The sequence below is a fragment of the Natrix helvetica genome (genome assembly GCF_964273705.1).
Source record: "Natrix helvetica genome assembly, chromosome: W".
NCBI lineage: Eukaryota > Metazoa > Chordata > Lepidosauria > Squamata > Natricidae > Natrix > Natrix helvetica.
The window spans coordinates 79,789,089-79,861,177 of NC_138555.1; the positions used below are offsets into that span (position 1 = coordinate 79,789,089).

General features: G+C 40.2%; 1 protein-coding gene across 1 annotated transcript; it reads right to left on the bottom strand.

Annotated features, from left to right (window-relative positions):
• Positions 1–24,339: 24,339 nt before the first annotated feature.
• Positions 24,340–52,366, bottom strand: LOC309400613 (vomeronasal type-2 receptor 26-like; the record flags this gene model as incomplete). Its single annotated transcript, XM_081969173.1, has 4 exons — positions 24,340–25,241; positions 49,859–50,570; positions 51,311–51,602; positions 52,170–52,366. The coding sequence occupies 4 exons, from the start codon at positions 52,364–52,366 to the stop codon at positions 24,340–24,342; spliced, it is 2,103 nt and encodes a 700-aa protein (XP_081825299.1).
• Positions 52,367–72,089: the final 19,723 nt, after the last annotated feature.

Here is a 72,089-nt window from a genome sequence, read left to right on the forward strand (position 1 = left end):
ACATATGAAGAATCGTTGAAGAATGGTTGCAGGAATTCTCTATGCCTAGTCTAGTGAAAAGAAGGACTAAGGGAGACATGATAGCAGTGTTCCAGTATCTCAGGGGCTGCCCCAAAGAAGAGGGAGTCAAGCTATTTTCCAAAGCACTGAAGGCAGGACAGGAAGCAATGGATGGAAACTAATCAAGGAGAGAAGCAACCTAGAACTAAGGAGAAACTTCCTAACAGTGAGAAGAATCAACCAGTGGCTGCTGCATATATTTATCATGGATGTTTTTTTTTTTAAATTGTAGTATTATTTTTAAATGTTTTAGCTGCTGTATGTTTTTTGAGTTGTGAACCAATAATAGATTCTTTCAACGTGGTAGAAGTTACAAGCAGAACACAAGCAGAAGAGAACAGTTAGTTTCATCTCAGGGTTCAGAACAGACAGAGTAGTTTTAGTTTCGATTCTCAGCACTTTCAGATCTGTTTAAGCTACCATTGGCTGACTTAGTTGCTATGCCCATTCATTGGCTGACCTTGTTACCATGTCTCTCCCAGTCATGAATATTCTAACAAAACAAACGAATGAATGAATGAATATTCTAGTCAGGTTCTTTTGTTCTTCAGATTATAGACTGGAATGGTACAGAAGCAATCAGGAATATCTTAACAGTGACCACAACAATGTAACAAACTCTGGAAATGGCACTTAGACTTGTATACCGCTTTACAGCCTTCTCTAAGCAGTTTACAGAGTCAGCCTATTGCCCCCAACAATCTGGGTCCTCATTTTACCGACCTCGGAAGTAGGAAAGGCTGAGTCAACTTTGAGCCATTCAGAATTGAACTCCTGGTGTCTGCAGTGCTATGTTTAACCAGGGTGCCACCAGGGCTCCACCACCAGCAAATAATGTTTAAAGGGACACAGTGGCTCAGTGGCTAAGACGCTGAGCTTCTCGATCAGAATCAATCACTCTCTTTGATCCGCCTATGAACAATTTTATTTGGATAGGACAAGCAGAGGAAGGGCCACATATGCTGCTGTAAACGTGTGGATGGAAATTTAGGAGACGGAATATCAATTTAATCCATCCATCCATCCATCTATCAATCAACAAATGAAAAAGTGTGTGCCTGAGATCTTTGTGACTGCAAATTGAGAACAGTGGTTAATATATAGCATATAAATTTAATCAATCAATCAATGCGAACGTGTCAGTACAAGATTCAAGGGATTCTGCTCAGATTCTATAAAATAATTTACTGCCTTAACTTAAGAAAAATGAAATGCTTAGAGTGCATTTAGAGTGCCGCCAACTAGGCAGTGCCAGCGGGCGACGCCCAGGAGTAGGGCCTTCTCGGTGATGGGCCCGACCCTCTGGAATGACCTCCCCCTGACATTAGAATAACGACCGATCTCCGCTCCTTCCAGAAAAAACTTAAGACCCACCTGTTTACCTTAGCTGGCCTGGCCTAACTGTAGCTTTTGTGTCCCTCTAGCCTATATTTTAAATTTTAAATTTTAAATGTTTAGGGATAGATTTTTAGGTTGTTTTAATTTTTAACTACAACTGTACAGCCTGTCATATAATTTGTTTTAATGGGTATTTATAATTATCTAAGTTTGTATATTGTTTTATTGTGGTCTGTACACCGCCCCGAGTCCCTTTGGGGAGAGGGGGCGGTCTATAAATTTAATAAATATAAATATATTAGAGAGCAGAGATTGACAGAGCTGTTTGCGGAGCATGGTGATAAAGTCAACTAGGTAAAATTCACATGGGTGCTAGTTGTTCTAGGCTCTAGGAGGAGGTGCTCATCTCCATTTCAAAGTTGAAGAGCCAGCGCTGTCCGAAGACATCTCTGAGGTCATGCGGTTGGCATGACTAAACACCGAAGGCGCACAGAACGCTGTTCCCTTCCCACCAAAGGTGGTCCCTATTTTTCTACTTGCAATTTTTACCTGGTTTCAAACTGCTAGGTTGGCAAAAGCTGGGACAAGTAATGGGAGCTCGCTCCGTTATGTGGCACGAGGGATTCGAACCTCTGAACTGCTGACTTCTCTGATTGAGAAGTTCAGCGTCTTAGCCACTGAGCCACTGCACTGCAAATATTTCTGGCCTATCTTTGTGACTGCAGATTGAGAATAAGGATTGCTTTGAACCTTGGAATTATTTTTATAATTAAGCAACTGTTTCTTTGCGTCCTTGGCCTGTTTAACAATGTAATAAAATAAATTTAGAAAAATGCATATGTTTCGCTCTCGCTGGGTCAACTGCTCTTTTATCCTGTAGCATATGCAAATATTTTGGTGGTTTCCTCTATATTGCCACATAGTTTCCTTGCCCCAGTTAGCATTAGCTGATGTCCCTCTGATTTCTTTGTATCAGTCTATGCCAAGGGAAAATACGGTGGAAAATGATTTGGTTTCTTCTCTGTTTATCCGTTCTCCCAGGTAATCTAGGTTTGTTCACCACAAATGATGCACAATAACTTTGCATTATCCCTAAACATTTTTTTTACATGCATTATTCGTTCCAGGTGTGCAGTTGATCAAATTGGAGGAGTCTGGAGGGGATGTGAAAAGACCTGGGGAGTCACTCCGTCTCTCCTGCCAAGCCTCTGGATTCACCTTCAGCAGCTATAACATGGTCTGGGTGAGACAGGTTCCTGGGAAAGGACTGGAATGGGTGGCCTTAATAGGTACAGGCTCATCTCCTTCCACTTACTACTCAGATAAAGTCAAGGGACGCTTCATCATCTCCAGGGATGATTCCAGTAGTCTGTTATATCTGCAAATAAACAACCTCAAAGCAGAAGACACAGCACTTTATTATTGTGCAAGAGACACATTGAGAGGAAGTGAATCTGAAGCCAAGCAAAAACCTGTTTTTCTTCCAGGAAATTCTGTGCCTTGCAACCTTTGTTTGATCATCAAAGAATAGCATTCAGGAGATGGTGACAGGCTAATAACTTATCCCATTCATTCAAGGCGGTAAGGCTTAGGACAGGCATTAGAACTATCATTTGAAGGAGAATTGGTAGGGACACTCAAAGGCCAAGGCACCTGAATACCACACTGTTCTGACCCCCCCTCTCTTCATACACCAAACACGCCGAGACAAAGATACTGCACGATGATTTATTAACACACAGATTAGACCTTGGCAGCAATCCAGCACAGACTAGACCTTGGCAGCCTGCCAAGATAAGACAAGGCCTGATAGCTTCTCTAGCTTTGGTAAATAATTGATTCCTGCAGAAAGTCATTTCATTTTATACAGTCTTGAGAGGAGCCTAATTGCAACCACATGGGTCCAATTATCTCCTGTAACTGCATAGCTGTTCTTTACGTCTAATAGCCCTCCATTGCCGGGCATCCAGAACCACCTCCCTTGTCTTCTCCCCACTGCTCCAATGCATGACATCAGGAGCACACTCCCTTTGGCTTTCACCACTGCTCCATGCCTCAGGAGCCTCCTGGTGGCCAACCTCTGATCCCTGCTCGGAGTCGGAACCCTGTCCAGGGTCCTCCACATCTTCCAGAGCTGAGTCATAAGGCCCCTCACTGTCGGAGTCTGGTTGCAGCTCCAACGGTTCCTGCTGGGTCAAAACACCACACAATGAATGGAAACTGACCAAAGTGAGATTCAACCTTGAAAAAAAGAGAACTTTTCTCAGACTGAGAAGAATCAAGCAATGGAACAGAAGTTGCTTTTGGAAGTTGTGGGAGCTTCATCACTGGAGCCTTTCAGGAAAAGATTGGACTACCATTTGTTGAATATTATGTAGGGTCTCCTGTTTCAGTGGGGGGTTGGACGAAATGACCTACAAGGTCCCTTCCAACTCTGTTAATCTAATCTAATCTAATCTAATCTAATCTAATCTAATCTAATCTAATCTAATCTAATCTGATCCCCTAACCTGAATGTATCTTCCCAGGGAAAAGTAGACCTATACGTTGACTTACAATGTCAAATAAGGCAAATCTCTTTTCCACAAATATACTCTCCAATAAAAGTAAAATTGTCAGCTCAGCCATATTTACAAGGTGAAGTCATGAAATGTACCAGGAGACAAACATAGGAACAGTTCAGTGCAGTTTTATTTTATTTTATTTTTATTGTATTATTTTATTTTATTTTATTTTAATGTTTATTTATTTATTTAAATTTAATCCTTCTTATTTGTTTTCCATTATTCAGTTCAGGCCCAACAAAATTATGTAGCATTTACAGAAAGTCTTACAACCCACTGATGAAGTCTTCTTCATAAGATGGAGAAGACCTCCATAGCCATCATGGTTTTTTCTCCCCTTGCTACTTAGGTATGTGTGTCAGAATGAAGAAGCCGAACTGCAGAAGGCCAGATGTCAACTTCTAAAGCATTGCCATGACTATTATCAGGCTGGCATGGGGGTGGGGGGTGGGGATTCCATGCATGCCTTCGGCCGGAGTCGGATCTCATGTCTACAGCCTAGTTGGAGAATATGAGTTATGACACAGGACAGAAGGGAGGGGATACAGGGGTAAAGCTTGAACACAATTAAGCGAAAGCAGTTTTGGCTCCGCAGGAGTTCACGCCAGAATGTCGATCCTAATAAATGATTGGATTTCTTTTGAACTTGGTCTCGAGCCTCGTAAATTAATTAGGTCATCTTCTGAGAACTTCACACCAATATGGTGAAGGAGATGAACCTGGCTTCGTCACAGCGATAAGGGAGATTATGAACCTGGAAAGCCACAATGAAGCTGCTAAATCAAAAGAGGGTCATATAGCCCAGGACTCTAGCAGCTTCTTCTTCTTCTTCTTCTTCTTCTTCTTCTTCTTCTTCTTCTTCTTCTTCTTCTTCTTCTTCTTCTTCTTCTTCTTCTTCTTCTTCTTCTTCTTCTTCTTCTTCTTCTTCTTCTTCTTCTTCTTCTTCTTCTTCTTCTTCTTCTCCTTCTCCTTCTCCTTCTCCTTCTCTTCCTCCTCCACCTCCTCCTCCTCCTCCTCCTCCTCCTCCTCCTCTTCCTCCTTTTTTTAATTAAACATACTGTGAGGGGAGAAAATATTCATTGGAAAGTTGCAGGTAATAGGCCCAGGAGTGTGCTTGCAGGCCTCACTGTACCAAAGTTTTAAACTAGCATAATTGCAAAATGTACCAGACTAATATTTCCAAATGTGCTGACTTGCGCTGCATTTTCTGCAAAGTTTGTACTTGATATGGATATATTTGGAGCAGGAAGAGTGAGAGGGTGGGAAATGAGGAACTGAAAGTAACAAATGTCTGCAAACTTCAAATGTGTTGCAGAGAGTGACGGTCACTAAGGCAGAACAAGGAAGTAAGTTGTGAAACGCGTGCAGAAAAGTATACAAAGATTGCCTTGGGAAGAGTTCTGGGCCACTGGCCGTAGCTAATCCTTGCTGGATTCAGGTATGACAGTGGATCTTATTGAAATAAGATGCTAATTTAAATAATGCTACGTTTGCTATTTATGTTCAAAAATTGTTCATGAAACAATCAACCTCTGATCTTAAAGTAAGATTTATTGCCTGTGGTTGCTTCTGGTTTCCCTTTGTTTTTTATATAGGGAACTTTTTATAACAATACATACATACATACATACATACATACATACATACATACATACATACACACACACACACACACACACACACACACACGTACATACATACACATGCAGACATGCACACAGACACAGACACAGACACAGACACAGACACACACACACACACAAATGGCTAATGTGTATGTATGTTCCAGCATAACTCTGGAACACCTCAAGCAATTTCAACCAAACTTGGTACACAGATAACTTAATCTCTGGAAACAAATACTGTGGGGGTAAGACACCCCTAAAGTTCCTCAGTGTGTGGGGGTTATCGGTTAAGATTCTGTTGTGCCTTAAAAATGGCTTCTACTATGCTGCCGTAATGGCTTCTACTGTGCAGCGGAGTGGGGTTGCCATGGCAACGGCTTCACAGTACTCCCCTTGTGGGTTCCCTCTGCTAAGGGGGAAAATCCAACAATAGAAATTACATTTGGTCTGGACGTTTTCCCCCCTGTAAATAAATCCCCGGGCAACACCAGGTTATCAACTAGTAAACCATAAAAATTGACCCTTCATTGCATTGAAGAATGAATTATTTAGCTGCTGAGTACATGTCTAAATCATGTCTAAATCAGGGAATGGAGGTGATGTTGACAACCATGCCGTAAACATGCTTGCTTGAAAAGAAGGCATGAAGAGTAGAGTAGAGTTAACATGTCTTCCTCCCCCCCCCCCCCCCTGCCCCATCTACTTCTTGATACTGGGATCTGGCTTTCTGAACACAAGAAATTAAAAAGTTTTTTTTTATATTTGCTTCTGAAAGACAGTGAGCACCTGAGAGAGATGGGCCGATAACTATTATTAGAAATATCCCACTGTGATACCAACAGTGTTATTATTACCACCACCACCACCCCCAACAGATCTCAACTGAAGTCACCTCTGCTCCTTCATGGCCAACAAGCAAAAATAAGATTTCAGAAAATGTTGACCCCAACATCTACTCTTCTTTCTCCCTGTCCATTTTCTCCTTTTGTCACACATTCCTTCTATTTTACAAGCCTGCCTTTTCCTGATTTTTTTTATCAAGCCAATAAACACGGTGGAGATCTGAAGGATCAACAAAAATGATTTATAGTGAAAATGAAGTGATACACTGGGTGACAATTGGAGATAATTACAGGGTAAAATATATTTCCTTTATGCAACTGAGAGCTTGATACATGACCAAAACTGGTTATAAATTCTTTTGTGGGTGTCATTTAAGGCTATTGGGTTGGGAACAGATTCTCCATTTCAATGGTTAAGAATGTTGTCTATTTATTGGGCAGTTGGGAGATCAAATCTGTAGAACAGGTTTAACATTATGATCTGATGTTCAAACAATTATCTTGACTTTCACGGTGCTTACTTTAGTTAGACTGCAGCCCATGGCAGAGTTGGAAGGGACCTTGGAAGCCTTCTAGTCCAACCTGCTCCTCAGGCAGATTGACCGCAGGAGAATCAACACTTACAAAGAATCTCCACTTATGAAGAATCCTCTCTGTCTGATATCATAAGCCAATTCAAAAGTCTTTCTACAGCATATTATCTCATTGAAATGAAGTGCCCAGCAACAAGTCCTTTCCCCGTCCCTCACCAGCGGTATCAATCAGGTGATCTTTTCATAGGAGGGATGCTATCTCAGATAATGTATATATTAAGTGAAGTTTCCTACATGGAACACCCTTTGCAGGAGCTAAGTTTGGATCTTCCAGTGTAAGTTTTTCTTTTCTTTTCGATTCAATGTTTGTAATTTAAAAGTGGGTTTCAGCCACTGTTTACTTACAGTGTTGGAGGAATTTATTTATTTATTTATTTATTTATTTATTTATTTATTTATTTATTTATTTATTTATTTAGTTAGTTAGTTAGTTAGTTAGTTAGTTAGTTAGTTAGTTAGTTAGTTAGTTAGTTAGTTTGTCACTCATATACAAGATAACAGGAATAAGAAGAAACATGAATAAGAACACAGGACCTGGGGACAAATCAATTGGGACAGAAGGACAGCGACGTTAGGCATGCTGGTGCACTTATGCACACCCTTACTGACTTCTTAGGAATGGGGTGAGGTCAACAATAGATAGTTTAAGGTTAAAGTTATGGGAGTTTGAGGATGTAACAACAGAGTCAGGTAGTGCATTCCAGGCATTAACCACTCTGTTGCTGAAGTCGTATTTTCTGCAATCGAGTTTGGTGTGGTTTACCTTGAGTTTGTATCTATTGGGTAATTTTGTATTATTGCGGTTGAAGCTGAAGTAGTCATTGACAGGTAGGACATTGTAGCAGATAATTTTGTGTACTACGTTTAGGTCAGGCTGTAGCTAGGGTAGTTTTAGGTTGTCCAAGCCCAAATTTTTCAGCCGGGTGCCTAGGGTATTCTGGTGTGAGTAGAGGATTACAACGACTAGATGGTAGTGATGGAAAAGATACTCATAATTAACTCCATAGTAGGCATGGCTAGTAAGTAGTGAAAGGACTGAACTCAACATTTCTCCATATTTTCAAGAAGTCATTTTTTTCTGATTCTTATTGAGAATTATTATTACATGGAGCTCCCATTGAATTCTGTTTTCATCCTTTCCAGAATTCTGAATTGTGTAATATTAGTTGGCATGTATAGTCATGGTTTACATGTCATACCAAAGTGGTTTATTATTCTGCTGAATAATTTGTAAGAAGCATATTACAATGACAGGAATAGAATAGAATAGAATAGAATAGAATAGAACAGAACAGAACAGAACAGAACAGAACAGAATAGAATAGAATAGAATTCTTTATTGGCCAAGTGTGATTGGACACACAAGGAATTTGTCTTTGGTGCATATGCTCTCAGTGTACATAGATTACACCATTATATGAATGTAAAATAAGGTGAGTTTTCAGAGGTAGAAACAATTGCAAGACATAAAATTGGGACGAGTTTCTTTATTTTATTTTAGCGTGGGAATATAAAGTTAAACTGAAAGAGACTTCAACAAAACAAGCATTTGTTTTGTATAGTAGAAAGGTGAACGTTACTAAAACTGCAATATATTTCTGTGTTGATAGCATGATCACCAAGTTCTACCAGCATCTGCTGGCCTTGGTGTTCGCTGCAAATGAGATCAATAAGGATACCCACCTTTTGCCAAATACTACCATTGGATTCCATATTTATGACAGCTATTATGATGCAAGGATGGTCTATCGCAATATCTTGGATCTGCTCTCCAAAGCTGACTGGTTTGTCCCCAACTTCCAATGTGGGATGGAGAAAAATCTCATAGCTGCCATTGGGGGGATTGGCCATGATGTTTCCTTGGGCATGGCAGATATCTTAAGCCTCTACAAAATTCCACAGGTAAAACATTTCAATAAAGATGTCAACTCATAAAGCATTGGCATGTTTGTATACATTACCATGGTGAGGAAAGAGGAGGAACTCATTCCACGGATACATTCGACTTGAGTCGGATCTCAGATTATTACAGCAGGCTTGTGAGGCATGCACCTCATTGGAGAATGTGATTTATGACACAGACTGAGAGGAGGGAAGGAACAGAGGTAACGTTCAGGCATAATTCAAATGAGGTTAGGCATGACTGCAATGCAGTATTGCCAAAATGGTGTTCGTAATAAATGTCTGGTTTTCTTTTGAAACTTGGCTCAAGGCTCATGAATTAATTAGGGCATCTTTCAGAAACCTGACAAAAGGTGATTATTTGAGTTCAGGGTGGAAATGAGGGGTCCTTGGTGCTCTCTGAGCTTGGTTGTTTTCTTGCAGAAGTTTCATTAACCAAACTGGGTAACATTATCAGTGTTAGCGATGATATTACCTAGTTTGGTTAATGAAACCAAGCTCACATCACACCAAGGTTAACCCTAACCCTCAAAACATTTCAGAGGCAGTTGGGTATTACCCCATGCTTCCTAGTTCTTCTTTCTTTTAGCACTCCCAAATGTATTGTGGCAGGATTACGAGGACATATCTGAATGAAAAAGGAATTAATTACCACAGTCATATCTAAAGAGCTCAGTAGCAATTTCATCTCCTTTGCTAGCATTTTAAAGACTCTGCAGTGTTTAACATTTCAGGTTGGCCAACTGCTTCATCTGTTGCCTTCTTGGCTACAATCAACTACACAATTGTTGAGTGATCCCCTCTTTTTCTGTTTGTGCTTCCATATGGGTCATTTTCACTCTCAGTTTATTACTTACATATGTGCATCCCAGTCAGGAGTGGATTCCGGATTCTTTTACTGATGGTTTACTCAGGGACGCAGTTCAGGCATGCGCGCACTTGATGTGCATTACGCGGGCATGCACAACGGTGAAAAAATTGCTTCTGCAGCACCGATAGAATTGGTTTGGGGGCGTGGGTGGGCGAATTACTCAGCCAAACCGGTCCGAACCATAGCCTATAGAGATCATTCTGCTAATTTCCTAAGGGTCGGTGAAGCATATAAGTAATCATTTCACATATCAGTTTGTCTCTCAGGATATTCATAACCAATGAGTATGGAATTTAGTCATTAAGTGATAAGGGGAAGGAGTGTGCAAAAAAATTAAACATGAAAAATTCAACATGTTCGGTATATAGGGTCAAACAAACCTCAAAACTAGAGACAAGAAAATTAGTTCTCTGCTTGTGCCTAGGGTATTCTGTTGTGAGCAGAGGATTATGACAACTAGATGGTAGTGATGGAAAAGATACTCATAATTAACTCCATAGCAGGCTAGTAAGTGGGGAAAGGACTGAACTCAACATTTCTCCATATTTTCAAGGTCATTTTTTTTTCTGATTCTTATTGAGAATTATTATTACATGGAGCTCCCATTGAATTCTGTTTTTATCCTTTCCAGAATTCTGAATTGTGTAATATTAGTTTGTATGTATAGTCATGGTTTACATGTCATACCAAAGTGGTTTATTATTCTGCTGAAAACATTTTGTAAGAAGCATATTACAATAACAGGAATAGAATAGAATGGAATGGAATGGAATAGAATAGAATAGAATAGAATAGAATAGAACAGAACAGAACAGAACAGAATTCTTTATTGGCCAAGTGTGATTGGACACACAAGAAATTTGTCTTTGGTGCAGATGCTCTCAGTGTACATAGATTACACCATTATATGAATGTAAAATAAGGTGAGTTTTCAGAGGTAGAAACAATTGCAAGACATAAAATTGGGACGAGTTTCTTTATTTTATTTTAGGATGGGAATATAAAGTTAAACTGAAAGAGAGTTCAACAAAGCAAGCATTTATTTTGTATAGTAGAAAGGTGAACGTTACTAAAACTGCAATATATTTCTGTGTTGATAGCATGATCACCAAGTTCTACCAGCTTTGTGGTAAACATTGTCGTCTGCTTGTGGTAAATAACTAGAGGTCACTTTTTAAATATACTAAATTCAGATTCCCCCCCCCCATTATGTTCATTTTCACTAAGCACCTGAACTATGAACTGAATTGGCTGCCAACGCCCTGTGTATCTACTGAAGGCATCTACTGAAAATCATCCACCAATCCATTGACTTTTCTCTTTTTTTGTCGTTGACATGCATATTTTTATTTCTTTGCTTTTTTGGGGTAGATTACCTATGGATCTTTTGTCCCAGAAAAGAAGTATGAAACTCCTTCCTTTTACCGCATTGTCCCTAATGAAGCCCATCAAAGTTTGGGGATTATCTACATGTTACGACATTTCGGATGGACTTGGGTGGGCCTCTTTGTTGTAGACGACAACAGCGGAACGCTTTTCCTGCAAAGCTTGCAGTTCTTGTTTTCCAAGAATGGGATCTGTTCAGCTTTCATTGAAAGGCCTCCAAAACAAGCTTTTATTTACCAGTATGAAGACACGTTGGGAACTTCTGAAAAATATAACCTGCACATGATGCAAGGTAAAGCCAACGTCTTCATCGTTTATGGAGAAACAAGCTCCTTTATTTGGTTGACCTTAATGATAGAAACAGTCAGTAGTCTACCTGAAGAACTTACTCCTGGTGGGAAAGTGTGGGTCACAACAGCTCAGATTGATTTTGCATTAATGAGCTTCCAGCATGGCTGGCGCTTGCAGAAATTTGGAGGTGCCATTTCTCTGACAGTTCAGTCCAATGAAGTTCAGGGATTCCATACATTTCTTCAGAGGCTTCAGCCATTTGGGACCCAAGGAGATATTTTTCTCAAGGAGTTTTGGGAACAAGCATTTGGGTGTCTTTTCACAAATTCCACTGGAACATTAAAGGTTAACAAGACATGTACTGGAGAGGAAAAGCTGGAGAATCTTCCTGGTTCCTTTTTTGAAATGGCCATGGCTGCTCATAGTTACAGTATTTATAATGCCATCTATGCTACGGCACATGCTCTACATAAAATCTATTCATCTCCGTCGAAAAGGAAAGCAAAGATGGATCACCAAGGTTTTCATCTTCAGAAACTAAAGCCCTGGCAGGTAATTTTTTTCTTCTATTCAATAGCCTCATTCAATATCCAAGAAAGAAAATCCCCAACTCCATTTAATTAGAGAAAAGTTACTTTTACTGGACATGAAATGAAAACAGCCAAAGTGAAGCAAGATCTGAAGCAAAAAAGCGTGAACTTGTACATGTCAAACGTTTACCCAAATCCCTCCCCCCCAGTTACCCTGACCCAATGTCCAATCTCCAGCTCCCAAAGGTGTCATGTGGGCTGCATCTTCAAGTGGCCTCATTCAGTTGGTATGCAGAGACTGTTGGTCTTGACCAAACCCAAACACAAGCCATCAGTATGTGCAGAAGATGGTGAGAACAAAACTCCCCTGAGATATCTCCACCAGCACTTTTCCCCTTCCAAATACCATGATCCCTCACACTCCCCGTTACCATGGCAGTTGATAGCAAGCATGCAAGGTGGAGTCTGACAATCGGATTAATTAAGTGGGACTAAGATATCGGAATAGCAGAGTTGGAAGGGGCCTTGGAGATCTTCTAGTCCAACCCGCTGCTCAAGCAGGAAACTCTATATCAACTTAGACCAATGGTTATTGAACCCTTTCTTAAAAGCCTCAAGTGTTGGAGCAATCATAACTTCTGAAAGCAAGCTGTTCCACTGGTTGATTGTTCTTACTGGTCAGACTATTTCTCCTCAGTTCTAAGTTGGTTCTGTTCTTGATTAGCTTCCATTTTTGGTCCCAATATCTCAAGGACTGCCACAAAGAAGAGGGAGTCAACCTGTTCTCCAAAGCACCAGAGGCCAGAACAAGAAGCAATGGGTGGAAACTAATCAAGGAGAGAAGCAGCCTGGAATTAATGAGGAATTTCCTGACAGAACAATTAATCAGTGGAACAACTTGCCTCCAGAAGTTGTAAATGCTCCAACGCTGGAAGTTTTTAAGAAGATGTTGGATAGCCATTTGTCTGAAGTGGTGTAGCATTTCCTGCCTAAGTAGGGGGTTGGATTAAAAGACCTCCAAGGTCTCTTCCAACTCCATTATTTTAATTCTAATATCGATCATATATCTTTTTTAAAAAAGAAAACAAAAAACCTGCCACACAGAAAACCAAAGGTGATTAAAATTTTTCCTTTGCTTATAACCAGCTTCATCGATTTCTTCAAGATCTTTCATTCAACAATTCTGCTGGAGATACTATATTCCTGGATAAGCATGGAGAAATGCCAACTGGTCTTGAAATTAGTAACTTGGTTGTCTTCCCAAACAACTCCTTCCATAGGCTTAAAATTGGATGGGTAAATCCTTACAGTTCTGATGGCAGATATTTAACTATAGATGAGGATAAGATTGTCTGGCACCAAGGATTTAACCAGGTGAAGTATAGTCGATTCCGGATATTCCTAAATTCTCATGTATCGTCGTGTTCATTTTCAGAGACAGAAACAATTCTAGATGTATCTGTCCATAGCAGAAAAAAGCAGAATTGGATGGGACATTGGAGGTCTTGTAGTAAACCCTGCTTCTTAAGCAGAGAACCCTATACCAGGGTGTCAAACTCAAGGCCCAGGGGCCAGATTTGGCCTGTGGGGCACTTAGATGTTGTGGCCCGCCAGTGGCCAGCAGATATGGTAGCAGATTTGGACAGTGAGGCAGTTGGGGAGAAACACAGGCCAGTCATGGAGTCTGGGGAAGGCTCTGACGAGTGCTCTGCACCAGAGGCAGAGATGAAGCCAGGGCTGTCTGACAGTTATCAGCAGCCTTCAGAGTTGGACTTCAGTGGGGCAGAAGAACAGTTGGAGCCTGTTCTCAATATGCGCATGTGCAGCGCTGCCAGGAGAAGGGAACAGCTAAGGAATATGGGTCAACTCGGGCATAAAGCCACAGGTGGACAGTGAAGACCCCTCCCATAGTGAATAAAGAGGAGCAAAAGGGGAGGGGAGTTTGCAGTAGACAATGAGTTCAATTCATGAGGGTGAAGATCTGTTCCTGACTCCTTGCCAAGGAACTGCCGCTACAGCATGGTGTTTCGAAGATATCAGCCTGGCAGCTCTCCAAGCCTGACAAGTTGTGAAATCTCTTGAAAGACTGTTGGCCGGGACTTTGCTGGAGAGGAATTCTCTTTAACCTAAATAAAAGTGGTTTTATCGGGACGAGGAGTCGGCTTCATGCTCTTGGGAAGCCTCGGTCCGAACACTTAGATCTGGCCCATGGGACAGCCCTAGAAACAGCGAAGGAGCCGCCCACAGTGCTTCTGCCAGTGAAAATGGGAAGGCCGCATGCTCCATTTTCACTGGCAGAGGGTTGCAGGAGGCCATGGCAGCTGAAAATGAACCCTGGAAGCCCATTTTCACGGGCAAAGAACTCGGGTCACTACAGGCACCCCCAACATGATTGTAGTCAAGCTGACCATGCCCCACCGCCCTCCCCCAAAGTCAAACACAACCACGATGTGACCCTCAATGAAATTGAGTTTGACACCTTCAAACCATGGCAGACAAATGGTTTTCCAACCTCTTATTGAAAGCCTCCAGTGATGGAATCCCCACCTTTTCTGGAGGCAAGTCATTCCACAGATTCATGGTTCTCACTGCCAGGAAATTTCTCTTGGGTACTAGGTTGCTTCTCTCCTTTTTTAGTTTCCATCTATTGTCTTGCCTCCTTCTGGTGCTTTGGAAAATAGCTTGATACCCCCCCCTCTTTTTTATGGTAGCTCCTCAAATATTGGAACACTGTTATCATATCACCCCCAGTCCTTCTTTTCACTAGACTAGAGAAAGTCAATTTCTGAAACCGTTCTTCATACGTTGTAGCCTAATCATTTTTGTTGCTCTTTTCTGTTCTCTTTTCAGAGTCTCTAATAAAATGATATTCAATGGTGAAAAGAGTATGGTTCTACTTTTAGGCAAGAAAAACCAAATGCACAGGGACAGTATAGGTGGTACCTTGCTCAATAGTAGTGACTTTGAGAGGGATCTTGGAGTCCTAGTGGACAACCATTAAAATATGAGCCAGCAGTGTGCAGCAGCTGCCAAAAAAGCCAACAAAGTTCTAGGCTGCATCAACAGAAGGATAGAATCAAAATCACGTGAAGTGTTAATACCACTTTATAAGGTCTTGGTAAGGCCACACTTGGAATACAGCATCCAGTTTTGGTCACCACGATGTAGAAAAGATGTGGAGACTCTAGAAAGAGTGCAGAGAAGAGCAACAAAGATGATTAAGGGACTGGAGACTAAAACATATGAAGAACGGTTGCAGGAACTGGGTATGTCTAGTTTAATGAAAAGAAGGACTAGGGGAGACATGATAGCACTGTTCCAATATCTCAGGAGTTGCCACAAAGAAGAGGGAGTCAAACTATTCTCCAAAGCACCTGAGGGCAGAACAAGAAGCAATGGGTGTAAACTAATCCAGGAGCGAAGCAACTTAGAACTGAGGAGAAATTTCCTGACAGTTAGAACAATCAGTGGAACAGCTTGCCTCCAGAAGTTGTGAATGCCCCAACCCTGGAAGTCTTTAAGAAGATGTTGGATAGCCATTTGTCTGAAATGGTATAGGGTTTCCTGCCTAGGCAGGGGGTTGGACTAGAGGACCTCCAAGGTCCCTTCCAACTCTGCTATTGTATTGCATTGTATTGTGTCCTATGTGATTAATTTCACCCTAAGAATCCAAATGAGACAATAACTAAGTCTCAACTATTTACATTTCTTTCATTTTGAAGGAATATATGAATCAATATTGGCTATTTGCTTTTATTATGCATTGCTTATGTTGCTTTGTAATTGTTACAGATTATACCAATCGTTGCTGTTTGCTTCTGATATGATATACTGCTAGAAATCATTTATTAAGAATTAAGCTTTGTTATTGGCTTCTGCTTAGATTATTGTATATTGTCAGAAATTAGCTGTTTTCTATCCTAGCAAATTGTAACCTTAATATTGGATGGCATTACTTCAAATGTTATCTCACTGCTGCGTCTCCCTTCTATTCTTGGCTTCAAAGCTAGGGACATTCTTGAAAACATAGAATAAATTGCTACACAGGAATATCAGGCCCCACAGATAAAAGAATCAAACTAGGGAGTTTTCCTGGCTCATAAAAAGCATTCTGCTAAAAAACAACTTGTCAAATGAGAGCTGCCACCCCCTATACAAGGCTATAAGAATACTCCATAGATAAGTTAGGCAGAGACAGGAGCTTGAACAAAAGAACGCTTTAAAGCTCAATTTGGTAAGGAATCTTTGTCTCCGATTGGATAAACTTTGTTTCTATCTGCCTAAAATGTATATAATATTCTCAGCCACTCTTGCAGGTGTATGCCTATTCCTTACATGTATTTGTCTGCGTGTTTTGGATATAGTCTTGTTATCCAGATTTTCCTATGGCCATCAATAAAAGCTGATATTTTTTGCAAGCCTCGTCTCGAGTCATTGTTAAGAGAAAGAATATTAGAATAAAGTAGAGAAATTATGTACTAGAAAATCAGGAATGGTTCATATATCTGGAGTATTTCCATCTATAGCTATTGTATATCTGCTCAGCTGGTAATAACTGTCTGAAGATTGTATCACAGAGCTACTGGATAACTAAAAAAATTGAATACTATTCTTTTTTAAAAAAAAATCAAAGTTTTATTGGTTTCTTTAGTATTTTGCAAAGGAAAAAGGTAAGGGAAAGGTTACAAATTTTGGCAACTGCAGTGTGTGGTAGGTGCCCCCCCCTCCATACTCATAGTATACATTTGCACATAATTCATTATTAAGTAATAACATATTAACATATAGTCAGCATATAAATTCAGTTAACGGTTTCGGTCAATTTATGTCAGGTGGATTTTCTTACTCATTTTTGTGATCTGAGCTTTCTCAAAGTTGCCCCATCTCCCCCCGCCGGCAGGGCTCCAGCCCCTCCTGTGTCCTGTATACCTGGTGAAGGATCATCAGATTTTTCTAGGAGAAGTTTGTTTTTTTTCCATAAAGGCCTGTGCCTCTATGGGTGTATTAATTCTAACTCTTGTCTCCTCCCAGAATATTAGCATACCTTCAGGCATCAACCATCTAAACCACACCCCCTTCTGGTATAATTTATTTGCTAATTACGAATAACTTTTTCTTTTTTCTCTTACTTTCTTGGGGATCTGTTTCAGAACGGTTATCTCCTTATCTTTGTATGTCAGGGCTTGCCCCCTTTGTGCACTCAAAATTTCATCTCTTGTGCTGAAAAAAAATTGAATACTATTCTTCACCATTTGTCCTGAAATCCCTTTTCTTTCTATGGGTAGATACGGCCTGTTTCTCTGTGCAACCCTTCCTGTCTTCCTGGTTTCTGGAAAGAAAAGAAAGAAGGAGAGTCATTTTGTTGTTACAACTGTGTTCCATGCCCAGAAGGGAAGATTTCAAACCAGAAAGGTATGCCATTTCTAAATCTACCTTTCTACTCTTCCAAGAAAATGCCAACTTCTTTTCAAATGTTCAACCAGGATGATTAGGGGACCGGAGACTAAAACATATGAAGAAGGGTTACAGGAACTGGGCATGGCTACTCTGGTGAAGAGAAGGACCAGGGGAGACATGATAGCAGTCTTCCAATATTTGAGGGGCTGCCACAGAAAAGGAAGGGCTCAAGCTATTTTCCAAAGCACCCGAAGGCCAGACAAGGAATAATGGATGGAAACTGATCAAGGAAAGATTCAACTTAGAAATAAGGAGAACTTTTCTGACAGTGAGAACAATCAACCGAAGGAACAGAAGTTGCCTTCAGAAGTTGTGGGAGCTTCATCACTGGAGGCTTTCAAGAAAAGATTGGACTGCCATTTCTCAGAAATGGCGTAGGGCTGTGATGGTGAATTTATGGCACACCTGCCAGAGGTGGCACTCAGTGCTCTCTCTGTGGGCATGTGTGCCATCACCAGCTGCTGTTCTGGTTCCTGGCACACACATGTGCACTGGCCAGCTAGACTTTGTGTGTGCTGGGGTGCTAGAAACCCAAAGATCAAGTGGCCAGCTAGCTGGTCTTCAGGTTTCCAGCCCTCCAGCATGCACACACATTCCGGTTTGGCCACTCGGTTTGCCATCACTAGTGTAGGGTCTCCTGCTTGGATGGAGGGGGTTGGACTAGATGACATAATAATAATAATAATAATAATAATAATAATAATAATAATAATAATAATAATAATTTTTATTTGATTAGCCGCAACCCTCTCCCGAAGGACTCGGGGCGGCGTACAATCAAAACAAATAAAAATACACATAAGACAAACATATATACAAAAAGAACAGAGACATATACATATGTGCATGGAGGAGAGTTGACTTATAAGTGAAAGACAATTAAAAACACAATTTAAAATCCCCTTAAATAAAATTACTAAATTAAAAAACCCATCAGGAGCGATACGAAGTTATGGTTGAGCCAGGCCAGCTATTTGGAAAAGGTACAACCTACAAGAACCCTTCCCACTCTGTTAATCTGTTCATTTGATTAATCCCCATTTCTTGATCTGTTAATTTGATTAATCCCAGTTTGTTGAAGTTTACTATTTTTTTTTCATGGGAATCAGGAGGAATAGGATCTTTGGCGACCCAAAAGTTACATAGAAGTGAAAATATAAAATATATGACCGTGAGTTTCAATTCCTGCCTTAACCATGAAAGCCATCTGGGTGACCTTGAGCCAGGCACTCTCTCTCTCAACCCAACCAGTTTAACAGTGTGATTGTTATGGGGAAATTAGGAGGAAGAAGGATCACACCTTGAACAGTTTATATAAATAATAATGGTGGAATATAAAATCATACATTGCCGCAGAGAGAAGGAGGAAGTGAGGGTTAATCAGCAGAGATTAACTAGGGAAATCCAAAAGATTCACATTTTGTTCCGTTAATCGTGTTTAATCCCTAAGGAGAAAAAAGTAAGGAATAGGATACAGAACCTTAGAAAGGCATTAAACACATCAAGGTGGGATCTATAAGAATTGCTTGAACTTCCTTCTTCCAGGTAAGGCTGAAATATCAGTCTATTTTTTGGTTTGTCAAGGTTTGAATTTTAGAGTCTAATTTTGCATTAGGCCAAGGGAGAGGAGGAATTCAACCAGTTTGGACTAATTCAGATGCTAATTTTACATTGGCTGCCCTGCCCATCTTGCCCCCACCCATCCCAGGAGTCTCCATGCAGTACATTTTGGATGCCAGGAAAATGCAGGGCCAACATGGAGGTTATGGGATGACAAAAAATGGGCCTCTTGGAATCTCCAGAAGCCCAGAAATGGGTCTTGAGGCAATTTTTGCCTTTCCGGAGGCTCAAAGAAAGCCTCTGGAACCTGGGGAGGGTGAAAAATGGGCCTCCCTGAGGTCTGGAAATGGGCCTTTTTCCAGCCTCTGGAGGCCTTCCGGAGCCCAGATGAGGCTGTTTTCGCCCTCCCGGAGACTCAAGGAAAGCCTCCAGAGTCTGGGGATGGAGAAACACCACCACTATGATGCAGGAGGCCGAGTAAGCCACACCTGACATGGCCATGCCCTCCCAGCAACTGGGCAGAGAACTGGTTGCTAAAATTTTTGAATCCCACACACCTGCGTTAGGCTTGGGCAGCTTGAAAATGAGAAGGGCTCTTTCCCAAAGAGTAAAAAATAACCAGAAGTGTGGAAATGAAAAGATAAGATTAGGAGGTATTAGAGTTTACATGGAATAAGCCATGGAGTAAGTAATACATAGGAAGGGGAGGGTGGAATGAGAAAACCAGCCAGGGGAAATTTCTATGTACAGTTCTGGGTGCCACATTCCCAGTAAGGTTATTGATAGACTGAAGAAGTCTCAGAATAAAGATGTAAAGATGATACAGAGATGTCAGAAGATGCCCTGTGAGAAGAGAAGATAGGCTAGAGACCTGGGATGCATCACAAGTCATCTTCAACTTAGGTGTACAATTGAGCCCAGCATTTGCATTGCTAAGTGAATCATTTTAAAGTGAAAAATTTATAATTACTGATAAAGAAATAAAGAGAGACTAGCATAGATTTATTTTAAGCTATTTAGCTTGAAATAGTTAGCCATATCCTTCTGGGATTTGAACCCGGGATGCCTACATATTAGGTAGATGTATTAACCTCTAAGCCATGGGCTCTCCTAGCTTTGTCAGCTGTATCAGGGGAGAGATTAAGTGGTGGGTTTTTTCTATACAACTGTGTTTCCCTAAAATAAGACAGGGTCTTATTTTCTTTTGACTCCCGAAATAAGCACTTGGCCTTATTTTTGGGGAGGTCTTATTATTTTTGAGGTGCAGGAGGCAGTGAGCATGGTCACCTCATGGCTGCTGTTGTGTTGCAATATTTTCAGGGAATAATTATTTTTTGGGGAGGGCTCATTTTAGAACATGCACTCAAAAGCCCAACTGGGCTTATTATCCAGGGAGGTCTTATTTTCAGGGAAACAGGGAAATAAGTACATGTATTAACCTCTAAGCCATGGGCTCTCCTAGCTTTGTCAGCTGTACCAGGGGAGAGATTAAGTGGTTTGTTTTCCCTATACTAGTCTATTTCTTTGTCGGTAAATATAAATTTAACAGAAAAATAATTTGTCACAAAAGCAACTGGCTCCAAAGGCTCCTGGATTGGAGGCTGAAAGGTGAAAGTAGAAGCAGTAGGCTCCATCCCATATTTGGATAGACCAACAACTCAGTTTTAAGTCAGTTTTGCCCAGTTTACAACCTTTCTTGCCAGAGTGGTTAAGTGACTCATTGCAGATATTAAGTTAGGAACATGGCTGCTAAGTGAATGGCTTTCCCATTGACTTTGCTTGTCAGAAGGTCACAAAAGGGGATCATGCGTAGCCTTCAACTAAATATGAGTCAGTTGCCAAGTGCCTGAATTTTGATCATGTGACCATGAGGATGCTCCAAAGGTCATTAAGCAATAGCAATAGCACTTAGACTTATATGCCGCTTCACAGTGCTTTACAACCTTCTCTAAGCAGTTTACAGAGTCAGCCTGTTACCCCCAACAATCTGGGTCCTCATTTCCCCCTCCTCGGAAGGATGGAAGGCTGAGTCAACCTTGAGCCTGGTGAGATTTAAACTGCCAAATTGCAGGCAGCCGGCAGTGAGCAGAAGTAGCCTGCAGTCGTGCACTCTAACCACTGCGCCACCGCGGCTCATTAAGTGTAAAAGAATTGTCACAAGTCACTTTTTTCCCGAGTAACTTTGAAAGATCATGAAATGAACAGTTGTAAGTTGAGGACTCCCTGGATAGCAAATGTTTGGGTTGATGAAGGACTGGCTAATGGAGGACGAAGCCCCAAAATATGTATGATTTTTTGTTGTTGTTTTCCTCAGATATGAATGACTGCTTCGAATGTCCAGAGGATCAATATCCAAGCAGACACCATGACCACTGCATTCTCAAAGCTATAATTTTCCTATCTTATCGAGATCCCTTAGGAGCCTGTTTAGCATTTCTTGTTCTATTTTTTTCTCTTCTCACACTCTCCTTGCTAGGAGTTTTCATCAAGCACAGAGATACTCCGATTGTCAAAGCAAACAATAGGGAGCTCACTTACATGCTTCTTGGATTTCTCCTTCTTTGTTTTCTCTGCTCTTTTCTATTTATTGGACAACCTCGGACAATAACCTGTCTACTCCAGCAAGCAGCCTTTGGCTTCATCTTCTCAGCAGTGGTTTCCTGCATCTTGGCCAAAAACATCACGGTTGTTGTGGCTTTCATGGCCACCAAACCAGGGTCCAGTCTGAGAAAGTGGGTGGGGAAAAGGTTGGGTAGATGTATCATTCTTTCTTGCTCCCTTTTTCAAGCCACTATCTGTGTGGTATGGTTGGCCACCTCTCCTCCTTTCCCAGATCTGGACCATCACACTCTAGTCACTGAAATTATAGCCAAATGCAATGAAGGCTCTTCCAACGTGTTTTATCTTGTCTTGGGTTACTTGGGCCTTTTGTCCATCATCTGTTTCATGGTGGCTTTCCAAACTAGGAAGTTGCCGGATAACTTCAACGAAGCCAAGTTTATCACCTTCAGCATGCTGATTTTTTGCGCTGTTTGGTTTTCCTTCATTCCAGCCTATTTGAGCATCAATGGGAAGTATATGGTCGCTGTGGAGATCTTCTCCATTTTAGCTTCCACTTTTGGACTACTGGGTTGTATATTTTCCCCCAAATTTTACATTATTGTGCTGAGACCTGACTTGAATTCCAAGGAGCACTTAATAAAAAACAAAGACTTGAAAACTATTCATTTGTGTCTCTTTATTTTGAAAACTCTGCCTCTACAAGGAGGCAATAGAGGGCTGGATGAAGATAAGGAATGGGGACAATGAACTGAAAAAAGTTCAATAAGAAACCAGCAAGAATAATGAGGAAGGATCATGCAGACTCATTTTATCATCTCATTTTTTAAAAATCTCTATTTCCCCATCTATCTCCCAACCTCCCCATTCATCCGAAAAACATATATGGAGTTCACAAACAGAGGTCTGATTTGAAGGTGCTCAGAGTAGAATTATGAACAGAAATTAATGAAATTGATTTAATAAACACAATAGTTATCCTTTCCTACAGCTATCCTAGCCACAGGACAGTTATTGTACACTTTCAGCAGCACAAAATATAAAGTCGATTGTCAGCTGTGATTATTTTAACAGGTATTTGACAAATTCATGGAAGATACATCCAGGGATGGGATTCAGCAGGTTTGGGCCAGTTCAGGAGAACTGGTAGCTCCGACCATCAGTTGAGAGCAAACTGGTTCACTCCGACAATTAGGTGGCCCACCTGCCCCTGCAATAAACTGACCTATATTCCCTTTTCTGAAGCCCATCTTATAGGCACGCCTCCGCTGCTTGACTCACCGGGGCTGCAGTAGAAGGTAAAACATAGTGTGTGTGTTTTGTGCATGTACGAGCAAAGCAAGTGTGCATACATAAAGCACACACTCAGCAAACTGGTTGTTACACCAGTTGAATCCCACCACTGGATACATCCAACAGCGGTTCCTATTACATGGAGATTTCACTCATTCCAATGAAAGATTGCTCAAAACATATCAACCCAAATCTAGTTGGGGCTACAAAAACTGCAGTGAGTTCAAAATGCACAGCCTGTATACTTTCAGGCTTCTGACAACATATTAGACATTTTGCGTGGATCATTGATCGATTTCCACATCCAATTTTAGGCACGACTTTAGACACCTATAATGCTCTCCGTGAAACGGCTTCCAGATAGATATGGGCAACCTTTTCCAGCCTAATTTGGCCAATTACATCAGCAGGGAGAGATTGCTGGCCATCCCTTGTTTTGAGGAGGTTTAGAGAGCTGGAGGAAGGAGAGAAAGTTGCAGAGTCAAAACTGTCGAACAGCCATCGGTTTTGTTGGCCTTTGAAAACTCTTGAAATTTTGGAGATTCTTTTGCATATTAGGTTTGATTTCATCTTGCCATCTGTCCTGTCTCACACCACACATACACACACCACATACCTCACACACAGACACCCGGTTGCAATATAGCTCAGTATAAAAGTGGCATAATTTCAGGAGCATGACAAAGGTTCAGCTGCAACAAGGGAAACAAATAGCAGTAACAAATAGAGTAATTTCCAGGCCAAAACCATTTTGTATTTTTTATTTTTTTTGCTGATAATGGAAGATTCCTAGGGTGGAGCTGAAGGGCAAAAGGGAAGCAGTATGCTCCCTCTCATATATGGGCATACCAGTTGCCTTGACAAAACATCTAATTATTCCCCTGGCTCAACTGATAAGGGTATGGCTAGCTGATGAGAGCTAAATAGGGCGAAATAGATCTATACTTGTCTTCATTCATTTCTTTATCAGCAAAAAAATGACATATATGTCATTTTGTGTGTGTGCATATATGTATGTATGTATGTATCGGTAGTGGGTTACACCCTGGTACACCCCGGTACAGGGGTACTGGTGCCTGCCGGGAGTACCATGTAACATTCCAGTCCGGTGCTCTGGAGGTCCCACCTGCCCACCCGTGCTCCTTGCTAGTATTTGAGGTTTTTGGGGCTTCCACGCACACACATTGAGCATATAGCGCCTGCATGATGCTCCACTGAGCAGCTGGAGCATTTCGAAGGTGTTGCAGAGGCGCTGCAGAGCATTGCGGGCTGTGTGCATTCATGTTGTGGACACCCGGCCCCATTGCACTGTACCGGTTGCAACGGGATCTGGAACCCACCACTGCTATGTATGTATATGCATATGTGTGCCGATAGATAGATAAATAGATAGATGATGATAGATAGATAGATAGATAGATAGATAGATAGATAGATAGATGATAGATAGATAGATATAACAAATAAATTACTCTTTCTTTTTTCCTTTTAAGTGTTCCTTGTTGTTTAGTTCAGGTCTAAAAACAATGATGTAGCATTTAGGGAAAAAGATGCATCCTAGAAGCCCAGTACTAGAACATAAGATGGAGAAGACCTCCACAGCCACCATGGCTTTTCCTCTAGTACTCTGATAAGTTGGAACAAAGGAAACCCAAACGCTACAAAAGGCCAACATGCTGAAAGTGATGAACTTGGCTTCATTAAAGCTATCAGGCAGTTTACGAGCCTGGAAAGCCACAATGAAGCTGGCAAGGGCCAAGAGTCCTGGATAGCCCAGAACACAGTAAAACATGGAGACGGATCCTTCATTACATTGCAAAATGATTTCTTCATTTACTGAATGCATGTCTAGCTCAGGAAACGGGGGATAGATTGATAACCAAACAGCACAAGTTCCCACTTGGAGAAAGGAGCAAGCAAGGACAATGGAAGCTGCCAATCTTTTCCCGACCCATGTCCTCATTTTTGATCCAGGTCGTGTGGCTATAAATGCTACAGAAACAAGAATTGTTTTGGCCAGTATGCAAGAAACTGCCACTGAGAAGATGATGCCAAAAGCAGTTTGTCTGAAGAAGCAAGTGGCTTTCATTGGTTGTCCAAGAAAGAGCAAAGAGCAAAGGAAGCAGAGCAGAAGACAAACAAGGAGAATGTAACTGAGGTCCCGGTTATTGGCTTTGACAATGGGACTCACTTTGTGCTTAACAAACGTTCTAAGCACCCATAGCGTTATCAGGGAAAATGAAACAGCAATTGAAGCTAAACTGATTCCTAAAGGCTCTTCGTAAGAAAGATAGCTTATTCTTTTAAGGATGCATCTGGTTTTTTTATGGTTAGCATATTGTTCTTCTGGGCATTGGTAACAATTGGTATCTGAAAAGAAAAGTCACATTTTAGCGCTGATTCATAAATAAGTAGACATAACAGATAATAGCAATTGATAACCAAATTATTGACAATGTTCCTGCTTAACCGTGCTTATACTTTGGCTCATACCGAATGCAATATTCTGTTTTCCTTTGTGCCCAGCTAATAATGCATTTTAAATGATCTTTTTGCAGACCTGATGAAATATATCCAAATTAAATTATAGCTAATGAAATCAGTGTGTAGCCATCTGCTGAAAACTCAATCCAAGTAATTATCCTCATGAGTTAGATCAGCAATGGCGAACATTTTTTGGCTCACGTGCCAAAAGCGAGGGGAGCACAGGGGAGGTCGTGCGTGGGTGTGCTGCACCCATAATGCAATGTGTGAAACCCAGAGTGCATGCACACATCACAGGCTCTCCCCCCTCCATATTTTGCATGCTTTTTTCACCCTCCCCAGGCCTGGGGAGAGTGAAAACAGCCTCCCCTGCCCCCCTGGAGGCCCTTCAGAGGCTTGAGGAACTTCCCTGAAGCCTCCGGAGCACCAAAAACTGGCCCTATGGGCAAACTGGAAGTTTGGGAATGGACTTCTGGTTTGCTCGTAGGGCCAGTTTAAGCCCTCCAGAGCCTTCAGGGGCCTTCCGGAGACTTCCCTGAAGGCTCTGGTGGACTAAAAATGGCCCTTTTTAGTGAATGTGTCCCAACCCAATATATAAACATTATTTTAATTGAAACTGAATGCAAAATAGTTGTAGATAGCTATAGATAGTATTCTTTTCAATTGTGTATCTGTATGCCTCTCTGTCTCTCTCTCTCTCTGTCTCTTTCTGTCTGTGTCTGTCTGTCTCTGTCTATCTCTCATCCAGAGATAGTTGATTTGAGGGAAGAGGGCTCAATTGAATCTATATGATGAGGAAATTTAAAATATTTCAACAACACTTACCAATCTTGTCTGAAACCTTCCCTATTGGACATGAAACACAATCGTAGCAGCAAAAGCTTTTTCCTTCACACTTTCGCTTTTGATAACCAGGTTGACAATTTTCATTACACATTGAAATGGGAACAACCTACCAAATAAATATTGGTAAAAAAAAAACTTGAGTGCAAACTGGGTTTATTCAAGAACTTTCAGTTGCTACTGTGAAATTTTTCAAAAAACCGAATCTTTCATTTGAAACAAAGCATAAGCAAGTCCAATGCTGAACTGAACGAAGGCACCAAAAATGTTACTCAAAATATTCAATAACATGAATATTACTTTTGTTTCAGATCTGCTGGATTTTATTGAGTCATGTCAACAGAAAAACAAATCAATTGAAGACAATGTTTGCAGTACAGGATTGAACTGTAGAGTCCTTGGTGCACTCTGAGCCTGGTTGTTTTCTTGCTGGTGTTTCATTACTCAACTGGGTAATATTTTCCGTACTTTGAAGATGTTATCTAGTTGGGTAATGAGCTCAATCAAGCTCAGAGAACATCAAGGACTCCATAGAAAGGCAAATTTCCAAGGCCATTGAAGCCATAAGAGATTGTTCCACGAAAGTCACCCATACCTGATTGAACCACCTGTGCCAAACGATCATGTCCTCATTAATAATTAATTCTTTTCCTTCAGGTGCATCTCCATCCACTCTTCCAATTTTCACCCGCTGGAAGGAGGCATTGGGAAAGGTGATCAAGTTCATAAGGTCAAAACCACTTTCTATCTCCTTGCTTTCACTAAAGGAAATTGTTTCTCCAGCAGAGTTGTTGAATGAAATGCTTTGAAGAAATGGATGGAGCTACGTCATTTGGAAAACAAAACAAAACGATTAAAAATTAAACAATGAATGAATGAAAGAAAGAAAGAAAGAGAAAGAAAGAAGGAAAAAAGGAAGGAAGGAAATACAGTAAAGATCTACTTAACATCAATTCTTCTGATAACCAGTATGAATGAAACACATTTCCCCAACTTACAAGGAACTTTGTTTAGATACTTTGTAGAGGTGGCATGAAAAAACAACAACTAGATCATCAAAGTGCTAGTTTAATAGGATTTTGTTTTACCAGACAGAAAGTCTTCCAATTCTTTTTTAAAAAGTAAATGTTTCCCCTGTCCAGTCATGTCCAACTCTAGAATGTCATTTCTGTTTCTTAGCCAAGGGAGCCAGCAAATGCAAGTAGATAAATAGGTACCAATTTGGTGGGAAAGTAACAGCATTCCGTGTAACTCAACATAAAGCCTCTAATGATACACAAACACATAGACCTCAAGCCAGAGATCTTTTTACTGGGAATTATACCAGAAATTTATAACAAAGACTTATAATATTTGATTTTAAATGTTTTAACAGCAGCTAGAATCGTATTTGCAAAAAACTGGAAAAATGAAATGATACCAAAACAGGAAGAAGTTATTCGAAAGATAATGGAGTGTGCTGAAATGAGCAAATTGACATTTGAAATTAGAGAACAAGAAGACGAGCAATTTTATAAGATATGGGATTTGTTTTACCAGTGGCTGGAAAAAAGAACCTGGACATGAAAAATGTTTTATTTATGTTTTAATTGAAGGAGAAAAGTGAGAATACAATAATGTTGTTAAATAGACTAATAACGATACAATGTTTTAATTGAAGGAGAAAAACAAAAATACAATAATCTTGTTAGACTAACAACAATACAATGAAACACTGACATATATATGAATAATTTAGAGTTTTGTGTTATAAAATGAAGGATAAAGATAATAAATGAACCAATGTACATTTGATAGAAGATTGGTAATATAATATATAACTCTAAGTGCATACCATAAAGATATCCTGTTGAAAGTAGTGAAAGATATACAAACATAAACACTAGGTAAATTGTTTTATATTGTAAAAATATTTAAAATGAGACAATGATTGCATAAAGGTATGTTGTTGTTAAGCAGACAATCAAGAATGTAAGCTTATTGAAAAGAAAGAAATATTAATCGTAATTGAACATAGGCTGCACAATGAAAGTGAGGTTTTTTGGCTATATTGGATGGAAAAACTGTGATTGTATATGTAATTGAAAATGCGGATGTAAAAGCACTTGTAACCAAACGACATGCTGTATGTAATGGATGAAACATTTTTAATGTTGTCTTTTATGTTCAAAAAACAAACAAACATAAAGCCTCTAGACAACATTTCATGGCTATGTGGTCAGCATGACTACATATTGAGGTGCGTGGAATGCAATCGCTTTCCCATTAAAGTTGTACCTATTTATCTGCTCGCATTTGCCTGCTTTCAGAGTGGTCGGTTGGCAGGAGCTGGGGCAAGTAATGAGAGCTCACCCCGTCATGTTGCACTTGGGTCTTGAATCCAGGCTGTCTGTTTTTTTGTGGTTATCCAATAACAGAGGCATCTAAGAAATGGAGGTAGCTATTAACAAAAATGCTGGTTATCCTTCTGATATGATCCTGTGCTTTATAGAGTTGGCTTATTGGTTCCTGCTGTCAATCAAGTCCATAATAAAGTCTTGCCTGTCTAAACAATAATGCCTTATCTGGGACTTGGCTCACTTAGTTGAATGTCCACAGACCCAACATGGCTTGATCAGTTCCTTTTGCACACAAGATCTGTGTACAAGAATCAAAGCTCATATTGTATATAGCCGTGATGGTGAACCTATGGCACACTTGCCAGAGGTGACACTCAGAGCCCTCTCTGTGGGCATGCACACCATCGCCAGCTGCTCTTCTGGGTTCTGTTGCGTGCATGTGTGCCAGCCAATTGGTCAGGCACACAAGTGTATGAATTGCTGTCTTCCAGGTTCCAGTGTGCAAATGCTCGCCAGCCAGCTGGTCTTAGAAGTTTTGGGCCATTCCAAGACTGGGTGAACTCTTCTCCAGTCCCTCTTTAATAGTACACTTCTTCCTCCCTCATTATTTATGAATTCAATTTGCATCCACCTCAAAATATGACTTTGAACAAACTCATGAATGTCTTTCCCATACAGTTACCAAGAACCATTGTTCATTCCTTTACATAATCATCATCATCATCATTTAACCCCATAATCCCTTGTGGGGTGGAGTCTGAGCAACTGAACAGAGCTAGCAGAGCGTTTAATGGCTGATTGCCCTTCTTGTCACCAATGCGGAGTTTTGTTCAGCCGATATATTCTCATTGTGCCCAGAGAGAGAAATATCTGCCTCTATCTAGGATCGAACTCACAGCCTGCTGATTGTGAGGCAAGAGCTCCACCTCTCGGCCACCGCACCCCTCTGCTATACGTTCCTTTACATGCATAATCAAATTGGTTCTAATCTACACATTGAAGATTCATGGTTGAATGAAGGTTACCTGCCAAGATTGAAGTCCTTGACATGAAGATCGTTTACATGCCGCCCAATTTCTTCGGTTGGATCCGAGTGAGAAAAGAGCATGCAAAGCATGTGCTACAGCATAAGCAGCATTGTAGATGCTATAGCTGTACCCAGTCATCTGGGTCTCAAAAAGTGGTTGGGGAAGATTTTCCAGTCTCTCCTCTCCAGTACATGCATCGTTGTCTGACACTTGCTCCAGCCGTTCCAGAAACGAGCAGTCAAAAGCTTGTTCCCATACATCCTTAATAAATCCATCTCCTGTAGTCCAGGAAGGCTTAATGGTTTGAAGAAATCCCTTGAACCCTGGAAGTTCTCCTGAGTGTATTGCAAAGGAAATGGCACCATGGAACAACTGGCTGTTCCAACCTCTTTGCATTCCTGTTAACACCAAGTCAGTCTGGGCAGTCATGATCCACACCTTTCCAAAGGACAGATGTTCTTTCATCCCATTGAGAAGAAATATAACAGCAGTCAGCCATAACACTTGCAAAGATTCGCCGTAAATGATAAAGGTACTAATCCGGTCATCTGTCAAGGGCACATATATATCTGATGCTGTTTCAAGTATTTCTTTTAAATTATCCCAGTGGGCTAATTGTGGGATTCTTTGCGTACAAGCTGAACAGATTCCATTCTGGGAAAACAATCGTTCCATGGTCTGTAAGAAATGTTCTCCATTGCTATTATCTACAGCAAAGATTCCAACCCAGGTCCACCTGAATTGTTGAAGAAGTTGGATGATCCCAGCGTATTGTTTAGATTCATTTGGAACCATGAAATAAAAAGATGAAATCTGGTTTCTGTGAAAGTCTTGGGGGACAAATGAACCATATGTGAGCTAAAGGTAGGAGGAGGAGGAGGAGGAGGAGAAGGAGAAGGAAAAGAAGAAGGAGGAGGAGGCGAAGAAGAGGAGGAGGAAGAAGAAGGAGAAGGAGAAGAAGAAAAAGGAGAAAGAGGAGGAGGAGGAGAAGAGGAGGAGGAGGAGGGGAGAAGGAAGAAGAGGAAGAGGAGGAGGAAGAAAAAGAACATGAGGTGAAGAGGAGGAAAAGAAGGAGAAGGAGAAGAAGAAGAAGGAGGAGGAGGAGGAGAGGAGGAGGAAGAAGAAGGAGAAGGAGAAGAAGAAAAAAGGAGAAAGAGGAGGAGGAGGAGAAGAGGAGGAAGAGGGGAGAAGGAAGAAGAGGAAGAGGAAGAGGAGGAGGAGGAAGAAAAAGAAGATGAGGTGAAGAGGAGGAAAAGAAGAAGGAGAAGGAGGAGGAGGAGGAGGAGGAGGAGGAGGAGGAGGAGGAGGAGGAGGAGGAGGAAGAGGGAAGGAGGAAGAAGAGGAAGAGGAAGAAGAAGGAGGAGATCATCAGTATTTCTTCTTGTTCATGCAACATATATTTATTCAAATAATTTGTTAGATACTAGAATTAAAAGTCTAGACAGCCAGGAAATGTATCTAAGCTGTATAAAGGCAGGACTATTTTTTCGGATTCTTGGCAGTTTATAATACTAAAATGTAGCAGTTAAAACATCCATACTATCAATTAAATTATCTATCTGAGCAATTCCAGTCATTAGATTTACTGTACATTTAGAACACTGGACTAGACCCAAGCTGAACTAGAAACCCTGGATAGAAAGACCAGAAAAATGATGACAAGGAAACCTATTCTTCATCAACATAGTGATGTTGACCAACTCCACTCTTAACAAGGAGCATAGGCAGATGTTGAATGTGTGCAAGTGTATAGAAAGTTAAAAAGAAAAAAAGGGCATTAGAAAAATAGAAGTACAGTGAAGAAGATGCATTGAAACTAGTCCAGCCTGAATGTTTACTGAATACCAGAGAAACCAAGGTGGCCTCCAAGAAATAGGAATTGAAGAATAGAAGAAGAAGAAAAACATGGCAAGGCAAAGCATTACTTGTTCCATACATTTAAAGAAAAACAGCGTTCAAAGCACACAAGAGCAAGACGTGGCAATGGCTAAGATTAGGAAAATGGAAGAAAGAAGGATAATTCTGGCTGCGCAAAATAATAACAGTTAAAAAAAAACCAAATGTGTATAAAGTAAGAATTGAGATGACCACAATGGAAAACAAATGTCAACTCTTCGAAGACTCTGAAAAAACAGGGAGCGATCTAGTTAGCAGTTGCAAGAAGGTTATGTGGACAAATTAAAACCAATGGCGTGACAAAAGAGCAATAATAGTGCATTGCAAATATCAGCAAGACATATCACTTGTCTGCAAGGGGGAAAAAAATCATTGAGACTCCAAAATAGGCACAGCAATAGAAAATGAAGAAGCTAAAGTGCTCTAGCACTTTAGTATTCAAACAGACAAGGATCTACCATAACATCCCAGACTTAACAATTGTCCTTAAGAAAGACAAAAAAAGGTGTAGATAAGGAACATTACCACGTTAAGGAGGAGTACCAGGAGACGGCAGAAGAAAAGAGAAAGAACCGGAGAAAATCACAAAATACAAATAGAAATAGAATTACTGTGGGCAAAGGAAGCAAAGGTAGAACCAGTGACGATATTCAGCCGGTTCAGATCGGTTCAAGAAAACCAGTAGCGGTGAGCTATGCCGTCCTATTTAGCCACATTTTTTTCTAAGCCGCATGCACGCATGGCAAGCCATGTACGCTCACCGTTTCACCGTACGGTGAACCGGTGGTCAAATTATGTGAAACCCACCTCCGGGTAGAACCATTAGTAATAGGGATACTACTTGAACTACATCAACATTGACAAAATCACCATCGTCAGTCAATTGCGAAAGGAATTGACTGAGAACAGTTCACATCCAGTGACAATACTTTTAATGCCATCAGACGTCAACATCCGCCTGTCTCAAGTCCTTGGGAAGGACTCAACCGGTGGACAAAGTGCCAAATCCAGTCTGAACATCTGGCTGACTATGTGGCCAAACAAGAATAACATAAATAAATAACAATCTCTCTTTATAAAACCCAGAGTATTCCCCCCACCAATTTTTTTTTTTTTACAAAAGTAGGATGTATCATTGTTCTTTTCTACTCCGAATCCTACCTGCGGAATCTTGTAGATATCTACGATGTCTGACATATAAGAAGAGGTAGCAGAGCCCAGTCCTCCAATGATGGCTATGATGTTTTTCTTCATGTCACATTTATAATTGGGGACAAATCTCCGTGATTTGAAAAGCAAATCCAGGGTGGTCCGATAGGTCATTTTTGCATCATAGTAGCTGTCATAGATTGCGAATCCAAGGGAGAGATTAGGCAAGATCCGGAGATTCTCATTGATTTCTTTGACAGCAAAGGCCAAGGCAAGGGCATGTTGGTAGAATTTTGTTATCACACTGTAAATAATCATTTTCAAAAGTAATTGTACAATGCCTCCGATATATTTGTTTTTTATTTCTTTTTATTTTCAAGAAGTTAGCAATTAGTATTTCCATGTATTATTTAGGACACAATAAAATCAAACTTTTCTGGATTATTATACTCATGTTTTGGAGATATCTTGGGGGAAAACATACTTTCGAAGGATTAATATCTTTGCTTGGAATCAAGTAGGATCTCATATCATTTGGATTGTCCTTAGAGGATTTAACCCCTTCCTTCTTTCCTTTCTTCCTTCCTTTTCCTTCCTTCCTTCCTTCCTTCCTTCCTTCCTTGATTAAAAATCCAAGCATTCAAGTGGCATTTCCTTCGAGGATGAAGTATGGGACATTTTTGGAATCTCCATATCTTAGTCATCCCATAAGTGCTTTTTCAAATCCTTTGTTTGTTTGTTTCTTTTCTTGAAGATGCTTCACTTCTCATCCAAGAAGCATCCTCAGTTCATCCCCAGTTCAGTTCTTGGATGAGAAGTGAAACATCTTCAAGAAAAAAAACCAAATAAGATCCAATTGCCTTTTGAGAAAAGTACCTTCGGGAAAACCATGACCCGAATAACTGAAAATATCCATAACCATTTCTCAGCAGTTATTTTGGTTTTTAGTTTTTTGACTTCAAAGTTCTATTAAGGTTTACTGCAACATAATAAATGATGAAAATAAAGATTAGAAAAAGAGGGAATGCAGGATGAAGAAAAAAAGGAGGAGGAGGAGAGGAGAAAAATGATGCTGACTTCCAATTTTTTTCCCAATTTAGTAAAATACTAATACAGTGATGACATCAACTTTTTGCGTTACCTTATAGTTATTACAAATCAGTTACATATCCCATGAGTTAGCTCTATATTTGTGGCCTAATGTTCTTTGCCTATTCACTCATCAAATTTGAAAATAGTTATGACTGTCACTTGCATTTTTTTTCAATTCCATTTTTAAACATTTAAAGATTGCATTTTGAAACTAATTTACTTACAAAAGAAGGGCTTTAAAAGGAGAAAACGCTACAAGAAAACTATGTCCACTTCTGTTCATCCATATCCATATCCCCATTCCCATCCTCATCCCCATCCATCCATCCATCCATCCATCCATCCATCCATCCATCCATCCACCCATCTATGAATCAATCTATCTATCTATCTATCTATCTATCTATCTATCTATCTATCTATCTATCTATCTATCTATCTATCATCTATCTATCTATCTATCTATCTATCTATCTATCTATCTATCTATCTATCAATGGTTGTGTGTGTGTGTATGTTTCAGCATAACTCTGGAACACCTTGAGCAATTTCAAACAAACACAGATGACTTACTCTCTGGGAACAAATATTGTTTGTAAAAACACACCTCAAGGTGTGTGTTCTGTTATGACACAGCCTGTTGTGCCTTTAAATGGCTTCCACTGTACTGCCATAAAAATTGTTCCTACTGTATAGCGCAGTGGAGTTAACGGTAACGGTATGGTACCGTTGGTAACGTCTTCACAGTACTCTACAAAGAGGCTAGTTATGGTAAGGGGGGGGGGAATCCAACATTAGAAATTACATTTGGTCTGGACATTTTCCCCCTAAAAATAAATAAATACCCAGACAACGCCAAGTTATCAGCTAGCATCATTTTAAAAAAAAACACCATCAAAATGCAAAAAGAGATTTTAATTCAAAATCATCTTTGTATCCTATGAAACTGCTGTTGCTTCTACAAATAATCCTTTATAATTTAATAGCTCTGTGTATCTAACAACCCCTGTGTATCTCAGGGGTTGCCACAAAGAAGAGGGAGTCAAACTATTCTCCAAGGCACCTGAGGGTAGAACAAGAAGCAATGGGTGGAAACTAATCAAGGAGAGAAGCAACTTAGAACTGAGGAGGAATTTCCTGACAGTTAGAACAATTAATCAGTGGAACAGAAGTTGCCTCCAGAAGTTGTGAATGCCCCAACACTGGAAGTCTTTAAGAAGATGTTGGATAGCCATCTGTCTGAAACGGTATAGGGTTTCCTGCCTAGTCAGGGGGTTGGACTAGAAGACCTCCAAGGTCCCTTCCAACTCTGCTATTGTATTGTACACAATTCTGCCTTTAAAAAAAAAAAAGGACAAACAGTCCCCATCCTCACATCATGTTCCTAAGTAAAAACAACCTGTTATTGGAGGACAATAAACTCCCACTCTTCCATATTTCCGTCCCTTCATTGTGGTCTCTCTAAATTCATGAGAAGCACGTCAGAAAAGTAGAAAATGTCTTACTCTGGGATTTCAAAAAAGTTCTGAAAAGGATGATCCTTGAACAAAACCTCATTAAAATGATAAATGATTTGAGAAGTCATTCCACCAATGATGAAGTCTCCTGGTTGGAGCCACTGATGTGGAACAGGGATAGGATCATCTGCAGAACATGCCAAACTCTCAATCTTGATCGCCAAGAGCATCAGAAATAGGAACATCTAGGTGGCAAAATCTAGATCAACTGTGTGCCTTCAACCGTCTATTCACACCTGTATCAATAGATCTCTCCACACATCTCAATTGATGCAGAACAACGAGAAGCCTATATATTAGTCAACATTTCAAGGTTAATATTAAAATTGGATGATCAAATGAAGTAAGCAGCAAGGTAGGGAGAAGAAATAGAAGGTTAGAAGTGATAATAAGAAGCTTCTCTGCTTCTGCCTCCTGTTTCTTATTCTCTGTGGCACAGAGGTTCATTTATATGCAATATCCATGTAATTAATTGAGCACTTTATTATTTGGAAATGTTTGGGGCTTTAGCTATACAAACCAATTATAGTTATCTGGATAATTCTGAAGAGGGAGTTACAGTGAATTAGCCCCTTCTCAACCAACCTTCTAAAAATCCTTAAAACACGTTTTTTCCATCAATCTTTGGGTTATCATGAGAATAAAAAAATTATTGTGAGATGGTTACACTGTGTTTAAGTTGTTTTTTTCAATCTCCTGCATCTTTATTTCATTGTTTTTAATAGTTGCTGCACTAGTTTTTAATTATTGGTTTCTCTATATTCCCTCCGGAGTCTGCTTATAAAATGGGCATCTGTATACATTTGCTAAATCTATCCTTCAGATATAATTAGTTTTGCAGGATGTTTAGGATAAGTGACTTTGATAGCCAAAATAAAGAAATTAAAATAAATGGACATGGCTTTATTTCTGATTTATAAATCTCATCATCATGAGATTTATGAATTTATAAATATATGGATGAATTTTTACATCTCATCCATATGAATACATTAATGTAGGGCATATAAATTAAGTCAATCATTTTGATAAAAGTACAAATTTAGAGTCATTGACATAGATGTGATTTATCCATGGTTAGGAATTATGTTTTATGGGGTTTTCTGTGTGTATATGTAGGCTGATATCACCCATGATACAATACAATGCAATAGCAGAGTTGGAAGGGACCTTGGAGGTCTTCTAGTCCAACCCCCTGCCTAGGCAGGAAACCCTATACTGTTTCAGACAGATGGCTATCCAACATCTTCTTAAAGACTTCCAGTGTTGGGGCATTCACAACTTCTGGAGGCAACTTCTGTTCCACTGATTAATTGTTCTAACTGTCAGGAAGTTTCTCCTCAGTTCTGTTGCTTCTCTCCTTGATTAGTTTCCACCCATTGCTTCTTGTTCTACCCTCAGGTGCCTTGGAGAATAGCTTGACTCCCTCTTCTTTGTGGCAACCCCTGATATATTGGAACACTGCTATCATGTCTCCCCTAGTCCTTCTTTCTCTTAAGCTAGACATACCCAGTTCCTGCAACTATCAGGACTCATATCCTGCAACATATCAGACTCATAGACTTACAGAAATTCAGAATTATTATTCCAATCATAATTAGAGTACTCGGGGTAGTCTTCAAAGCCTTTTTTTGCCACCATTATTATGTTTTTCAATTAGGAACCCATGGTATTCAAAAGTAACACAGCAAATTGAGTACTTCCCAAATTATTTGTTAGCTATGATTCCAATGTAATAGTTGAGATTGTATAGTTGGCATCAAAATAAGTAGGTTAACAAGAAACTATCCAAAGATCTCATTTGATCTAGATAACTTGCCTTTCTTTGATTCAGTAGACTTGTCCATTTTAAGTGGTCAATAAATTCAATAAAACTTGACATCCTAGTTCAGAAGTACAACCACTCCTTTACCTTGTTCAGTTCCCACAAAAAAAAAGCAAGCAAACAAATTTGTATGCTGCCTGATTTTCAATAAATATTTTGCATCTGAAAGGCCATGAGTCTCAAAAAGAAGAATAGTTTACTGTTTTGTCTTATTTTCGGTGGGAGTTTTGAGGGAAAATTTTCAGTTTCATAGAATTCCCCATGAAAATAAAAAAATAATAATAATATTTTCATTGTATTTATATATTTTCTCTGTATACAATAAGTGCTTGGTGGACAGTATACTGTCTGGGTCAGTTTGTTTATATAGCAATAATAAACACCTAATTTCCACCTCTATTATCCAACCATTGATAAAATGAGTTCCAAATTTGAAAATATTCTGGGTCTTCTTTTTCTTTTATTTTCATTGTTAGTCTGTCCATTTCTGCAGAGTCTAATTTTTTTTTATCATCTCTTCTTCTGTGGGTGTTTCCTCATTTTTCCAGAATTATGCAAATACAATTCTTGCTGCTGTCAAAACATATAATTTGAAATAAACTTTCCCTTTATCATGTTTTTCTGGTATTATACCTAGCAAAAATATGTCTGGTTTGTAGTCTATAGGCTGCCTTACCATTTTTGCCAACCATGTATGTATGTATGTATGTATGTATGTATGTATGTATGTATGTATGTATTTATTATTATTATTATTATTATTATTATTATTATTATTATTATTATTATTATTATTATTATTATTATTATTATTATTATTGCATCAACAGAATTGTATCACAGCGGCCAGTTGTTTCGCCGGATTTGGCATTAATTACTAGTCGGGCCCCACCCAGGGGCCTAGGACGTCGTAACGTATTTTCGTAATATGTGTGCGGATCCAAGCAGTGCGGCCTTTTGCATTTGACTGATGGTGATTTTGTCAATTTTTAACTGTTCTAAATGTAATCCCAGTGCTTCTGGAATAGCACCCAGTGTGCCGATTACCACTGGAATTACCACTGCTGGTTTGTGCCATAATCGTTGAATTTCGATTTTTAAGTCCTGGTATTTCGCGATTTTTTCATATTCCTTCTCGGCGACCTGGTATCACCTGGTGTTGCGATGTCTATGATTGTAACCTTATTTTTCTCAACCAGTGTGATGTCTGGTGTACTATAGAATAGAATAGAAATTTAATTTGTTGGCCGCACCCTCTCCGCAAGGGACTCGGGGCGGCGTACAATAAAATATACATACATACATATAAACATAAAAATACACACATATACATACATATACATACATGCATGGAGGAGGTAATAATTAAAAATACATTACATTAATAATAATAAAAATTAAATTAGTCATTAAAATACCCCGAAATAATAATACAATTTAAAAAAGGACTGTCAGGAGGAAAAGGATAAACTACGGTTGAGCCAGGCCAGACAGTTGAAAGAGGTGGGTCTTGAGCTTTACACGGAAGGAGCGGAGATCGGAAGTAATCCTGATATCAAGGGGGAGGTCATTCCACAGGGCTGGGCCCATCACAGAGAAGGCCCTGCTCCTGGGTGTCGCCCCCCCGACACTGTTTAGCGGACGGCACCCGGAGAAGTCCCGGGTGTATGCGCCAGTATTTTATCCGTTTGTATGCGAAAATCCCACAAGATCTTGACCATCTGACCCTCGATGTCTTTTTCAGGCTTATGTTCCCACCAGTTTGTTGCTGTTTTAATATTATAATTTTTGCACAAATTCCAGTGGATCATTTGTGCCACTGAATTGTGCCGCATTTTATAGTCAGTCTGTGCAATTTTTTTACAGCAGCTGAGTATGTGGTCAACAGTTTCATCAGCCTCTTTATTATTATTATTATTATTATTATTATTATTATTATTATTATTATTATTATTATTATTATTATTGTTATTGTTATTGTTATTGTTATTGTTATTGTTATTGTTATTGTTATTGTTATTGTTATTGTTATTGTTATTGTTATTGTTATTGTTATTGTTATGCTTTTAGACATGTCCAGCACATGTGGTAATATATGCCTGGAGTTTTATTACATTTCCAACATTTAGCAGACATATTTTTTAAACTTTTTGGCTAGTTTTGCTGGTGGTAAGTGCCACCTATAAAATAGTTCATGCAGATTTTTCTTATATGTAGTTGCCATTGTCAATTTATAGTTCCTTTCCTAGAGCCTTTGGAAATTATCAAATTTTATAGTATATCGAAAAATGATGTGGTGGCTCAGTGGCTCAGATACTGAACTTGTTGATCAGAAAGGTTGTCAGTTCAGCGGTTTGAATCCCTAGCACTGCATAATGGAGTGAGCTCCCGTTATTTGTCACATTTTCTGCCAACCTAGCAGTTCGAAAGCATGTAAAAATACAAGTAGAAAAATAGGAACCCCCTTTGGTGGGAAGGTAACAGCATTCTGTATACCTTCAGCATTTAGTTGTGCCATCCACATGACCACAGAGACGTCTTTGGACTGTGCTGGCTCTTTGGCTTTGAAATGGAGATCAGCACCACCCCTAGAGTTGGGAACAACTCGCACATCAGGGATGGGTTCTGGCAGTCACTACTGCTGGTTTGCTTTTGTGCACGCTGCACAGACGCACGCATGCACAGAGCAATAAAAATTGCTTTGTGCATGTACAGAAGCAAAAAACAAGATGGAAATGCCTATGATGCTTCCGGGATAACTGGTTCAGAGCATGGCAGGCCTTTGTTGCTGCTGATTCCAGTGACACAGGCTACCAAACTGCTACTGATTCAATCGAATTGGTCCGAACCAGTAGGAGCCCACTACTACTGTGTTTCCCCGAAAATACAACCTGTCCTGAAACTAAACCCTTGCGACATTTATCGCGTGCGCAAAAATATAAGCCCACCCTCGAAAATAAACCCTCTGGACAATCCCCCCCCTCCGACCAGGCAGAGCAGTATCTGAAGGCACCAAGCCACGGGAATGAGGTGGGGGCAAAGGCGCTTGCATTGCTTGGAGCTTTCGGGGTACCGCTAGGTCAGTCAGCGGCGCTGTGCCCAGCTGAAGAGGGGGGGTTGCTGGGCAGCTGCTCTCTTGCGAGCGGGCTCCCGAAGAGCTGGGCACAGCCTCAGGGTCGAATGGCTGTGTTGCGCTGTCGCAGCAGCAACGCAGCAGCCATGAGGTGACCAAGCTTATGAGCAGCCGCCCGGCAACCCCCCTTTCCAGCCGGGTACAGCGCCGCTGACCGACTTAGCAGTACCAGGAAGGCACCAAGCAACACGAGCGCCTGTTCGCTGCCCTCCGCCTCCTGTGGCTCGGTGCCTTCGGAATGCCCCTAGGTGAGTGAATGGGGCTCTGCATGGCTGGAGGGGAGTTACACAGTGGCTTTTCCTCTCCCCGCTCGCGCGAAGGGCATCTGCGCTGCTGGCGCCATCCTCCGCTTGGTGTTTTTTTTTCAAAGCACAGAGGATGGATGCCGCTCTGGAAGTACGCTGTATGGTTATCTCTCTTATCACAGAGGACGCGGGTAGCCCCTTTACAGGGCAGAGCAGAGGAGTTTGGGGAATATCTGCAGGACAAAATCACTCATATCCGGAGCGGATGGGCCCCCCTCAGTGGACCAGAGGAGCCGTCAACAGTGAGTCTTGAGAGACCATTCTGGGAGGAGTTTGATTCTGTTGCCCCCGAGGATTTGGACAGGTTGCGTGGATGGCTGCGACCGACCACATGTTTAATGGACCCATGTCCCTCCTGGTTGGTACTGGCATCCTGGGAAGTGACACGAGGCTGGCTACTGGGCTTGGTGAACGCCTCTTTGGGCGAGGGGTCCTTACCTACCGCATTGAAAGAGGCGGTGGTGAGGCCCTTACTTAAGAGGCCTTCCCTTGACCTGATGGAGCTAGCTAATTATCGTCCAGTCTCCAACCTTCCCTTTTTAGCGAAGGTTGTAGAGAATGTGGTGGCACAGCAGTTTCCACGACACCTTCAGGAATCCGAATATCTAGACCCACGCCAGTCCAGCTTCCGGCCCGGACACAGCACGGAGACGGCCTTGGTCACGTTGGTTGATGATCTCTGGAGGGCCAGAGATAGGGGTTGTTCCTCTATCCTGGTCCTATTAGATCTGTCAGCGGCTTTTGATACCATCGACCATGGTATCCTATTGCGCTGGCTGGTGGGGATGGGAGTTGGAGGCACCGTTCTGCGGTGGTTCGACTCCTACCTCTCCGACCGGACGCAATGTGTGTTGGCAGGGGGGCAGAGGTCGACCCTGAGGCCACTCACTTGTGGGGTGCCGCAGGGGTCGGTCCTCTCGCCCCTTCTGTTCAACGCATATATGAAGCCGCTGGGGGAGATCATCCGTGGTTTTGGGGTGGAGTATCATCTGTACGCTGATGATACTCAGCTGTACATTTCCACCCAAACCACCCCAACGAGGCTGTCGAGGTGATGACCCGGTGTTTGGAAGCCGTCGGGGTCTGGATGGGGGACAACAGACTCAAACTCAACCCCTCCAAGACTGAGTGGCTATGGCTATCAGCACCCCGGTTCAGCCAGTTGATTCCATCACTGGCCATAGGGGGCGAGCAATTGCCCCCTGTGGAACGGGCGCGCAATTTGGGCGTCCTCCTAGATGCCCGGCTGTCAATGGATGACCATGTGGCAGCCGTGGCAAGGGGGGCGTTCCACCAGGTTCGCCTGGTGCGCCAATTGCGCCCCCTACTGGACCGGGATGCCCTACGCACGGTCACTCATGCACTGGTGACGTCTCGGCTGGACTACTGCAACGCCCTCTACATGGGGCTTCCCTTGGGACGCGTCCGAAGACTGCAGCTAGTCCAGAACGCAGCCGCGCGGGCTATTATGGGGAGTACTAGGTACTCCCACGTAACACCGCTCCTGCGCGAGCTGCACTGGCTGCCTGTGGTCTTTCGGGTGCATTTCAAGGTGTTAATTACCATCTTTAAAGCGCTCCATGGCACAGGACCCAGTTACTTGCGGGATCGCATCCTACCACATACTTCCCTGCGACCAATTCGCTCTCACAGGGAGGGACTCCTCCTGGTGCCGTCCACTAAGCAATGCCAACGGGCGGCACCTAGGAGTAGAGCCTTCTCTGTGATGGGCCCAACCCTCTGGAATGACCTCCCCCCTGATATCAGAACCACCACCGACTTCCGCTCCTTCCAACAAAAACTGAAGACTCACCTGTTCCGTTTAGCCGGCTTGGCCCATTCATAGTCTTATTTTACCTCCTGGCAGATATTTTTAATTGGGTATTTTTTAGGGGTTATTTTTAAACATTGTTTTAACTACTTTACTTTATGTACAGTTTTTTACAGCCTCCTCTTTTAGGTACTTAGTATTTAACTATGTTTGTATTTATTTTTTTGTATTTATGTGTTTTAATCTGACTGTACACCGCCCCGAGTCCCTTTTGGGAGAGGGGGCGGTATAAAAGTCTAAAATAAAGTAAAGTAAGTAAAGTAATTCCCCAAGAACCTTAAGAAACCATAAGAAACCATCTTCCTCATATCTCTTAAAGAAATAAATTTGCAGAATTTGAAAGAAATGAATACCTTCATAAGAATAATTAAAGATATAATTTTACATATGAACAAGCAGACATAATCTGTTTGTAATAAAAAAAAATGTTTAAACATGTCTTCTTATCAGTTGCTCCCTGTGGCTTAAATCAGGCCTCAAAACAATAATGTAACATTTGGGGAAAAAGATGCAGCCTAGAAGCCCAGCACTGGAGGACAAAATGGAGAAGATCTCCACAGCCACCATGGCTTTTCCTCTGGTGCTCAGGTAGGTTGACACAAAGGAGACCCACACACTGCAGAAAGCCAACATGCTGAAGGTGATGAACTTGGCTTCATTGAAGCTGTCAGGAAGATTACGAGCCTGGAAAGCCACAATGAAACTAGCAAATGAAAGGAGGGCCATATAGCTCAGGACACAATAAAACATAAAAACTGATCCTTCATTGCATTGTATAATTATTTCTTCAGTTGTTGAGTGCATATCTAACTCTGGAAATGGGGGAGAGGTTGACAACCACACAATACAGATGCCTGCTTGGAATATTGAGCAGAAAAGGACAATAGAAACAGCCAGTCTTTTCCCCACCCATGTCCTCATCCGAGATCCTGGCTTGGTGGCCTTGAAGGCAAGAGAAACAAGGATGGTTTTGGCCAACACACAAGAGATGGACAATGAGAAAATGAGACCAAATGCAGACTGTCTGAGGAGACAGGTGACTTTCCCAGGTTGTCCAATGAAGAGCAAAGAGCAGAGGAAGCAGAACAGAAGGGAGATGAGGAGAGTGTATGTGAGATCCCGGTTGTTGGCTTTCACAATAGGACTGTCTTTGTGCTTAATAAAAGTTCCCAGCACCCATGATGTAATGAGGGATAACACAGCACCAAGACAAGCTAAATTATACCCCAAAGGTTCTTCATAAGACAGAAAGTTTATCCTTTTCAGGAGACATCCATTTCTTTCTTGGTTTGCATATTGATCTTCTGGACATTGGACACAAGCTACCATATCTGAAATTGAAATAAACAACAACACCTGTGTTGTAATGGATAAATGTAGAGTAGCAACAGTGGCTAAACTGATTCCAAAGTTTTTAATAAGGCAAGAAGATAATTATTTTTGATGATGCATTTATCTTTATCATAATTTGTGAATTGATTTTCAAAGCACTGAAAGTAGGAATGCATCTATGTAGATTCTTAGTCATCCAGACCACAGTTGTTCCAAAAATGCTTTTGCAAGAGGCAAATGACAGTCAGTGAAGATGCTTCTTGGATGAAAAGCAACATCTTCAAGAGAACAAAAAACAAAGTCCAGTTGTCTCTTGAAAAAGCACCTTTGGGATAAGTGAGAATGCCTAAGAAGACTCTCCTGGGTACTTATAAATTCTAATAATAAATTTTTGTCTAGATTTATTATAATATAAATATAAATGATTCTAGACAAAAGCACGTTTAAACAAATATAGTTAAATGAGAATGATGGTATATTGATGGTATAAAGATTTTTGATTTAAATTGTACAATTCAATATGAATGAAGTATAAAGAATGATTGTAGTAATGCACAAAACTTATTTGTAACCAATTGACATGCTTTCTGGACGATGTAATGAAGAATGTTTTTGTGTGTGTTTTTTGTTTAATTAAAACAATAAAAAAAGAAAAAAAGGGAAAAAAAGAATGTCTAAGAAGAAAAGAAATTCTTTAGGTCAATGCAGGTTCATGAGTCATAGAATTAATTCCATGCTCAGAATAATATAATTTTTAATGAACAAATGAATTTGATTTCTTCATTGCCCCATTCCATTTCCAAATAAAGTTTCTTGCACGCATAACCTGAGCAAAAAATAGATGATCTCAAAGAGTTCAACAGACCACATGTTGCAGTAGTATCTGATCCACCATTAAGGACTAAACAAAAGAACATGTGCTCAGAAGAACTATCTCTGGTAATTTTCCACTACGTGCAGGCCTCTGGAAGGAGGCTGAACCACTTTAGGAGGAAAACAAAGGAGACAAAAGGATCTCATCAACACAATGCCAGGATGAGCAGCCAAATGTAATCATGACCTAATATGGTAGTGATAAACCTATTTATGTACCCTTTACTCCGCCCTTCATTGTTTACCAATAAAAGAGGTCCCCAGAGGCAACTCTGGGTGCGATCTCATCCCGAGGAACCTTGTGTGGTGTCTTCACTCTCCATCTCATGAAATCGCCCCCCGGAGAAGGCCTCTGGCCCAACTGGGAAGATTGAGCCCCGGTTTTCCACAACCACAGACTCAAAGAAACAGAATTCTTTATTGGCCAAGTGTGATTCGACACACACAAGGAATTTGTCTCTGGTGCATAAGCTCTCAGTGCACACACAAGCAGCAAATGGTAAACCATGATCACAATCATAAAATAAAGTCAGTCATAAATCATAAGATACAACACAAGATGATAGTCATAAGACGTTAAAGGAATACCAGTAGGTAATAGAAAAGATGAGAAGGATAATAGTGATTTAGCACTACTACATAGTTAGCTGTTCTGACCTCCCCCCACTCTCGTATACCAAGTCACTCTGATACAAAGTCTCTTCAAGATGTTTATTGACATACAGGTTCCACCTTGGCAGCAATCCAGCCTGCCAAGGTCAAGATAGCACTCTGGGCACCAATCCAGCTACAGCGACACCCCTTGGCAGCAATCCAGCTACCCAGCTCCAGATAACCACCTTAGCAGCACTCCTGCCTGCCAAGGTCCAGGGAACAGATTGGCAGCAATCCAGGTAAACCCTTTGGCAGCAATCCAGCCTGCCAAAGTACGACACAGATCTGAGCTTCTCCAACTCCAATGATCAGTTGATTCCTGCAAAGGGTGTGTCCACAAGCAGTCCCTTTATAGTCTGGAGAGGAGTCAACTCTCAATTATCAGCAGCTGAGAGCAATTACCTCCTGTAATTGCTCAATTGCTCCTTACGCCGGGTAGCATGCCAGTAACGAGCATCTAATAGCTCACTGCTGATGTCTGACTCACTGTCCTGTGACTCCTCCCCACTGTTCCAAGGCATGACATCAGGAGCCCCCTTCCTTTGGCTTTCACCAGTGCTCCATGCCTCAGGCACCTCCTGGTGGCCAACCAGCCTCTCTGTGCCCTGCTCAGAGTCGGAACCCTGTCCAGGGTCCTCCACATCCTCCTGAACCGACTCAGAGGGACCCTCACTGTCGGAGTCTGGTGGCAACTCCAACGGCTCCTTCTGGGCCACGACAGTTAGCTATTCTAAGGGATAAGACAGTATTGTAGGAATTAATTGTTTAGCAGAGTGATAGCATGGGGGGAAATATCTTAATGTCTGGTTGCTTTGGCACTCCTGTATGCCTCTACGGCAATGATGGCTAACCTTTTCTGGAGTGCCCAAAACAAGCAAGTGGTTGAACCTTCAAAATGCACCCCCCGTCCCCTGCACATGCATGTGTGCCCCCCACATGCACCCCACCCCTAGGGCATCTGCAGTAGAGACCCAAAGACCAGCTGGCTGGCGGGAGGTGCATGCGCAGCTGAGCTGAGCTGGGGCGACGCCTTGTGTGCCATCAGAGGTTCGCCATCACGGCTCAGTGGTGTACTTGATTACTATGGAAGTCTGTCTGAAATTTCAACTTCATCTGTATAACAACAAAATCAGAGCGTTCTGTTAGCTTACCCATCTCTTTGGCAATTTTCCCTTTTGGACATGGCACACAATCATAGCAGCAGAATTTTTTCCCTTCGTTCTTCCTCTTCTGATAGCCAGGTTGGCAATAGTCATTGCACAGAGAAACAGGGAGGACCTAATTATCAACATTAAATGTTGGACGATGAAGATGTATTATTTTGAAGAAAAATTAGTTAACACACCGGAAATAGAAAATGTTCTATTATATTAAAAGAAATATCCTAACAAAAGGATTTACAAAAGGGTCAAAAAATCCATTTATTTGAAAATACAGTTGGTCCATTTCAATTGGAACTTTGATTTGAATTTGTGAACATATCTGATCTGGATTTCTACGTTTTTAAATTATCGGGATTTTAATATGGGGTATTTCATTAATTCAGTTCATGCAATGGGGAAAAAAACGACTCAATCAAATTCCCTTTCAATCCCAACTCTGATGAAGCTTCACTCAAAGAAGGAAATATAGTCACTTAAATGCATGTGTCTTTCTTTCACATTTTTGTTTCAGTTTTTCAGGGAGATATAATAACTATTGTGCAAAAATATATTTGAAATCTACCCATCTTACAACGGTCATACAAAGTCTCTTTGCATCCATACCTGGTTAAATGATCTGTGCCAAACTATCATATCTTCATTTATGTCTAATTCATTTCCTTTGAGAGAATCAGGTTTCACTGTTCCAAGCTTTACTCTCTGGTAAGTGGAATTGGGAAAGACAGCTATATTTATAATATCAAATCCACCCTCCATCTTCTTTTGATCATAGAAAGTCAAGGTCTCTCCAAGAGAATTATTGAATTTCATGCCTTTCAGAAACTGGTGGAGCTAGATTATTGGGACGAATAAAATAAGGGAAAACAAAGAGTAGTAAGAGATGAGTAATTTTGTCATAGTTGTGCTATACTTTTGAGGGAGAAACTCTGAAAACATAGGGAATCTATTTGTCCAACATCGTGAGAAATTGTTTAGTTCCTCCAACATAGGGGGTTGTTGTGGCCCACCAGCAGAGATGGTGGCAGTCTCTGACTGTGAGGAGGTTAGGGAGGAATATGGCCCAGTCCTGGAGTCTGGGGAAGGCTCTGATGAGGGCTCTGTGTCAGAGGCAGAGATGGGGCCAGGGCCGTCTGACAGTCAAGACGTCAAGACCCACCTGTTCCAATTAGCTGGCCTGGCCCAATTGCAATCATAAGTATAACCTAATCCTGACCTTCCTGGCTGGCATTTTAAATTTTTAAATTCTGGGGTATTTTAATTGGTTTTAATTGGTTTTAATTATCATTTAGTTCATGACTATTGTACAGACTGTGTGTTCTATTTGTTTTGTCTGGGGTTTTGTATTTTTGTTGTCTATTGTATATTTTATTTTTGTCTGTACACCGCCCCGAGTCCCTTCGGGGAGAGGGGGCGGTTTATAAATTTAATAAACTGAAACTAAACTGAACTGAGTTATCAGCTGCCTTTGGAGTCAGATATCAGTGGGGCAGAAGAACAGCTGGAACCTGTTCCCAATGTGTGCATGCGCAGAGCTGCCAGGAGAAGGGAACAGTTAAGGAAGAAGAGACTATTAATTCAGTTCATTAGGATGAAGAACTGTTCCTGACTATTTGCCAAGTAATTGCGGCTACAGTGTGGTGATGGAAAGATATCCGTCTGTAACTCTCCAAGCCTGATAAAAGTAGTTGTGAAATCTCATGAAAGACTGTTGGCCGGGACTTTGCTGGAGAGGAATTCCCTTTAACCTAAATAAAAGAGGTTTGATCGGGATGAGGAGTCTGCTTAATGATCTTGGGAAGCCTAAGTCAGAACTGGGGTACCATAATAAGAAGGATTCAGTACTTCCATTTAAGGAATAGTCAAATAAAAGGTAAGGTGGATTTGAGGCTAGCACAACCCCCTGAGCCAAGTCCCAGGAAGAGGCATATAAAAAAAACATGATGAAACTATTTTCAAACCTGCTCCTCACTTCCCATCTATTTTCATTTCATGTTATTCTCATAGATGTACGGTTGCTAAGGATGTGGTAAGAATTGAACAACAGCTAAGGAACAGGGGTGGAATTCAGCTGGTTCAGACCGGTTCGGGCAAACTGAAGCATGCAATCACCAAACCGGTTGTTTAACCAGTTGTTAAACTGGTTGCATCCCACCAATGCTAAGGAGCATTCATTCACTATCTTCATCAATAGGTGAAATCCCTGAATAGATATATTCAGAAAAACCAGAAGCTGCATCATAGTTCAGAGGTCTCCAAGCCCTGGGCTGTGGATTGGTATTAGTCCACAACTTGTTGTGAACCGGGCCGGGCAAGTGGTGGGGGAGTGCATGAATCTTCATCTGCAAATGCCGGGGATCTACAGTAGATTGTGCATACAAAGCCATCTCCCCTTCTGCCACTTCCCCCAGTGTCAATCCATGGAGCCAGAAAGGATGGGGACCAATGTCTTAATTCAAGTTTTAATCGTTGCCGCCTGAAGTTGTCCAGGAAATAAAATGGAAAATGTATTACTGTGAACTTACCGACGACATAGAAACAATCAGCAGAGTTCAGTTTTTTATTGGCTTGCACACAATAGACAGAATCTTTCCTGACTAAATGCTTATTACTCTCATCCTAACAAATATAACCTGAAAAATTCAAAGTATGGCTGTTCTAATTCCTTTCTATTTTTTTTTCAATATCTGGGTTGTATGTCTCTTGTCTCCCTCAACTTTCTGGAATGTATTCCCTTCTTCCTGGGAATCTGATTGTTCACTATAGTCCATCAAACCAGTTCTACTTCTACAAACATCATCTCTATAAATGCGATGATGCAAATGAAGATAAATATGATCGATGGACATTAATATCTGCTTCTTCTCTGCTTGAAGCATGCACCCTAACTTCAATTTTGGTCTCCACGATGTAAAAAAGATGTTGAGACTCTAGAAGGAATGCAGAGAAGAGCAACCAAGATGATTAGGGGACTGGAGACTAAAGCATATGAAGAATGGTTGCAGGAACTGGGTATGTCTAGTTTAATGAAAAGAAGAACTAGGGGAGACATGATAGCAGTGTTCCAATATCTCAGGGGTTGGCACAAAGAAGAGGGAGTCAAACTATTCTCCAAAGCACTTGAGGGCAGAACAAGAAGCAATGGGTGGAAACTAATTAAGGAGAGAAGCAACTTAGAACTAAGGAGAAATTTCCTGATAGTTAGAACAATTAGTCAGTGAAACAACTTGCCTCCAGAAGTTGTGAATGCTGCAATACTTAAGAAGATGTTGGAAAACCATTTGTCTGAAGTGGTGTAGGGTGTCCTTCCTAAGCAGGGGGTTGGACTAGAAGATCTCCCTTCCAACTCTGTTATTCTATTCTTAACTTTACTGTTATCTAGTGCAAAGTATTTGTAGCACACAAATCACCTGCCATGGTTGTGAACCTTGATATTCTGATAATTTATGCCTCAAAAAATGCCTGTTGTTCGATCGAAGTAAGGCATGTAAAGCTTGACCCAATATATAGACCGCATTATAGATACTATAGCTGTGCCCAGAGAGTTCCAGCTCAAAAAGAGCTCTAGGAATATCCTTCCTCCTCTCCTTTCCAGTACAAGTGTCACTGTCCGGAAGGGTCAAGGTATGAGTTGGCAATGAGCAATCAAATACTTGTTCCCAGAAAAGTGGGAAAAAACTATCTTCTTGAATCCAAGGTGGTTTTATGACCTTCAGGAATTCCTTGAACTCGGGAATGTCTTTGGAGTGAATTGTAAAGAAAATGGCACCGTCCAAAGCCTGCCGATCCCATCTCGTTTGCATGCCGGTTAACAAATAGACAATCTGGGCAGTCATGATCCACACCTTTCCCAAGGAGCTCTGCTCATGTCTAGGATCAAACGTGAATATCGTATTAATGATCCATGCAATCGTCAACGTCTCTCCGCAGATGATAAAGGTATTGATCTTCTCATCAGCTATGTGGTTGTAAAGAGTTTCCCCTATAAGGATCATTTCGGATAAATTGTCCCAGTGGGTTAAAAAGGGAATCCTTTGTGTACAGGCAGAGCAGATTCCATGCTGGGAAAAGAGGGACTCCATGGTCTGCAGAAAATATTCTCCGTGCCTGTTATCAATTGCGAAGAGCCCAACCCATCTCCACCCAAAACGCTGAAGCAGTCGGATAATCCCAATGTATTGGGAAGACTCATTTGGAACCATGGAGTAATAGATGGGAATCTCAGCACTGTGAATATCCTTTGGGGCAAATGACCCATACGTGAGCTAAAAGCAAATAAATACCTATTATGTACTATCATCAACAACATCAATTTCTCTCTTTTTTTTAATTTTGAAATTTATTGTCAGGGTTCAAGTCGGGATCGCATCCTGCCCCATACATCCCTATGACCAATTCGCTCTCACAGAGCGGGACTTCTCCGGGTGCCGTCCACTAAGCAGTGCCAGAGTGCGGCGCCCAGGAGCAGGGCCTTCTCTGTGATGGGCCCAGCCCTCTGGAATGACCTCCCCCCCGACATTAGGATTACTACCGACCTCCGCTCCTTCCGTTCAAAACTCAAGACCCACCTTTTTCAACTAGCCGGCCTGGCTCAATTATAGTTCCATCTTTACCCTCCTGGCAATCTTTTAAATTTGTAATTTTATATTGGGGTATTTTAATTTTTAATTCTACTATGACTATTCCTATGTATTGTACTATGCGATTTTGATACCTCCTCCGTGAAATGTTTTAATGGTATAATATGTGTTTTTATTTATTGTACGCCGCCCCGAGTCCCTTCGTGGAGAGGGAGCGGCTAACAAATCGAATAAATTCAATTCAATTCAATAATATTCCTTGACAATTTTGGTCACATTGTGGGCTATGTGGGCATTGTTCAGAGTATAATCAATTTATTTTATTTTATTTTTGTATTGCCCGTATTTGGAAAAAAAAAGAAAGGAGGAGGGGATTTTTCTATTCTCAAAGATCCTACCTGTGGAATCTTGTAAAACTGTATAAGGTCTGCAATATAGGATGACGTTTCCGAGCTAAGTCCCCCAATGACAGAAATGAGATTCTTCCTGGTGTCACACTTGTAGTTGGGGACGAATTTCTGTGACCTGAACAGGAGGTCTAGAGTGATGCGATAGGTCATCATTGCATTGTAGTAGCTGTCATGGATGTGGAAGCCAAGAGTGACATTGAACAAGAGTTCTGGATTCTCATTGATCTCCTTCACAGCAAAGACCAAGGAAAGGACATGCTGGTAGAATTTTGTTAGCACGCTGAAAACAGGAAAACATATATGTCTCATTCAACATTTCTAATTCTCGCCACTTTCCCGTAATCTCATGGAGGTGCTTCCGTCAGTATCCAAGCATAATTGAAGAACAGCCATTTCAAGCCTATTGCCATCTCTACTGAACTGAACTAAAGTGAAATGATCCTGGGACTCAGCATTCTGGGTCAGTGGATGCTAAATGAAAGGAAACCACAGTGGATGGATGAGAAAATGAGGAATGAAGAACTTCCTTGAAAGGGAAATGACAGAGAAAAATGTTCTGCTAGAGAAGAAATTCAGAAAACTGATGAAAATAACAGAGTTGGAGGAGACATCGGAAGTCTTCTAGTCCAACCCCATGCTAAAGTAGGAGACCCTGTTTCTGTCACCGTTGATTTGTACTCATTTTATGTGCTCGTGTCCATGCTAATGCTTATTTGTAATCATCTATTTATACGGTTTCCGTGCGCTCATGTCCATGTTTATACTTATATCTGTAACCTGTACATGCTTTGACAAACTAACTAACTAAATGAAATAAATAAATATGTGAACGATCAGAATTGCTTACTCTGGGTTGCCAAAATACTCCTGAGAGGGATGCTGCTGAAATGAAACTTCATTAAATTGGTAGTTAGCCATGGATACCATCCCACCGATGACAAAGTCTCCTTGTTGGTACCATTCATTTGGAACAGGTATGGCTTCTCCTGGATGACACGGCAGAGACTCCACTTTGAAGAGTGGAAACAGGAGAAGAATGAACATTTGGGCAGCAAATGATCTCTAAGTATAGACCCTCGACCACCAGGAGCTTCCCATGTTGGTCTGCATTCACCAGCCTCAATATTCCTTCAAGAGCAAGGCTGAAGACTAACTTTTAGCCCTGATTCATCGTCTTATAGTGATAATACTGCAAAAGTATTCCAGCAACAGAACTTAATTTGGGGCAGTTAAAATCACAGGATGTTTATGTTAGTTTTTTCTACTCCCCAGTCTCTATGGCGTAGTCCTTTTATATATTTATATATATTTATTTCTTTTCCCTAATGTCTTCTTCAATTGTTTACAGTTTTGACGAAGGGAGAAAATTATTATCATTGAAATAATTCCAGTGAGGAGGTATGTCTTCAGCATTTTCCCTCCCATAATTTGAAAAGTTCAGAAGGGTACTTCAATTCATCACAAAGCTACACTTTGAGGATTAAAACTTTGGTCATTTTCCACTTTTCAACTGAAAATGTTTTTGTGCTCATGCCAGGTTGACAATAACACTTACACAAATGAACTTATTTAGTAAAACAGATGATTCCTAGTATCACTCCCCAGAACTTTTTGGGAAATGAGAACATTGTTCCATTTGTAATGGAATGAATAACACAACAGATCAGTTCGGTTAAGCTACAGGACCTGATTCGCATCTATCTGAAAGGATCTATAATCAGGGCAAGACAACTGTTCTAGGTGGAGTTGATACTGTATATTTACATAGATTAACAGAGTTGGAAGGGACCTTGTAGGTCATCTAGCCCAACCCCCTGCCCAAGCAGGAGACCCTACACCATTCCCAACAAATGGCTGTTGGTTCATTTTTCTCACTGTCAGAAAATATCTCCTTATTTCTAGGTTGAATCTCTCCTTGTTCAGTTTACATCCATTAGTCCTTGACTGGCCTTCAAGTTGCAAAATAGCATGGAGCCCTCCTCCTCTCTGTGACATCCCTCAAATATTGGAACACTGCTATCATGTCTCCCTGGGTCCTTCTTTTCATCAAACTAGACATGCCCCATTCCTGCAATCGTTCTTCATATGCTTTAGCTTCAAGTCCCCCCATCATCTTGGTTGCTCTTCTCTGCATTTTTTCTAGAGTCAACATCTTTTTTGTAATGTGGTGACCAAAACGGGGTGCAGTATTCTAGGTGTGGTCTTACTAGGGCCTGTTACTCTTACCTGTTCCTTGCTTTTAAGAATCCCATTGTATATCCATGGGAGAGCTGCTGAATGTCCCTCCACTTGGAGAGGATCTCTACTCCTTTGTCTCTACTTACTGTAATTGACACTGAAGAAAGGAGGAAAACCAGTGGTGTAGTGGCTAGCAAGTCTGCCTAATATGTAACACATCCCAGGTTCAAATCCCAGTAAGGGTATGGCTAGCTGATGAGAGCTAAACAGCTTGAAATGGATCCATACTAGTCTCCCTTTATTTATTTATCAGCACAAATACAACACAAATATAAAAAGGCAACATTAAAAATAAAAATATGGGTTTCTGCCTGCATGGTTTTCTGTGATGAGCCGAAGGACAGAAAGAGGGAGGAGTGAGCTCCCTCCCATATTTGGGCATCCCAGGGGTTGTAACACAAACACATACTTATTTTCCCTGGCTTAGCTGATAAAGGAGGAGAACCGGTGGTGTAGTGGCTAGCAAGTCTGCCTAATATGTAACACATCCCAGGTTCAAATCCCAGTAAGGGTATGGCTAGCTGATGAGAGCTAAACAGCTTGAAATGGATCCATACTAGTCTCCCTTTATTTATTTATCAGCACAAATACAACATATATATATACATACATATATATATATATATATATATATATATATATATATATATATATATATATATATATATATATATATATATATATATATATATATATATATATATATACATATACATATATACATACATATATACATATATATACACACACACACACACACACACACACACACACACACACACACACACACACACACACACACACACACATATATATATATATATATATATATATATATATATATATATATATATGCATTTGTGCTGATAAATAAATAAAGGGAGACTAGTATAGATCAATTTCAAGCTATTTAGCTCTCATCAACTAGCCAGACCCTTACTGGGATTTGAATCTGGGCTGTTTTTACATATTAGGCAGTTTTATTAGCCTATAAGCCACAAGTTCTCTTCCCTTATCAGCTAAGCCAAGGAAATAATTAATTGTTATGTCAAAGCACCTGGTATGCCCAAATACTGCTTCCCTTTGTTTTCTTCCTGGAAGGCTCCTAGGGTGGAGCTGAAAGGCAAAAGGGAATGTGTGTTAATCTCCAAATCTCCCAAAAATGTAAACATGTATGTATGTACATATATGTGTGTGTATATCTGCATATGCATATGTACTGTATATGTGTATATGCATATTATGACTATTATTTGGAGGTGAAGATATTCTTCTCCAATGACCTGAAAGTCCATAAGCGAAAGACAGTGATGGTACTCTGGAATCTCGTGGTTTTGCTAGATATTTGGGGTGGTCTTTATAAAGATCTCTCCATTCTAAGAAAAGCAACAAAAATGATTAGGGGGCTGAAGGCTAAAGCATATGAAGAATAGTTGCAGGAACTGGGTATGCCTTAGTAAAAAGAAGGATGAAGGGTGATAGGGTAGCAGTGTTCCAATATCTAAGGAGCAATGACAAAGAAAAAAGGGTCAACCTGTTCTTCAGAACAACTTAAGGTAGAAGAAGAAGCAATGGATGGAAACTAAGCAAGGAGAGAGGAAGTCTAGACAATTATTTAATCATTGAAACAACTTGACTCCGGACGTTTTGTGTTCTCCAACAGTGGATGTTTTAAGAAGAGATTACACAACGATTTCTCTAAAATGGGATAGGTTTTCCTGCTTGAGTGGGGTTGAAGGAGAAGACTGAATCGGAAAGTTTCCAGGTTTCCCCCATCCAAAAGAAAGTTCAAGTCCCTGCCCAGCACCCACATGTCCATCACATGACGTAATCATGCACCATCCCAACTGGAGATGCCTCCCGGTCATACCCCTCCAGGTACAGGCCAAGATGTCCTTGACTCTCTGAGAAAGGAATGTTATTTTGACTATATCTCTCCCATACTCCATATAATCCCCCCTCCAAATTTCCCACAGCATTAAATGTGGCAGGCCTGAAGGCCCCATGCAAAAGATGGCTTCCAGCCCTAACAACAAGTCCATGAACAAGCCAGTTTTACTTAACAACTGGGTTATTAACTTATCACCTGCAGTGATTCACTTAACAACTGAGGCAATAAAGGTTGCAAAATGGGGCAAACCTCATTGAGAAATTTTGGGCTCAAATAAGGTCATAAATCGAGGATTGATTGATTTTGGCTTTTTTCTTTTTAGGGAAGACAATGGACTATTACAGCTTTTCTCTGTATATTAAATTAATCACATTTTCAAGATCACATCTTTCTTTCAGCCCCTTGTACAGTGATTAAGCTTAGTGTGATCTAACAAGTTGGCATCCATGTGAAGGTTGATGTAGATCGACGTAGATAATGCAATTCTCAAGAGCCAAGGTTTTTGAAACTTTTCTGGACATAATATCAAGGTAAGAACCAAGAAGATTGCAAGGCAAGAGAAAGAAAATGGCACTTGCTTATGGAAACTAACTATAACTCTTATAATAACCATGGGCAGATTTTACACAAACACAATTTGCCCAAATCCCCAGGGAATACAGTAGAAGGTAATAATTTGCAAATGTCTGTATTTCAGTTCTGTTTCTTGACAGCATCACACCTGAACAATGATGGCAAGGAGAATAAAACCCAGAAATTCCTGCTGCACTTTGAAAGATCCCTCAAAATTGATCTTGTGCCACTGAAATCCAGGAAACCACTCTTTTATATCTTTACTTTTTAATTTACATATCTTCCGCTCTTTCAGTGGACGTTTCCCATTAGGTCTAACCAAGGCTTTTTTTTTTTTTTTGAAAATTGACTGCTATATTGTGTTGACCATGTATTTGAAAGGATGGAAGGATGCCTCATCTCTTCTGGCATTTAATGTCATTCTGCTCTTCTTTCTACCTGGCAGTGACAATGAGCATTTGAAATCAATCTGCCTCCAGCCCAATAATGTTGGCAGGAAATTTTCCACCTCTGCAGATAAAACGATACTTGGGGGATTTTTTTCCTGTGTCAATCCTGATGAACGTACCCAGAGTTTCAAAAAAATGCCAGTAATTTCTGAATATGGATTGTAAGTGCCTCATTCTTCCTTGAGTAAAATAACAATATAACTTCAGACAAAGGTGATAGAATAAACAGAAAAGCTAAATTATACAGGTTCAATTATGGCACTGCTAGTTTGGCTGTCATATTTGGAGATCTTAGCCATGTTGATCAAGGCTTCCATTGAAAGATGGCCCTTAGGAAAACATTTGTGTGGGACCTTCACATTTTACAACAAACCCTCTTAGAGATCTAGAAATCTAAAGATGCATTGTAAGGTAAACTTGGATTTTTGGGGAAAAAAATGCTCCTTCCTTTTTTTTATTTTCTGCTTAGTTTTTTTTAATTGAGAACAAAGGAAAAAGAGTAATGCTATCACATTGTTTTTATCTTTCATAGATTTTTAAATATATATTTGTAAAGTGATCAAAGAATATCGGCTACTAGAAATACATAATATGCTTATTATATTTATTACATAATACATTAGAGGTATAATATACTGTAGTCACAGCAATAACAATCCAAATAATAATATCAAGAATAATAATCTCCATTTCAAAAATGGAAATACCACAAAGTTCGTGGGAAATAGGATCATTTCCTCCTAACCTTTTTCCATCAGGCAAATATTGGGTTCTTTCATATCATCTATCTGACTGGGATCAGAATTCACAAACTAAAATCCGGTCAACTACAATTCTTTCTAGTAAGGTATTAGCAGCACTTTCTCAAAGGACTACCAAGTGGCTCCTTTCTGAGAAATTGCAATGCACATCATCACCAAGTTGCTTATTAGCTGATCATACAATTCAAAGGAACAGTGTAAAGATCTATTTCTGTCTTAAACGTTGACCTATATTGATTGAAGTGTGTAGTAGTTGCATGCAAACTTATGCAGCAGTTCTAGGAAGTTCTAGATAGTTGATAATTTTATAAACTCTTCAATTTACCTTTCCTATAAAAGAAGGAAACTCCAATAAATCAGCAAACCATGAACTAAAAGTTTCGTTCATGGACCTGATCATATAATTAACATTTTGTTGTTAGTTGTGAAGTCTTGTCCGACCCATGGAAACCCCACGGACAATGTTCCTCCAGGTTTTTCTGTCCTCTACCATCCTCTGGAGTCCATTTAAGCCCATGCAAACTGGCTGTTGGAAGAAATCATTAAGGCAGAGAACCAATTGTTAAATTACTTGAATCCTACCACTGACTAGAAGTATCTTGCTAATCCGTGACTGTGGAGATGGTCAGAATAATGTGCACAGCCAAAAGTCTCTTTCATTGAAATTCAAAATTAATCTCTGCTGAATAAATGGCTGAAATGATCCTCAAGAATACGTGGGCAAACAATAGATTGAAAACTCAAAGTAAAACTTTCCAAACTCGATTGTAGAAAATATGATTTCAGCAACAGCATGGTCAATTCCTGGAATGCACTACCTGACTCATTTGTTACACCTTCAAACCCCCAAAATTTTAACCTTAAATTGTCTACCGTGGACCTCACCCCATTCCTAAGAGGTCTGTAAGGGGGCTTGCATAAGAGCATCAGTGGGCCTACCGTCCCTGTCCTACTGTTCCCATCTCTTTGTACCCATTTCCTATGTTCATGTCCAAGTTAATACTTATATGTGTTATCTCGCACATGGTTGACAAAATAAATGAATAAAAATAAATAAACGTGTAGTTTGGAAGTAGTTCTTTTTTTTGGTGATTTGATTTTCTCCACTTCTGGACTTTTATTTCAGCATAATACCAAAATATGTCCAGCATCCTCTTACTATGTATTTTGCCATTGATGAGATCAACAAGAAGGCCAAGCTCTTCCCCAACATCACACTAACACCGGAGATTTATGAAACTAGTTTCAATGCCATGAAGGCCAGTAAGCATGTTTTAGATCTTCTGTTTTTGAATCAAGGGAGTCCTATCAACTTCAACTGTGTCGGAAGAAGGAATCGGAATTTCTTGCCTATCATTGGTGACCTCACCTCGCTCAATTCCATCCAGATGGCCCACATGTTGAACATCTACAAGTTTCCACAGGTATGACCACTTTCAAATTTGACAAACAAGCCTCTGGTGGTTTTGGTTCTTTGCTTTTAATAGAATAGAATATCAGAGTTGGAAGGGACCTTGGAGGTCTTCTAGTCCAACCCCTGTTTAGGCAGGAGACCCTACACCACTTCAGGCAAATGGATAGCCAACATTTTTTTAATAATATCCAGTGTTGGAACATTCACAACTTCTGTTCCATTGATTAATTGTTCTAACTATTAGGAAATTAAATATCCTAATATTTTTTTTTACATCATGGTGACAAAAACTGAATGCCGTATTCCAAGTGTGGCCTTACCAAGGCATTATAAAGTGGTATTAACATTTCATGTGATCTTGATTTTATCCCTCTGTTTATGCAGCCTAGAACTGTGTTGGCTTTTTTGGCAGCTGCTTCACATGGTTGGTCCATATTTAAATGGTTGTCCAGTACGACTCCAAGATCCCTGTCACAGTTACTACTATTAAGCAAGGCACGACACATACTGTACCTGTGCATTTCGTTTTTCATGCCGAAATGTAAAACCTTACTCTTTTCACCATTGAATTTCATTTTGTTAGATAGTGCCCAATGTTCAAGTTTGTCAAGATCCTTCTGTATCTTAAGCCTATCTTCTGGAGTGTTGGCTATTCCTGCCATCTTGGTGTCATCTGCATATTTGATGAGTTCCCCATTTATCCCCTCATCCAGATCATTGATGAAGATGTTGAGGAGTACTAGGCCCAAAACAGAGCCTTGGGGTACCCCACTGCATACCTCCCTCCATGTAGATGCAATTCCATTGAGGACTACATGTTGAGTGCAGTTGGTCAGCCAGTTACGAATCCATCTGGTGGTGATGCTGTCTAACCCACATTCTTCTACTTTATCTAGTAGTAGGTTATGGTCTACCTTATCAAATGCCTTACTGAAGTGCAAGTAAATTATATCAACAGCATTCCTCTGGTCCACTAATTTTGTCACTTTGACAAAGAATGCAATAAGATTACTCTGGCATGATCTGTTTTTGACAAACCCATGTTAACTTTTGGTTACTATTTTGTTTGCTTGTAGGTGTTCCCTAATTCATTGCTTGATTATTTTTCCAGAATTTTTCCTGGTATTGAGGTCAGGCTGATAGGTCTGTGTTTCCCGGGTCTATTTTTTTTCCCATTTTTGAATATAGGAACTACATCAGCTCTTTTCCACTTCTCATTTCATTTCTTTTCTTTTTATGAACCCTAGCTTCTTTCAATTTTAGCCAGGCTATTGTTTACCACTTCTGAATTCCCAGAATCCACTATCGTGAATCTTAGGATCTCTTTCTTCATGTAACACTGGACGGCAACCTTTGAGATTTTGCAATAAAGTCATAAAGTCACAGTAGAATCCAATGGTCTTTGGAGAATGGGAAAGCTCTTAGCTCTTCCTGATCACAAAAGGACTCTCAATTTAATTTTCTATGCATCCTTCTTCCCAACAGCTCAATTATGGTTCCTTTGATCCAGTCCTGAGTGACAAAAGGCAATTCCCTTCCTTCTTCAGCACGGTTCCTAATGAAAACTTGCAATACGAGGGGATTGTTCATTTGCTAAAACATTTTGGATGGAACTGGATTGGCCTCTTGGTCTCAGAGGACGAAAGCGGGGAAGCCTTTCTTCAGAATCTGCAACCAAAGCTCTTTCAGAGTGATATTTGCATTGCTTGGATAGCGTTGATCCCAATTTTAGCAGATACAATCTTAAATAAAGGTTTCTTTCAGGAATGTGTAAACAACATATTCAACACTATCTTACAGAAGAATGTCACAGTATTCCTTGCTTCTGGAACTGTCCAATCTATGGAGGTTTTACAATGGGTGCTTTATTCTCATGAAGTGTACGAAAAGAACCCAATAGATCACAGAGTATGGATCATGACCTACCAGTGGGATTTCACTGTGCGTTTATCATTAAAAGGGAGCCTCCTAGTTCAGACTTTCAATGGTTCCCTATACTTCTCCCTCCATACAAGGACTGTGCCAGGATTTCGGGAGTTTCTTGAGAGAATAAAACCTGATAAACATCCCTTTCTTCACATTCATTGGTTCTGGGAATATGTGTTTGGTTGTTCACTGCCTCCATATCAGAAAGGAGTTAAACGCTGCACTGGGAGGGAAAAACTCAAGACCGTCTCCGGCTCTCTGTTTGAAATGACCATGTCTGGAGAGAGCTACAATGTCTACAATGGAGTTTATCTTGCAGCACATGCGTTGCAAGCAATGCATTCAAAAAGAGCAAGGCCAGCTCCTCTGAGAAATCAGGATGGATCAGATCATCAGCATTTTCAGCCATGGGAGGTATGTCATTGCTCTTCTCAGATACATTTATAGAAGCCCTGAAGGGGATGGGATGGGAAAGCAGCAATATATAGAAACTCTGGATTTGTTTCTCTGCAGCAACCAATTATATGTTACCAAATATTTTGCCTGAAGTAACTGATGCAGCTCAATCATACCTAAGAATCATCTCCCAAGTCAAATCAGCTCCATAAGGAGCTATATTTATAGATCTGCTTTTAATGCTTTTTCAGGGAGTGAAAACCCATTAATTTTATGGAACCTTCCGTCTCACCTAAATGTAGTACATAAAATTACGTACTACAATATCCTACGTGTCAGTGAGTACTTCAGCTTCAAGCACTACAATACACAACCACACAATAGATACAAAACTTAAGGTAAACCGCTCTAAATTCGATTGCAGAATATACGACTTCAGCAACAGAGAGGTCAATGCCTAGAATGTACAACCTGACTCGGTGGTTTCTTCCCCAAATCCCCCAAAACTTTAACCTTAGACTGTCTACAGTTGACCTCACCCCATTCCTAAGAGGTCTGTAAGGGGCGTGCATAAGCGCACCAACGTGCATAACATTCCTGTCCTAATATTCCCTGGTATGCGTATGCATTTTGTGTATTCATAATCTTGTATGTACTTGTATCTATTATCTTATACACGCTTGATGAAACAAGTAAATAAAATAAAACTCTCACACCCAACATCTCCCAAAATTTAAAAGCACAAAATTGAAATGTTTTAGGGTTTCAGCAGCACAAGAGAAAGCCTTCACAGTTAGTGGAGGTGGTGCGAGGCTGGTGTGGCATTCTGACTTTCCCCAGGGACAAAATGCTTTAAAAAATAAAGTTTTAAGTTTTTTTGCGGGGAGGGGGTTGTAAAGGGTTAGGGATGCAAGGATCTTGTAACTTGACAGCTTTAAAACTTGTGCCTGGGAAAGGGAAAAAAACACGCCAAAATGGGGGGAGGGCTGGTCATTCACACATGCGCATTGGGATCGTGTGCAAAGCATTATGGGTGTGGCATCCCCGCGCCCCCCCTGTGCTCCCCCTGCTTTTGACACCTGAGCCAAAAAAAGGTTTTGCCATCACTGATATAGACCCTCTGCATTTGTTTCCCAGCAGTAACCAATTATGTGTTACAAATATTTGTCTGCAGTAACTATTGCAGCTCAATCATACCTAAGAATCATCTCCCAAGTCAAACCAGCTTCATTAGGAGCTACGTTTGGGGAGCTGCAACTTAATGCTGTTTCAGGAAGTGAAAATCTATTAATTTTAACAGCTTCTATGCAAACGCTCACACCCAACATCTCCCAAAATTTGAATGAACAAAATTAAAAAGTTTTTACGTTGTCTCCATGCTCTTCATAATAGTATCTCTCCCAATCTCTCAGTAGTAAACAATATTTCTGTTCTTGCTATACTAACTATTGCAGTATGGAACTCTTGATGTACTATGTAAATATTGTGCAAAAACTTTTACATATATGGTAATCCCTAAAGATTTGTGAATCCTCGTGAAGTTTAAATATTTCTACATAAATATGGCCTAAAATATAACTGATTTTCTCCACAAATCCTAAAACTAGATAAGGAGGACCGGTTGACTGCTGATTGACTTTTTGAGTAAAATGGCCCAACACTTCATGTGTGTGTATGTAGAAAGAAATATATGTGGACCTGAAATCACTAGAAGGTAATAATACCTAGCCAAACTTTGGGGATGATTAGGATAACTGATCTGACTTCTCTCTCTCAAATCCAGCTTCACTACTTTCTGAGAAACACCCGTTTTAATAACAGTGTGGGAGAAGAAGTCTGTTTCAATGAGAAATGGGAGCTTGACCCGGGATATGACATCTTCAACTTTGTCTCCTTCCACAATCAATCCTTCCAGAGAGTCCGGATTGGAAAGATGGTCTCCAAATCTCTTATTGGGAAGAAATTCACTATTAATGAAAGTGCCATTGTATGGAATCACAAGTTTCAGCAGGTGGGAAATTTGGTAAACTCTAACTTGGTGGGCTATTATTTGGAGGTGAAGATATTCTTCTCCAATGACCTGAAAGCCCGTAAGTGAAAGACAGTGACGGTACTCTGGAATCTCGTGGTTATGAAAGATATTTGGGGTGGTCTTTATGAAGATCTCTACATTCTAAGAAAAGCAACAAAAATGATTAGGGGGCTGAAGGCTGAAACGTATGAAGAATTGTTGCAGGAGTCTCAGTAAAAAGAAGGATGAAGGGTGATAGGGGAGCAGGGTTCCAATATCTAAGGAACCATGACAAAGAAGAGAGGGTCAACCTGTTCTCCAAAGCAACTGAATGCAGAAGAAGAAGCAATGGATGGAAATTAAGCAAGGAGAGAGGCAGCCTAGACAATTACAACAATTATTCACTGAATCAACTTGCCTCCAGAAGTTGTGTGTTCTCCAACACTGGGTGTTTTAAGAAGAGATTGCACAATCCTGCTTGAGTAGGGGTTGAAGTAGAAGACTTCCAAGATCCCTTCCAACTCTGTTATGGAACTGAGTTGCATTTTGAAATAAATGTGATGTAAGAATATTTATGTATGTGTCCTTGTGTTTGATTTAGTTTGCTTGTACAGTAAAGGTAAAGGGCCCCCTTGCATATATGTCCTAGTCGTTCCCTCCTCTAGGGGGTGGTGCTCATCTCCATTTCAAAGCCGAAGAGCCAGTGCTGTCCGAAGACATGACTAAATGCCAAAGGCGCATGGACGCTGTTACCTTCCCACCAAAGTTGGTTCCTATTCTTCTACTTGCATTTTAAATGCTTTCGAACTGCTAGGTTGGCAGAAGCTGGGATAAGTAATGGGAGCTCACTCTGTTATGCAGCACTAGGGATTAGAATCATGGAGTTGCCAATCTTTCTGATCAACAAGCTCAACAGCCCCTGAGACACCATGTCCCTTTGTTAGTTTACTTGACAGGCTACTAATTTCCTATAAGACAATATGTATGCATTCTTTTTTTGTAATGAACATAATACGTTTTGCATTTTCCCAATGTAGTAGTTAACCTTGGGTATTGCTGTTATGAATGGAGTAAAACAAGAATATTTTCTGAAAGGAGAAAAGGTTCATTATAGATGGCTATACTCCAATGGAGCCCCTTTTAGAGAAATCTCTACATAAAAATGGTACTTGATGGAATTTAATCAGGATTCCCAGAAAGGAGGTGTACATTCCAGAAAACAAAGTCACAGTTGAACATGGAATGTTCATTTGATTATATCTAATGCGATGCTAACAGTTGCTTTACTTTGTTAAGATTTCTTTCTACAGGTGAGGACTGCTCAGAAGTAAGTCCTATGTCTTTCTTGATTTTGGGTACTGGCAGATACAAAGAAACAGCAAGGGTATTCCAATCCTAAAAAATGAAAATGGATGACATTTCCTACATAATGAAATCCTTAATTTCTGCTTAGGCTGCAGGTTTCTTGATATGATCTGTTTTCTAGTAGGACTGAAACATTTTAGATATCTTCCACCAATGACTCTCATTCTCTCAACTATCTCTTTTTGCTTTTTTACAAGAACAAATGAGAATGTTTCAGTGGTGCGATTTAAAAACTTTTACTACCGGTTCTGTGGTCATGGCTTGGTGGGCGTGGCAAGGGAAGGATACTGCAAAGTCCCCATAACCTCCCCACCCCACCCCAATAACCTGCTTTCCAGATCCCTTTTCCTGTACAGGGCAACAAAAGAAGACCCGGCTGATCAGCTGAGACTCAGGAGGCAGCGAATAGGTCAGGGGAAGGGCCAGCCACAGATGTTATTTGTCCGTTCTCCTAACTGCTCAAAATTTCTGCTACGGGTTCACCAGAACCGGTTAGAAGAAGCTGAATGCCATCTCTGATGTCTTTGCAGAAAACTCAGAACTCATCCTAGAAATAGGATGATTTGATGTAAATATGGACACTCTCCAAAAGCATCTTGGGACATGTTGACATCAGAAGATTACGCATCTTCCTGAAAGTATCAAGTTCTTCTAATAAAATAGAGAACTTGTACAACATCTTGATGAATCCCATTCCTAAGTTTCTTGGTTGTTGTTTTTTTAGGTACGTCCCCGTGCCAGATGTGTAGAGAGCTGCCATCAGGGGTACAGCAGGGTTGTTCAGGAGGGGAAACATACTTGTTGCTACAATTGTAGACAATGTCCTGAAGGAAGAATTTCAATTGAAACGGGTAAGTAAAGGAAGAGACAGCTGAGAGTTGAGAGCTTCCCTTCGTTCAACTTTCCTTCGTTCTTTTCATCTCTGGTATGCTAGTTACTAGAATGGTATTGGAGTGAACTGTAGTAGATTTTGTTTTTGAAAGGTGGGTCTAATTTAAATACTTGTATGAATCCATTCTATTTTGGTTGAGGGTTGCCATAGCACTCAACGACTAACACTGCAGTTCAAAGAAATACATATGCATAAATAACAAGCCAGAATCCATACACTTGTTAAGAAACGATTATTGTGTATGTGTCATGGGGACAGTGAATAGCATCCCCAGCCATGATCTCTTTCAGTTAGCTGTATATATATATTGTCCTCTATAGTTGGAATCACAAGACCTTCTTCATGTATTTCAGATGCAGACCAATGTGAGAGATGCCCAGAAGATCAATATTCAAATGCAGAAAAAGTCCAGTGCCTTCCCAAACGTTTCAGCTATTTATCCTATGGGGAACCCTTGGGAATCACTCTTACTGCCTTGATCCTTTTCTTTTCATCAATTCTCATCTTGGTGGCCGTGACTTTTATTCTTCACTGGGACACCCCCATTGTCAAAGCCAACAACAGGAACATCACATGCATCCTCCTTTCCTCCCTCCTGCTGTGTTTTCTGTGCTCTCTGCTCTTCATAGGTCAGCCTGGGAAGGTCACTTGCTTTCTCAGGCAAACTATGTTTGGCACCATTTTCTCTCTCTCGGTATCTTGTATCTTGGCCAAGACCATCACGGTTGTTATGGCTTTCCTGGCAACGAAGCCAGGAAACAAGATAAGGAAATGGCTAGGAAACAGACTGGCGGGATCCATCATTGTCTTCTGCTCCTGTATTCAAGCTGTCCTCTGTATGGCATGGTTGATTATGTCTCCTCCTTTCCCTGAGTGGGACATGCATTCACAGGTTCAAGTTATCATTGTTCAATGTAATGAAGGCTCAGATGCCATGTTTTACATTGTCCTGGGCTACTTGTGGCTCCTAGCCATCATCAGCTTCACTGTGGCTTTCTTGGCCAGAAAACTGCCTGATACTTTTAACGAAGCCAAGCTGATCACCTTCAGCATGCTGGTGTTTTGTAGCATTTGGGTGTCCTTCATCCCTGCTTATCTGAGCACCAAGGGGAAATACATGGTGGCTGTGGAGGTCTTCTCCATCTTGGGCTCTACTGCAGGCCTCCTGGGCTGCATCTTCCTTCCCAAGTGCTACATCATTCTCCTAAACCCACATCTGAACACAAAGCAGCATCTAACCAAGAGGACAGATTAATAATTAGTAATTAATAGTTCTATAATTCAGCCTTTATCTGGTGACCAAAATCATCCAAGTGAACAGTCCAAATATTCAAACTCGCTGCCTTAATCATGCAATTCAATGCTATTTATTTCATTTTATTGATTTCTGTAACATAAATAATCAATCCCTAAGACTTTAACTGAGCTGTCAAACAGCTAAATGGTTAAAAGATGGTTAGCTATATAAAAGTTTCAAAATAAACAAAAATAAATAAATAGTACCAAAATTGCATTCACATTTTTTTAATACTATGGAGAGAATAAGGGTATTTTGGGAAATGCATGGCTTTTGTTAACATGTGAGAACCTCTTTGGTTTCCAAGATGTCAAGTAGCTTTATTGAAAATGTTATTTATTTGCCCCATTTTCCATCCCTGGTTTTATCAATTTGAGAAGTCCCACCTAGCTATTCTGTTGTGGAAACAGGGTGATTTTTATTCGTCTGGAGATGGGATACCTATTGAAAAATATATATTAGGTTCCTATGTTAATATATATTAATTAGCTTGTTACCTTATATGTTATATATGAGATGAAAGCTGATGAGATTTGCTTAAGAATAGTATTGAAAATGCAATGAATTAACTCGCAAACATGAGAGTTTTTCCATGAGCAGAAGATTTACATTCAGTGGCTCCACAGTAACTTTCAAAATAAATTTATCTATTTTGTACCATTACAATCCCAAATGCTGTTTTTTTCTGCATCGTTCAGGTCCTCCCAGAACATTATATAAGGGCCACTTTCTCTTCCTGAGACTGCTTTTACTAGCGGACAAATCTTAGTAAACAACATGAGAAAACCAACAAAGCACTCATAGAAGCAAACACTCCTACAACAAGGGAACCATAATCTGAAGAGGAAAAAAATGTGGAAATTTTTAAGCAATTTACCTTGATGCATCTTCTCCTCTCTTGATATCCAAATACACCCCAAGCTGACTTTTTTTTTCCCATCAGAGATTGGCTGGAAAGAAGTCTGCGTTTTGCCCTGTCTATTTTATGATCCCATCTGTATTACTTTTATATAAAACTTCAAACATACTTAATGCTCCTTCATATAATATTCTTTCATGTAATTTAGCGTTCATGTGTTTTACAGAAACAAAATGTCTGTGAGATGAGTTGGGTGAAGACTGAGAAACATGGAAAACTGAGAAATAGGACAGATGTGATCAACCACACTCTACACTGATTTTTTTGTGCATTACATCACACACTGAGAGAGAGATTAACAGAGTTGGAAGGTACCTTGCAACCCCCTGCCCAAGCAGGAGACCCTACATCTGCCTCTACCTAGGATCAAACTCACAACCTCCTGATTGTGACGCGAGAGCTCCACAAAATGATTAGCATTAGCCAGAGCACAAATTCAAGGAAGGAACAAAATCTTGAAAGTTCAAAGAAAAAAGGGACCATAAAATACCATTAATAGTAATTTCCTGGTGTTGTAAAAGCTCACCTCCAATATGGCTATGCTTTTAAAATGACATTTATGGAGAAAAAAGCTTTAGTACAACTTTGGAATTAGAATTTCCATACATCTGAAAGAGAAAAAAAAAAAAACCCTTAATGTTGTCAGATGAAATTAGTTTGAGTCTTCTTGAAAATGCTGGTCAAATGTTTGAACTTGTTTCTTTTTTTTTTTGCCATTATTTTTTTAATGTCATTTGGTGTTAGTTTTTATTTTTATTGTTTAAAATCCCAATAAATCATTTTTTAATGGCAAAACACTCACAAAAGGGCAAAATGAACCTCTTACAATTTTTTTTATTTATTGCAAAGCTAATTTAGGATTTCTAAGCATTCCCAACTCCAATCATGAAGAACAACCTACAGCAACTTTCAAGGTAATGTTTTCAGATACAGAAGAAGAGAGTTGGAAGGGACTTTGTAGGTCATCTAATCCAATATCTCATCCAAGCAGGAGACCCTACACCATTTCTGATGAATGGCAGTCCAATCTCGTCTTGAAAACCTCCAGTGATGAAGGTCCAGCAACCCCTGAAAGCAACTTGTGTTCCATGGGTGAATTCTTCTCACTGTCAGAAAATTTCTCCTGATTTCCAGGTTGAATCTCTCTTTGATCTGCTTCCATCCATTCCTCCTTATCTGGCCTTTATACCTGAGATTTTTAAAAATCACTCTACCCAGATTATAAATTTGAAGCTAAAGCTGTTTATCGTGTGGATTTCTCTTTCTTCTTGGTTTCACTGAAATATGAGGAGCCAAAAAGGAGAATATTTGAAAAGATTCAACCCCGAGCTTCACATATTCTCCTTTATTGGTAGTGAAATATGATTTTGGTGAAAAGTGGGAGATTTCTTTTATAGGAATAGCAGATTGATAGATACTTGGATTGATTATTTGAAGAGATAGAAAAAATTACAGGTAGTCCTTGACTTACAACAGTTTGTTTAGTCACTATTCAAAGATACAACGGAACTGAAAAAAACTGATTTATGACGGTTTTTAAAAGTTACGGCCTTTGCAACATTCCCATGATCATGTGATCAAAATTCAGGTGCTTGGCAATTGGTTCATACTTATGGCGGTTGCATTGTTTTAAGGTCATGGGATCACTTTTTGCACATTCTGTCAACTGACAATCAGGGTTCCAAGTAAGACCCCCAACGAAAGAAGACTCCGAGTCTTGAGTTCCCTCAAAGTTCCATTTTATTAGAGATGTCATATTGGCACATCTGGGAAAATCTGAATCTGAAAGTTTCCAGGTTTCCTCCACCCAAAAGAAAGTTCAAGTCCCTTCCTAGCACCCACAGGTCCATCACATGGCCCAATCAAGCACCGTCCCAACTGGAGATGCCTCCTGGTCACAACGCTCCAGGTGCAGGCCAACATGTCCTTGACTCTCTGAGAAAGGAATGTTATTTTGACTATATCTCTCCCATACTCCACATAATCCCCCTCCGAATTTCCCACAGCATTAAATGTGGAAGGCCTGAAGGCCCAATGCAAAAGATGCCTTCCATCCCTAACACTGACAACAAGTCCACGAACAAGCCAGTTTTACTTAACAACTGGGCTATTAACTTATCAACTGCAGTGATTCACTTAACAACTGAGGCAATAAAGGTTGCAAAATGGGGCAAACCTCATTGAGAAAATGTCTCAGAAATTTTGGGCTCAAATAAGGTCATAAATCGAGGATTGATTTATTTTGGCCTTTTCATTTAAGGGAAGACAATGGACAATTACAGCTTTTCTCTGTATATTAAATTAATCACATTTTCAAGATCACATCTTTCTTTCAGCCCCTTGTGTAGTAATTAAGCTTAGTGTGATCTAACAAGTTGGCATCCATGTGAAGGTTGATGTAGATCGACGTAGATAATGCAATTCTCAAAGGCCAAAGTTTCTGAAACTATTCTGGATATGAGGTCAAGGTAAGAACCAAGAAGATTGCAAGGCAAGAGAAAGAAAATGGCACTTGCTTATGGAAACTAACTGTAACTCTTACAATAACCAGGGACAGATTTTACACAAACACAATTTGCCGAAATCCCCAGGGAATACAGTAGAAGGTGATAATTTGCAAGTGTCTGTATTTCAGTTCTGTTTCTTGACAGCATCAAACCTGAACAAGGATGGCAAGGAGAATAAAACCCAGAAATTGCTGCTGCACTTTGAAAGATCCCTCAAAATTGATCTTCTGCCACTGAAATCCAGGAAACCATTGTTTTTTATCTTTAGTTTTTATTTATATATCTTCTGCTCTTTCAGTGGACATTTCCCATCAGGTCTAACCAAGGCATTTTTTTTTTTTTGCAAACTTGACTGCTATATTTTGTTGACCATGTATTTGAAAGGATGGAAGGATAGCTCAGGTCTTCTGGCATTTAACCTTATTCTGCTCTTCTTTCTACCTGGAAGTGTCAATGAGAGTTTGAAATCAATCTGCCTGCAGCCCAATAATGTTATCAGGAAATTGTCCACCTCTGCAGATGAAACGATACTCGGGGGACTTTTTTCCTGTGTCAATCCTGATGAACGTATCCAGAGTTTCAAAAAAGTGCCTGTAATTTCTGAATATGGAGTGTAAGTGCCTCGTTCTTCTTTGAGTAAAATTCAATATAACTTCAGACAAAGGTGATAGAATGTAGAGAAAAGGTAGATTATACTGGTTCAATTATGGCACTGGTAGTTTGGCTGTCATATTTTGAGATGTTAGCCCTGTTAATCAGGGCTTCCATTGAGAAATGACCCTTAGAAAAAATGCACGTGTCTCTGCTTTTTAGTATGCTGTCTAGATTTGTCATAGCTTTCTTCCCCAGGAGCAAGCATCTTTTAATTTCTTGGCTGCAGTCTCAATCTGCAATGATCTTGGAGCCCAGAACAATAAAATCTGTCACTACCTCCATTTCTTCCCCATCTATTTGCAGGAATTGGGAGGGCTGGATGCCATATTCTTAGTTTTCTTACTAAGATTAGCATCTATCTCGCCAATGATAAGGTTGATTTGCTGGTGTTCCCAGGCTTTCAAAGAAAATACATCCTGTGTCAGAAGATGACATTTCAAAAGAAGAGAGATGTACAATACCAAGAGGGGCACAAAATCAAGGATGAAAACCTGATAGAATGCTTACGGGTGAACATAAAAGAAAGACATTGCCATAAGAATATACTCTAGCAATGAAAATGTATAATACAAACTAAGCTAAATTTAGTTTACCAGTAGTATGTTTAAAATGAAGTGATAATAGCTATAGTTAAATAACGATTACTAATGATAACAATACATATAGATAGATTAGTCTGATAATGAAATTTTATATAAACAGCACATGGAGACTATGAGAGGAGGTTTAAAAGCTTTTTCTAGAATATGCTATAAAGATGTATTGTGATTGGATGATTTTAGGATGATTTAATAGAATGTTATCATATAACCCTATTCTAGATTTTGAATATTATATATATAAAAGGATGTAAAAACAATGACAGTCAAATTAAGATTGAGATATAATAATCGTGATATACGTAAATATATGTGAATTTAAAATATGTGAGTTGATATGAAAAGCAGGTGGTGACTATGGAAGAGATGCATGGAAATACTGTAACCAACCGACACACTTTCTACAATTTGTAATGGAAGATGGTTTTTTTTTTTTTACTTTTATGTTTGTTTGTCTTTGTTCAAAAATAAATAAAAATTGTTTTTTTAAAAAAGAATATATTCTAGGCCACCCAACCAAGCATAAGAAATAGATGAACGTTTTGCTAAAAACTTAACCAATTATCTCAAAATACATCATAGGAGTAACGGGGGATTTTATTTACCCAGACATTAACTGGAGGAACAAACTCAGAAATAAAGGGGGGGATCAGACAGGTTGAGTTGTCACTCAAAAGGTAAAGGAAGCAGCAAGAGAGGCAGCTCTACTAGAATTTATTCTATGTTTTCTTCTTTTTTTCTCATTTTTTTAACATAAACTTTTTACTATTTTTAAAAATATTTTTATTAAACAGTTTTTTTCAACATTTCCACATCATTATGAGCCATTGTAATATTTTTCTCTGTACATGTATACACACAAACACACACACACA